Source organism: Crinia signifera, chromosome 3 (genome assembly GCF_055691185.1).
Source record: "Crinia signifera chromosome 3, ASM5569118v1, whole genome shotgun sequence".
NCBI lineage: Eukaryota > Metazoa > Chordata > Amphibia > Anura > Myobatrachidae > Crinia > Crinia signifera.
In genome coordinates this window covers 97,466,524-97,536,217 of record NC_139219.1, presented here as the reverse complement: position 1 = coordinate 97,536,217, position 69,694 = coordinate 97,466,524, and the positions used below count along the sequence as shown (strand labels likewise).

Here is a 69,694-nt window from a genome sequence, read left to right as displayed (position 1 = left end):
TATTAATATATATATATATATATATATATATATATATATATATATATATATATATACAGGTAATCCTGGCACTCAATCCAAATCAACAACAACTTGGGTGTCCCTCTGTCCTTGCACGGCGGCAGGAAATGTAGGTAATATACAGTAGAGGTCACTCACAAGATTTTTCATGCTGCACGGCGGCAGACTGGCAATAAAGGTCACAACTGACACAAGTAGTAGTGAGTCAACGTTTCGGGCTGGTCGCCCTTTATCAAGACATAAAAAACAAGTGTACAGTACTTACATTTATAGGTGCACAAAGACCAAGCAAACCGAGTTCCCACCACCTGTGCTGCTCCCCTGGCCCGGGGTTGATGACATCACCGGCAACCGTGTGTGCAGTGTCACCAGGGGGCGTGTGTCCTCTACCCAAGTGGGTAACCAAGGTAACCCTATAAACAACGTGAAAAGAAGACCGAGTGATAAGCTAACCACCTATGGGTTCGTGCGTGAAGTAACCAATATACCGAGAGAAACATGTTAAATATAGCGGGGACAGCTAAACGGAGCTGTTCCAGGTCCTACATGCATAGCGTCTAACCACCGATGTACGTGTGTGCTGTGTTGTGAGAAGCAAAACTCTGTGCGCCGAAGAAAGCAAAAAAAAGTGCCGGTGTCTAGGAAATAGCAAAGTGCAGTGCAAGCTGTGTCAGTACTAACGGGTGTCGACTATGTGTTGACAGTGCGCTATCAGTATAAAAATAAAGTGTTTAGTGTGTATAAGGAGACAGTGTGTCTATGGTGACATACGGGATAAGTGGTGAGTGGATAGTGCCAAAGGAAACGTGAGATATCAAGTACATAAAAAAACACGATGAAAATATAACGGCAGGGAAATCAGATCTCTCCTGGGCAATAAGCGCAGCTGAGAGCATAGGCAATGAACGCAGTAAGCTTTAAATCATAACTGAAACAGTATATATAAACGGAGACAAACCCTTCCAATCAGGGGCTGTCAAGAAAACGATGGAGCAAAGTGACTATAACGTCAATGTTCTGTGTTATGGTAGGGTATAAGGGGCAACCCTTCCGTGTGCAGCAGAGTTCCAGGATCTGCACACTAACACCCATCTCCCTTGCATGAGGGATGCTAGAGGTCTTTATAGAAAGCACGTCAGTGGTAACATCTCATTCAGTCCGTGCGGCTGGACAGTTCCCAAGGCATGTATCCATTTGGCTTCTAAACGTAGAAGCGCTCTTCCTCTGTCGCCTCCTTGCAAATTCGGTGGTATACAGTCAATCATTTTATACCGCAGGCTGGGTAAGGTGTGTTTGTAATTCTTCCAGTGCCTAGCAACGGGCTGATCTGACCCCTTATCGCTCAGGGCAGCCCTAATGCTGGACTTGTGCAGGGCCATTCGTTCTTTGAACTGCCGTATCGTTTTCCCTACGTACATGTATCCGCAGGGACATTTTATATAATATACGACATAGCTACTGCTGCAGGTCAGAGCATGTCTAATTGGAATTTTCACTCCAGTTCTTGGATGCAGAAAAAAGTCACCGATTTCGAGGCCACTGCAGGTAACACATTTAAGGCAGCGGTAGTTGCCATTCTTCCTTTTAAGAAAGGTGGTGGGGGCAGATTCCTTCAGCTTCGATACATCATTATGTACCACGACATCCTTAATGTTCTTACTCCGCTTGTATGCGGGCATGATTCTGGAGTTTTTAAATTGTTTCAGGTTAGGATCAGCAGTGATCAACGGCCAAAACCTTCTGGCAGTTTTCATCAGAAGCGTGCTGGAGGTTGAATAACATTGTGTCCATATGATGCGATCAGATTGAATGTCTTTATCCTGTCTCATGAGCAGGTCCTTTCTATCCAGGGCTAACACTTTGATTTTAGTGTTGTGTAGCAGTTGCCTAGGGTAGCCTCTGATAGCAAATTTTTTAACCATGTCCGTGATTTCCAATTCTGCTGATTCCTTCTCAGAACAGATTCTGCGGGCTCTGAGGAACTGCGAATATGGCAGACTCCATTTCGATGCTGTCGGGTGGAAGCTGCTGCCCAAAAGAGCTGTGTTTCTGTCCGTTGGCTTGTGGTATACAGTGGTGGCCAATCGTAGGTCCTCTGTGAGAGTAATGGTGACATCCAAGAAGTGGATACTGCTGCAGCTGGAGCTAGTGGTGAACTTGATGTCGTCATCAATCGTGTTGATTTTATTCATCAATGTGTCAAAGCTATTCTGGTCACCATCCCAAAACAGTATGATATCGTCTATGTACCGATAGTACATTTTGATGCGGGAGGCTATCGATGGATCAGAAAAGAACAGATCTTTCTCAAGTTCATACATGAAGATGTTGGCCACGCTCGGGGCCACACAGGACCCCATAGCAACCCCAGACAGCTGCAGGAAGAATTTGCTATCAAACATGAAGAAGTTGTTAGTTAGAGCAAGATCTAATAGGTTAATAAAAAAGTCTGCATCAGGCCCTTTGTAGATCTCGCTATTGTAGACTGCTCTTCTCACAGCTGCAATGCCTCTGGTGTGCGGTATGCTGGTATATAGTGAGACTACGTCGATGGTGCACAGTAATAATTGAGATGGAAGAGGGGAGAGTTCTTGCAGATGGATGAGAAGTGCTGAGGTGTCTTTCAGGTAAGTATGCTGTTTTTGAACGATGGGTTGTAAGAACAGATCCAGAAACTGGGCTGCTGTGTAATAAAGTGAGTCTCTGGCTGCTATTATTGGTCTCCCAGGGGGATTCACCAGATCCTTGTGAATCTTGGGCAGGGTATAAATGATGGGTACCTTGGGGAAGTCCGTGATAAGTATGCTTTTGATATCCTCAGGAATGAGATCGGCCAAAGTAGCTTCTGTCAAAAATAGGTCTAGTTCTTTTTTAAAGAAAGGAGTCGGGTCTTGCGGCAGTCTCCGATAGGTTTTGGGGTCATCAAGTTGTCTGTAAATCTCTTGTTTATAGGCAGTGAGGTCCTGTACAACAATGGCACCCCCTTTATCAGCAGACCTTATTACAATATCATTGTATTGGCCCAAGGTTTTAAGAGCCTGCTGTTCATCTGTGGTAAGATTCCAACGGATCTCTTTGGGAGCGGACTCAGTGTCGGTAATACATTGGTCCATGTGTCCAAGAAAGCTTTTTATGGAAACATTGGTGGAGGCAGGATCAAACGAGCTCTTTTTAGAAAGGGCTGGTTGGGGTGCAGGTGCTGAAGGGTTCTGACCAAAGTGTTCCCGGAGTCGCAATCTCCGGCCAAATTTATACAGGTCGATGCGTTCTTCAAAAGGGACTGCCGTGTGCGTCGGCACAAATGAAAGACCTTTGTTTAAGACTGCCATTTCTAATGGGCTGAGTGTTCTCTGTGACAAATTGAAAACTAGGTCCTCTTGCCTGTTTTCTTTTTTGATTTGTCGGTAACACTGGCCCCCTCTGCGGATTGGTCGCTTTCTGGTGGGGGTCCCCTGGCCCGGGTGGTCACCCCTAAAGGGGGTCTCCTGTTGTTGGGATTTCTTTGGTTTTTTCTGCGATCAGTGTCGCTGGAAGACAACTCGCTAGATTGGTCAGTTTCAAACTTAGGATATCTCCTGCGTCTCTGGAACTGTCTACGGTCCTGTTGTTGTCCCCTACCGTATACCCAGCTGTAAACCTTGTACTCTGCGTAATCCCGGTTCACAGTTTCCAATTTGTTTTTTTTGAAGGTGATGAGATCTGATCTGTATTTCTCGATTTGTGTAGAGAGAGATTTCAACCAATCTTGGGATTTATCCGCTTTGATTGTTGCAAGGTGTGTATGCTCAAAGGTATCAATTTTCGTTTTGACGAGGTCTAATTCCCGTTTAGATTCTTCGATTACCAATAATATAAGGTCTAATGAGCATTTGTTAAGGACGGAGGTCCATCGCTTGCAGAATTCGGGATTGTGTCGACCAATAGTCGGCACATTCTTGACACGGAAACCCCTAGGGATGTGTTTCTCCCGGTAATACTCTGAGAGAGTAACACCATGTAGGTGAAAGTCAATCTCACGTTTCCTTAGTTTGATGAGGGTGGAAACCAGATGGTCGGTGGGTAAGACGCTGTCCTTGTCCGTAAATCTTTCTTTGAACAGGATGTTTTCGACATCGGAGTCGGTAAGGACAAGGGTATCACCTGGGTTTAGCGTAATGTCCTTAAACCCAGGGGTAACATCCTCTGAGGTCATGGCCCCAAGTGGGGTACTTCAGTGGGGAATAGGATGTGAGGGGTGAAGACAGACGACAAGGTGATGTCCTGGGGTTCAAAGTTTGAACAAGGTAGTAGTAGGAGGTGCGGTGCCCAGGTTCGTTGTTCCAAATGGGACAATGAAGTAATATACAGGTAATCCTGGCACTCAATCCAAATCAACAACAACTTGGTTGTCCCTCTGTCCTTGCACGGCGGCAGGAAATGTAGGTAATATACAGTAGAGGTCACTCACAAGATTTTTCATGCTGCACGGCGGCAGACTGGCAATAAAGGTCACAACTGACACAAGTAGTAGTGAGTCAACGTTTCGGGCTGGTTGCCCTTTATCAAGACATAAAAAACAAGTGTACAGTACTTACATTTATAGGTGCACAAAGACCAAGCAAACCGAGTTCCCACCACCTGTGCTGCTCCCCTGGCCCGGGGTTGATGACATCACCGGCGCACCGGCAACCGTGTGTGCAGTGTCACCAGGGGGCGTGTGTCCTCTACCCAAGTGGGTAACCAAGGTAACCCTATAAACAACGTGAAAAGAAGACCGAGTGATAAGCTAACCACCTATGGGTTCGTGCGTGAAGTAATGTAAGTATATATATGTGTTATCTATCTATATCTATCTATCTGAACAGAAATATATATTTTATATAAGGTTATATAGGGTTGTATGTGTGGGGGGGGGCACCAATATATATCTTGGCTCCGGGCAACTGGAACGAACTTACGCCACTGAGGAGACTACATCATTGAGGGGAAGACATATATGAATGATATGTGCATTTTGTTCGATCTTTGTGAGTAGAATGTAAAGAAATAAAAATACTCACTTTTTACAGTATTGTCTCCTTTCGTTTGAGCTCTTTTTTAGAGAAAGGACTCGAACTTTCCTGCGCTTTGTTTGTACTGTGTATAAAGACCCTAATGCTCAACATTCATATTGTGTGAGTTGTTACATGTTATATATATTTTTTGCCGGTGGGTGTCACAATTTTTCTGTTTTTGCTTTATGTCAGTTTCAGCTTTTATGGTGAAGTCTCTTGTGTGTCACCCTGGGCTGAATGTTTATAATTAGCGCTGAGGGATCAGTTTATGTGCTCCTTCTGTCTGTATATTCACCTCTACTGATTAACCCAAGCAGCTAACATGTTTTCATTTAGAGAAAATAGGAGGGAATTGTTAAAAGATTTATTTGATTCGCCCAAAAATAACGTATGTGATGAAGACCTCACAATTATGAAAAAAAACTAGAAAGTCTGATTATTAAAGAAAAGAGATGTTGGTGGGAGGTCACCACATTGGAACGTTATTTATCGGAAAATTTGGTTCCGAAGGGACTAAAAATCCCCAAAAATTCCATATTTTGCCCCTCCTAATAGCGATTTAAAAAAAAGATTGGGATCAAACATTAAATCAGTGTTCCCTTAGATTAATGGGACTAATCATTAACCCCTTGAGTGGTGGGTTTTGCTGGGGCAGGACAAACCTACTAGGACAGGTTTGTCCTGCCCCAGCAAAACCCACCACAGATAGTAGGAAAAAATTTCCAGGACAGCCCGCTGCGGCATACCACCCAAGGGGTTAAGGAACGCACAAAGAATCTCACTCAATTTAATGAGGAGAGCATACAATTACAGAAATTATTAGAGCCATTCAAAAATCTTGAGGATTTTGAAGAAACGGAGACAGAAATAGCAAGAAAAATAAATAAAGAAACTAGAGATCTAAAAGATAAAAATAGGAAAAAAATATCAACAGAACATCAACGAAAGAAATAATAATCCCCAAGTAGAAATAGAAGTACCCACAAGGACCGCCAAAAATATTAAGCAGAATCAAAGTACTTTCCAAAGACTGTGTTGAGTAAACAAAATAAAAAAATGGAGAAAAATCAGGAAAGAGTGGGATTGGCAATCCAATAGAAATGGTAATTATTCCAATTCTAGTCCCCATTACAACAGGGATTTCCTTTTTTAGAATATACACCAAAGACAAGGTGGAGAAAAGATTTTTAGAAAAGGGGAGAGGAGGGAAATTGAATAAAGGTGCATACACACGGGGGAGACCAGAGATGGGCGCTGATGAAAGGGAACCTCTGCCGGGCGGTGCTGCAGAGGTAATCAGCTGGTCGCAGGAGCTGATTAGAACGGGGCTGAAAACGGAAGCGCGCACCCGGCGATTTATCGCCGGGGCACACTCCCATCACTGGCAATAGTCAGCGATTTCAGCAAACATCGCTGCCATGTGTACACGGCTTTAGAGAGAAAGAAATAGACCGAAAATTGTAACCAAAGGGATGAGTAAAACAGACCCACCCAATAATAATACCAAAATCTTCAACTTAAGTAATAAAATTCTCACTAGGGGATACGATTATTGAGCCACCAGCAAGTTGTTAGACAGTCATTAGGTCAAAATGCATTTAGGCCGACATGCAGGACATGCAGGAAGGTCGACATGAGGATAGGTCCTTGATGGCTAACCTTAACACTCCAGCTGTTGTTGAACTACACATCCCAGCATGCTCTGCTTCAGTTTTTCTATTTGGCCATGCTAAATCTGATGCAGAGCATGCTGGGATGTGTAGTTCAACAACAGCTGGTGTCAAGGTTAGCCATCAAGGGTCTAGGTCGACGTGGGTTAGGTTGACAGGGTCATTAGGTCGACATGGGTTAGGTCGACAGTCAAAAGGTCAACATGGGGTTTTTCACTGTTTTTTTTACCCGAATGTTGACACAGGATACATGTTAAAATGCATCGCGTCCCCTCACATGGCTGGCTGTGCTCATCATGCATCGGGCTCGGTGCCTCGCTATGCTCGGCACACTATTTTATTCCCCCGCCACACCCCAGTGGGTGGTAGGGCATGAAATAATGCCTGTCGCCACAGGTCGGCTCAAAAAACAGTGAAAACCCCATGTCAACCTTTTGACTGTCGAACACTACCCATGTCGACCTAATGACTGTCTAACAACTTGCTGGTGACCCAATGACCGGATCCCAGTCAAAGTATAATATATTTAGGTTCAATACCTATTGGTGGGGTGCCATCTGGTGGCCAGTAGGTGAAATAACAGGCAATATTTAGAGAAGAGAGATTTTTTTTTTTTTATAGAGGGATAAAGTTGTGCGATGTATATCCCTGCAAGCTGATTTGTATGGGGTAACTGCTACTGTTTGCTATAAATGGATTGGTCTAGCCAGTCCCTGAAAGTTAGCGAGTTGATCCCAATTACAGTTGCACAATGAGATATGGAAACAGAAGGTCACTTCTTTCCGGGTTAAGGTGGGGAGCCCTTTGATTGGCACAATGGCCCTTGCAAAGTGGTAATCCCACGGTCGCAGATGGGTGTACCCTGAAAGTGAAATAGGAAAAGAGGAGGGAAGACTAAACCGTCAGTTTACTCGCACGCTGCTTTCTTCCATATGCTATTAGCCTTGATGGGCAATGAGCAGTGTTTTTCGACCACAGTGTGTCTTGAATAAAATGACAGCAGAGAAAAGGAGATGACAGAGCCTGAGAAGACAGATATGTGGCAACTGCTTGACAAAAAGGAACTTCTATTAGGGCCTTTAAATAGGAATGCTGCAGGTATATATGGGGTAGATAAAGTGTAATATGCTTAGGTGCAATACCTATTGGTCGTAGTAGTTGAAATAACAGGAAGAATTAGGAAAAAAAGAGAGAAAAAGACGGCGATAGATAAAGTTGTGCAATGTATATCCCTGCCAGGTGATATTTATTGGGTAACTGCTAATGTTTGCTGTGAGTGGATTGGACTAGACCAGACCAGTGGTAGCCAACTACGGTCCTCGAGAGCTAACAGTTCACATTTTCCAGACAACTTAGCTGCTGCAAAGGTGCACTCATAACTAGCTGAAACATTTTCAAAGATCCACAGGTGGAGCTAATTACTTCACTTGTGATTCTGTGAGGAGATCTGGAAAACATTAACTGTTGGTTGCTCTCGAGGACTGGAGTTGGCTACCCCAGGACTAGACGGTCCCTGCAAGTGAGCCAGTTGATCCTAATTACAGTGGCACAATGGGATAGGTTAACAGAAAGTAACTGCGTTCCGGGTTAAGGTGGGGAGCCCTTTGATTGGCATGATGGGCCTTGCAAAGTGGTAATCCCCACGGTCGCGGATGAGTGTATCTTAAAGGTGTTTACAGACACGCTGCTTTCTTCCATGTGCTCCTCCGACCAGCAACCATTCAGGAGCTGAAAACGGGAGCGCGCACCCGGCGATTTATCGCTGGTACACACTCCAGTAACTGGCAATATGGTCGCCCAGCGACCATATTTCCAGCGATATTTGCAATAATCACCCCTGTGTGTACGCTCCACTAGAGTAGTCAGTCTATTAAAATTCCACTGCAGGAGGAGGAGGAAGTGGCAGAGAATTCACATATATTAAGTGTGCCTTTCACTAGAAAAGTGGGTAGAGAGTGAGCAGAGATATACATAAAAAATGCAGAATAGGGATGATAGTACAAGACCCTTCTTCTAATTATTGGAAATGACTGTTCCCTAATTACAATAACAGTATTGTGTTAATCATTGGTGTACTATAAGCCATGGAAGCCTTAAGGTCCATACAGACTGGGCGACTCTGCCCAGCGTGTATGGACAGCGATGATCACGTTCATTGCTGGGGGGGAAGCCGCTCAGTGCATACACACTGAGCGGCTTTCCCCCTCCCTGGTGCTGATGGCGCGGGGAGGGGGGGGAAGGGGGGAAGATGGCGTTGCATAGCACAGAGCTATGCAAAGCCGTCCTCAAAGCCGTTCATCTGCTGGTAATACCAGCAGATGAACGGCTTTCCCCGCGATGTTGCGGGAGTGCGCGGCAGCGCTCACCGCCGGGGCATACACACTGGGCGGCTTTGTGCTGAAAGCCGCTCAAACATGCTGTTTTGAGCGACTTTCAGCTCAAAGTCGCCCATTGTGTATGGACCTTTATACATAAATGGCATCATTTGTGATTTCTATACATACTGTAAAATCACAAAATGGCAGTGGTCCCCAAACTGTGCACTGGGGATCCCCGAGGTGCAGCAGTGCAGTCACCCATTGAGGATTCAGATTGGTGAGTGGAGCATGCGAGAGCGGTCAGGGGAAAATAGAAGGCAGTGAGTTGCAACAACTGATCTGTTTAAAATGAGGACCTGGAAATCACAACCAAACATCAGTAAGGCAGTCGTGACGGTATGAATAACTATAATGTGGGGAAAGGCTGCATAGGAATCAATGGGGGGACTGCAGGGGGAGAGACAGATCTATTCTCAATTCCCGGAACATCATCTGTGCAAATTGTAAGTTTGAGACTTCCAGTAATCTGTAACTAAGACAGGTCAGCACGGATGTCAGAGACCCACATGAAAAATGCCTGTGCACGTCTGCATTTTTCCAAACATCCAGAAAATTTTTGGAGGAAGAAAACAATCTACTACGACTAGAAAAGAAACAGTCACTAATGTTCAAAGACTTTTGGCAGCAAATTCTGCAAACTGAAGAATGACGTGGCGGCCATTGTTAAGAAAAAAAGACAAGATGCTTCTTGCATTAAAAAAATAGATTTTTAATAATTAAACAAATTCCATAATAAAACAGTTTCTCATGGATCTATAGTACTATTCCACCTTAGTAATCTTACATTTTGTTGTCTTTTGGAATTTAATTAAGCAGCACTTTTAAAAGCTGGATTTATAGGTGTGATACAATTAAATACAAAGCCAGGTTTATTTATATTATTCCACACTAAATACATAAGACAAACTAGTTAAATTAATACGGTGCGCAGTGAATAGCTTGTGGGTAGTATTTAGTCACGAGTACCAGCATTTTATTACTCAAGTTACCCACGGCAATGCCGTTTGCACCACGCCAAGGCTTAAGACAGAATCGCCGCCCTAGTTTTGTCAGATTTCTGCTAGCACCCCAGGACGAGTGCAAGCAGAAATCGGACAAACTCGGAGTTAGAGGCGCAAGGTATGGATCAAAGAATACATAAACATTCGGTCTAAAAGCCTTAGGTTGGCCACTGAAGGTCCACATGACTGATGGTCGACACGCATTAGGTCAACATGGGGAAGGTCGAAAGTTAAAAGGTCGGCATGGGGATTTTCACCCTTTTATTTTTACCCGAATGTCGAGATGGACACTTAAAAAGTGCACCGCATCCCCTCACATGGTGAGCGTAGCGAGGCACCATGCTTCGCTATTTTTGTTCTGCGCAGACTGTTCTCCAGGTGTATGCACCCAGGACAGTGGGCAGGAGGCGGAGAGAGTTGTAGGAGTTCTAGTGGTGGCTTATTGGAATATACAAATGTGTGTGGACAGTTACCTGTAAAGGGGCTTTATTACTAAAGTAAAACAAATAAGTGCTAAACAGTGACTACTATATTCAGTCCAATAATATGAATGGATCAGAGAAAATGCACAAAGGAAAAGGACACAGCAGTAAGCAGGGAGGTTCAGCCACTTGGACAGAAAACCTCAGCATTGATCATGTGATCATGTTATTCTATAGGATAGTTTCTAGAAAAAACATAGCAACAATAATGTACTTTATTACTGCAGCCAGATTGCAACTGAAAATAAATGAATAATGTATTATCTGTAGTCATGTGTGTGCTAAGATACCTATGGCTTCTGCTAGTCATGCATGGTAATTACAGTGCAATATATAACTCAGGATTCTGTATTGCTGATGACTGAAAAATGGATGCCAGCTTTGTCTAGACGTTCAATCAGTTTGGTTTTGGCGAAAGCTGCTCCTGGGGAGTAAACTCCACCTCTGGAAGACAAGATAATAGAGGAATGTCATATAATCATTAATCTGCAGTATTACCAAACATTTCCTAAGAGTTATAATAATCTGTCCTCCAGGCAAAACCTGCACCAACCCCGGCTTAGTAAGTCCCGTGTTACACAGCAATATTTTCAATGATCTGATCCTCAAAATGGACAAAACCATGTGCACTGCAGGTGGGGCAGATGTAACATGTACAGAGCGAGTTACATTTGGCGGAGTTATATTGTTTCGGCTTTATTTTTACACTGCAATTTAGATTTCAGTTTGAACACAATCCACTCAAATCTAACTCTCTCTGCACAGGTTACATCTTCCCCACCTGCAGTGCACATGGGTTTGACCATTTTGAGAACACTTTTTCCCCATGCGATCAGGTCTGAAATTAGGCCTATGGTCTGCTTTCCTGATAACAATGAGAACATTGCATACACCTGGCCTGCTAACACATTGAATGGCTTTCTGTGCCACTGATGCAAACTGAAGATGGTAAAATAAGGACTCCTATCAATGTCTAAGTGTAAACCAAGGGCTTGAGTCAGAGACTGTCTATCACACAGCTGCTGTGAGATATGCTAATCTTGCAAGAGAAGTCTTCAGTAGAAAGACTCCGCCCGACGGCTTCTCTGATCCCCTTCGGCATCAGAGGACGCAACATTGGATCTGCTTGAACCTCAGCCATCTAAGTAACTCTAACGCTGCTGAAACCAGTGAAACAGTGTCCATGGAGACAGCCACCCAGAAATCGGGGCCAACAGGCCTATTTTCGGTAATGATGCCTGTCGCCACCCCCAGTCCACACACAAACATCCAGGGCACTGCGAGCGATGTTGGAAAAAAGATCTGCAAATGCAAAAAGCAGCATATACACACACACACACACACACGTGCAGCTCTCACACGATCAGAAGTATACCTATATACATCAGATTTACAGCTCTGAATTAAGTCATCTGAGAGCATATTAGAATGCCTATTACGGTATATTGTGCTTACTTTTCTGGGAGAGAGTCTGGTTCCTTTAGAATGGTCACAGCGGCTTGCACCATTGCTATTGGAGTAGTCACATATCCACTTTCTGTAAAACACAAAGTGCATTGAAAAATAAAAAATCATCAACAAGAAGAAAATCTAGCCATGTAATGGAGTCTAAATCCAAATGTGAAATATGACAAAAGCTTACAGTGTCTCGAACATATGATTATAGAAAATGATTTATTGCTTAATTCATTTAAATTAGAAGACCCCTTTACCTGGTCCCGACACCTGTGTGCAGATTTTTATGTCTGGTTTCCCCTTCTCGAGATCTTGGCCATTGCTGTAACCCTCCCCAAAGAACGTCAATGTGAAAGAGGTATCCTCTATCTGCCAAAACAAAGCATTTCAGTTATACATATTTTCAATGGGTTTATGTTCCTCTTTATTCACAGTCCATGATCTGGTTAGGTACAGAGGGTGACATTCTATGCTATGCGGTAAAATCCGCATGTTTTTTATCGCACCAAATCGCACTTTTGAAAATCGCAAGATTGGCCCGTTTTTCGCATATTTAATGAGATGCGAAAAACGGGCCAAATAGTGCGAATAGGTGCGATTTCTTTAGTCCTGAAAATCGCACGTTTGTAGGAAATCGCAATTAAAAAAAAAAACCAGCGCGGGGTCCCCCGCCAGAGCATAACCAGCCCCGGGCTCATTGAGCCGGTGCTGGTGACATAAAATCAGGGTCCCCGACAAATAGGGGTCCCCTTGATTTAATGAAACCAGCACCAGGCTCAAGGTCCGGCAATGGTTCCCGAAATACGGGGGACAAAATGACTAGGGGTCCCCCGTATTTTAAGAACCAGCACCAGACCCAACCAGCCAGCAGGGTAATGCCAAGGCCAGGGGACACTTATTATATAAGGTCCCGCGGCCAAAGCATTATCCCCCTGGCTGGTCAGCATGGGCAGGGGTCCTGGGGAAGTGGGGACCCCCCCAATGAAGGGGTCCCCCCCCTCCAGGACTTACCAGCCCATGCTGAAAGTCCGGGGCTGTCCCCGATGCCCCTGGGCGGTGGGCATCGGGCTGATGCAAAGTGTAAAAAAAAGATTAAAAACTATTGTTTTCTACTGTAGAACTATGAGTCCCAGCAAGCCTACCCCGCATGCTGGGACTTGGAGAACCACAAGTCCCAGCATGCGGGGCATTAAAGGGCCCACTGGCACTTGTAGTTCTACAGTACAAAAAATAGTTAATGAAAACACACTGACACCCTGAAAAATAAAAGTTTAATACATACATAACACACACACTGATACTTACCTACCTTGAGCCCGTAGGTCGGTCCCTGGATCCTGGGTCCGGGGCTCCTGGACAGAAGACTCCGGTTCCGGGGCCTTGGTCCTGGTTCCGGGGCTGGCCCGGGGTCCTGGGCTCCAGGGCTGATGTCTCTGGGGTCCAGGATCCGAAGTAGTCCAAAAGGGGTTCCTAAGGAAGGAAATCCTACTCACCTGGTCCCCGGCGACGACCTCGGCATCCTCTCCGGCAGACGCGCTGCTCCCGGCTGGTACCCGCTCACGGACTGGAGAGGCGCAGAGATGTTTCATCTTCCGCACCTTTCCTCCGAATGATTCTATTGGCCGCCTAGCGGCAGGGACTGGCTGGCAAATTTTAGCCTGGGGGGCAAGACCAGAGCACTGGCCCATAAGTAACAGCGCATTGCAGGTTTTTCATTTAAAAAAATATGTATTAATAAAAGAAAAGATTAGGCCTGGAGTTGATTATATCAACTCCAGACATCACAAGCTGCTCTCCTGCATAAATAAAGATCAGGACACCACAGGCTTCTCCCTTGCGTAAAGAACAGGATACCACAGGCTGCTCCATTGCGTAAAGAACATTACACCACAGACTGCTCCCTTGTGTAAAGAACAAGACACCACAGGCTGCTCTCTTGCGTAAAGAACAGGACACCACAGGCTGCTCCCTTGCATAAAGAACAGGACACCACAGGCTGCTCCCTTGCATAAAGAACAGGACACCACAGGCTGCTCCCTTGCGTAAAGAACAGGACACCACAGACTGCTCCATTGCGTAAAGAACAGGACACCTCAGGCTACTCCCTTGCGTAAAGAACCGGACACCACAGGCTGCTCCCTTGCGTAAAGAACCGGACACCACAGGCTGCTCCCTTGCGTAAAGAACAGGACACCACAGGCTGCTCCCTTGCGTAAAGAACAGGACACCACAGGCTGCTCCCTTGCGTAAAGAACAGGACACCACATGCTGCTCCCTTGCGTAAAGAACCGGACACCACAGACTGCTCCCTTTGCCTAAAGTACAGGACACCACAGACTGCTCCCTTGCGTAAAGAACAGGACACCACAGACTGCTCCTTTGTGTAAAGTACAAGACAACACAGGCTGCTCCCTTGCGTAAAGATCAGGACACCACAGGCTGCTCCCTTGCGTAAAGATCAGGACACCACAGGTTGCTCCATTGCGTAAAGAACATTACACCACAGACTGCTCCCTTGCGTAAAGTACAAGACACCACAGGCTGCTACCTTGCGTAAAGAACAAGACACCACAGGCTGCTCCCTTGCGTTTAGAACAGGACACCACAGACTGCTCCCCCTGTATAATAATAATGCAATGACACCACAGGCTGCTCCCCCCTAAACTTGTAGATTTGCACCGGATTGAATATGTCCATATCCTGTCAGAAACTGCTCACCATCAAATTATTTTTACACTGGACACCAGCCACAACAGCCGCCATTTACTAGGCAGCTGCGATGATTTACTCGGCGGCTGCAATTACTTACTCGATGACCGCTATAAATACAGGCACATCCGGGCTGCTTCTGTCGCCACATATCCTCCGAGGCACACCCAGCATTTTTCTCACATGCCCAGTCTGACACTCCCACTAAATGGCCGGTTACCCCCCTAGATGTCTACTTTCTGTCAGTCATCTTGCGATCGGCCAGCGAAGGGAAAATGTAGCAGTCTGTTTGCTAGGCCTGGTCACGCATATGCATTGCGACTCTTGTGCATTCACCATCTACCAATAATGGCCCGATGCTGATGGCAGCTGTACGATTATGTCTGAATCAGGCCCATTGTGTAATTTGAAGGCAGTTTAAGATTTAAAATTTTTCATTGAAAAAAAAAAAATAATAACCAGTAGCTTACTTACTGTATCTTGTAGCTACTGTGGGAGGGAAGGAAGGTGTGAGCCGCACAATCACAAAGGCTGCTAGCTTGTCTGCACCCAGCAGTGCAGTCAGCTCAGCTTGCAAGTGACCATTTTGTCAGCGTCTCCCCCAGCTCAGCCCGATAAGCCCCGCCCCCTCCACGGAGCTCTGTGGAGCCCCACCCCCTTCACGGAGCCCAGCTAAGCCCCGCCCCCTCACAGAGCCCTCCTAAGCGTCTGCACACAGCAGTGAGCTGAGCAGCGGCCGCATCCTGACACTGACAGCCGGGGAGGCAGGCAGAAGATCCTTCCCGGCTGTCAGGCATGCGCAGCACAATCGGCCCTAGTGCCGCATATATGTATTGGCCCGGGGGGCATATGGCACCCTGCCCCCCGGCCCAGCCCACCCCTGCCTAGCGGCCAATCAGGAGCCGAGAAAGTCGGAGGAAAGGCGCGGAAGATGAAACATCTCTGCGCCTCTCCAGTCCGTGAGCGGGTACCAGCCGGGAGCAGCGCGTCTGCCGGAGAGGATGCCGAGGTCGTCGCCGGGGACCAGGTGAGTAGGATTTCCGTCCTTAGGAACCCCTTTTGGACTACTTCGGATCCTGGACCCCGGAGACATCAGCCCTGGAGCCCAGGACCCCGGACCAGCCCCGGAACCAGGACCAAGGCCCCGGAACCGGACTCTTCTGTCCAGGAGCCCCGGCCCCCAGACCCAGGGACCGACCTACGGGCTCAAGGTAGGTAAGTATCAGTGTGTGTGTTATGTATGTATTAAACTTTTAATTTTCAGGGTGTCAGTGTGTTTTATTTAACTATTTTTTGTACTGTAGAACTACAAGTGCCAGCGGGCCCTGTAATGCCCAGCATGCTGGGACTTGTGGTTCTCCAAGTCCTAGCATGCGGGGTAGGCTTGCTGGGACTCATAGTTCTACAGTAGAAAACAATAGTTTTTAATCTTTTTTTTACACTTTGCATCAGCCTGATGCCCACCGCCCAGGGGCATCGGGGACAGCCCTGGACTTTCAGCATGGGCTGGTAAGTCCTGGAGGGGGGGACCCCTTCATTGGGGGGGTCCCCACTTCCCCAGGACCCCTGCCCATGCTGACCAGCCAGGGGGATAATGCTTTGGCCGCGGGACCTTATATAATAAGTGTCCCCCGGCTGTGGCATTACCCTGCTGGCTGGTTGGGTCTGGTGCTGGTTCTTAAAATACGGGGGACCCCTAGTCATTTTGTCCGCCGTATTTCGGGAACCAGCGCCGGACCTTGAGCCTGGTGCTGGTTTCATTAAATTAAGGGGACCCCTATTTGTCGGGGACCCTGATTTTATGTCACCAGCACCGGCTCAATGAGCCCGGGGCTGGTTATGCTCTGGCGGGGGACCCCGCGCTGTTTTTTTTTTTTATTTTAACTGTTTAAACTTTTTTTTACACCAGAACCCTGCACAGATCGCAATGATCTGTGCAGGGTTCTGGCAAATTCGCCCATCAGAACCTGGTCTGATTTTTGGGGAGAATTATAGACACAGTTTATACAAATCGCATAGCCGATTTGTATACTTTTTAATGTGAAAACATCTGGATGCGATGTGCTGTGCGAAAAGCAGCCATCGCATTTCCAGTGTGTCCAACTTGTTGGCCAAAATCGCACTTTTTTCACAGCTCATTAAATATGCGAAAATGGAAAAACATGCGATTTCGGCCGTTTTTGCGGGAAAAAAAAAAAAATCGCAAAAAAACCCCCCCCGCAAATCATAGAATGTCACCCAGAATTTCTAAATTCTACCACAAAGTGTTCAGAGCAGGCCAGGTTTTCGTGCTGTCCATAATGTACGAATTAATTAACTAAAAATAATCAGACAAGTACTCCACAAGTTCTAAAAACAAGACAAACGGAGTATTTGAGGACAAGTCTTATAAAGTCCAGGCAGTCTAATTTGAATATGCTGACGAGAGAGAGAGAGAGAGAGAGAGAGAGAGAGAGAGAGAGAGAGAGAGAGAGAGAGAGAGAGAGAGAGAGAGAGAGAGAGAGAGAGAGAGAGAGAGAGAGAGAGAGAGAGAGAGAGAGAATATAAATATATAATTACAATTTGGTCTCTACAGCACACAGCGACACCCCAAGCAGGGAAGAGGAACTGCATGGGTTTTCAAAGATGGCGGGTGTTAGAATGAACACTTCCAGAGAGTGGTCTAGAAAAACATCTTTGAGAGAAGAGAGGCAACGTTCCACCCAAGAATCAAAAAGGACAGCTCACAAAGGATTAAGCGAACAATGGCAGATCGGGACAACTAGGGACAAGGTAAGGAGCGTTGTGGAAGACCATACTAACTTATGCCATGTTGAGACTGTAGCATGGACTGCTTTTGCCGGGGAGGAACATCATTTAGGGGCAAGCACAAAACATCCAATAGGGAGAGGGGATGAATGGAAAACTATTTCATCACAACCAAGGGTATGGGGTCAGCCCGCTCAAACCAATCTGCAGCTTGAGTATACAATACAGATAATACAACCAGAATGGTATTTTTCAATATCTGGGAAAGCTACCAAACCCCCCCCCCCCCCCCCCAAACTGTTTGGAAAGAGTGTGAATACCTTTAGCTATTCTAGGTTTAGAGTTTTTTCATACGTAGGTTTTAGAAAATCTAATTAATTCTGTTATAGAGGGTTTTGGACAATATTCTCAGGATCGTAGAGGTACATCAACTTGGGCAATAATACCATTTTAGCCGCAGCAATGCGACTAAGCCAGGATACCTCATGTAGCAACCAATCTCTAGTCTTCAACAGAGGTTCATAGTTACATTCCAATAAAAGTATTGTCCCTCGCTAAATTAACACCTAAATATTTAAAGGGAACTGGCCTGCCAAGCAAATTTAGATTTTTCTTTCAAGGATTTGACTACAGCCTCAGGAATATGTAAGGGGAGGGCCTCTGTTTTAGAAGTTTTCAGCTTGTAATAGGAAATACATATCGAGTATCAAGTGATGGGATGGGAGGGGAATATCGAGTTTTAGTAAGCAGAGAAGAATAGTGTCCGCAAACAAGCTAATACCACCAATGAATGGGCCGTGTATTGTATACACGTTCCTGATTTTTTTCAGCCAGAGGTTCAAGCGCTAAAGAGAAAATTAAATTTGATAAAAGGCACTCTTGACGAGTACCATTAGAAATACAAAATCCTGAGGAGACAAAGCCACTAACAAAATCTCTAGCAGATCGGGAAGGATAAAAGGCAGATTGTAAGACAGGAACAAGATCAGACTTAAACTTCTTATAGAAATTAGACGGGAAGCCATCTGGGCCAGGCACTTTGTTTAGGGGCAATGAGTCTATTGCTGCTTCTACTTTAGTGCTAGTCCATGGGAAGCAGAGGGAATCAAGTGATTCGGAGCATAGAGCTGGTAAGGAGATACCGCACAAGAAATCATTAATATTGGCAGGCGATGGTTTGGGAGTATTGAGCTCATTTATAAGATTATACAGATTAGAGTAATAATCAGCAAAGGCATTGGCTAGGTCTACTGGGTCACAAACCTTAGCTCCTCTAGAATTATAAAAAGCGTGGATTCTATCTTTTGCCCTGCACCCTCTCAACTTCAGGGCCAAGCAGCGACCAGCCCTATTACCGAACACTTAAAACTTCTGATTAACACGGGACAGGTTACGTTGCACCTCACTCAGGAAGAAAAGGTTAACCTCTTCTCTGGCCTTAAGTAAAAGTTGAAATAAAGATTTGTTCTTAGAGTCCGCCTCGTGTACACTGTCAAGCTCGGCAAGTTCAAATCGCTTTTTATAATCTCTTTTAAGTCAGTCTTGAGTGAACACCAATGCGTAAAAACCGACATCTCCTCGGGGATATAAGTACACAGATAGGTTGAAGAGCTTGCTGTATGGCACCTGAGACCTCTGGCTGAGTAAGAATATAGGTGCCCAATCTCCAGGATCCTGGGGCAATTCTCCGCTCCCCAACATCCCACACAAAATAAAGGGGTGAATGGTCTGATCATGACATAGTGAGTATATTGGCTTTACGGATAGATTCTAATGTCCATCTATCAGCTAATATTAGATCAATTCTGGAATATGACCGATGGACATGACAACAAAATGAATAGTCTCGGACTATAGGATGCTTGGCACACCAAACATCAAAATGCTCATATCCTGCCAACAGACTACTAAAGCATTTAGCCGGGTCATGTGGTTTGTTCAAAGATGCAACGGTGGGCCTAGATCTATCTATGGATGGGTCCAGCACATGTTAAAGTCACTGAGCACTAGTAAAGCACCTTTTGCATGAGACTCTAAAATCTTACAATATTTTTTACAAAATGCTAATTGTTTGGTATTAGGGACATAACAAGACACCAGAGTAACAGCCAAGTAGTATCACATATCTCCCACCCAGGTCTGTCCATTGTACAGATAAATTAAAGGGACAGTGTTGATAAATTACGATAGCTACGCCGGCTTTTTTAGAGTGACCATTGGCATTGTAACAGTGGGGGTATTGTGTATTATAAAACCATGGAGGGGCAGAATGTTGAAAAGGAGTCTCTTGGACAGCAACAATATGAGCTTTAAGTCTGCGAAAGAGATTAAGTGCTAATCTTCCCTTTGAAGGGGAATTTAGCATTAATAGAAATCACGTTTACCATATTCAGTGCTGGGGTAAAGAGTTAGAATCATAGCAAACAGTGGAAAATAGTAAGCAAAACAATATATCTGGCAAGGGAGGGGGAGATAACAACAACAACATAAAAGGATAAACTGAAATAACCCCACAAGGGGTTAAAACGAGACACAACATGGGCACTATTATGTTAAAGAAGGGGGGTAGTGAACAATCCCCTGCCGCCTATAATAGATAAACAAAGCAAATTGAAGGCACGACTCTGAACCACTTCATAGCCAACTGTCACCGCTAAGCACACAAAATGTGCAAATAGTAAAACAGTATATAGCCAAAAGGGAAACGGTATGAAAACAACGCAACCCATCGGAGGCTTCCAATAACAGTTTAGTAATCAAAAACGTCTAAACTAATTGATAGTAGTTAACATTATAAACATTATTAGCATAGAAGAGTGGAGGAGGGTCATACTAAAGTGAGAACATGCAAACATAGAACATGTTACTTTCACCCCGCCGTTGACCAGTCCTGCCGGAGTCGACGAACCGGGGAGGAGCACAATGAAGCACCTGCAATATTCCATTGAGTTAACACCATCATGCCTTCCTCCAAGGAAGATACAGCAGTAGTGGAGCCTTCACGTGAGATCAGGAGTTTTGTGTGGAAACCCCATCTATAAAGAAATTTTGCCTTCCCGTGAGCCGAACTGGAATGCGTGTCTCTTACGCAATGTAGCCAAGAAGAGGTCTCCAAACAGTTGTAACGAGCCCAGGATCTCCGACGAATCAGAGGAGGGTCTAGCAGCTTTCAATATCGCTGCTTTAATGTGAAAATAGCGGATTTTCATTAGGACATCCCTGGGTACACTGGCAGAATTGCATGCTTTTGGGGGCATATGAATTCGATCAATGAGGTCAGCTGGTGATGCAGTAGGCAGTATTTTTTTTGAATAGAGCAAGGGCAAAGTCACGTAAGCTACTATTTGAGATCTATTTTAGCTTCAAATTGTTGCAACACTACTGGTCCTCCATATCTTCAATCTTATCCTTCATAGCCGCGACCTCCGTATCCAATGCCTCATGAGATACAACCAGATCATTGTGAGGCTGACGACTTCACCCATTTTTGTCTCAAGATGGTCAGTATGCCCTCCAAGTTTGACAATCATACGTTGATAATCCTGGAGAGTAGAGAGCGGAATTCAGCTTCTACGTCATCTTTGCATAGCATCAAAAAGATTTTCATTGTGCCAACTGTTAAAGACATCATTATTACTAATACGTTCTTGGTCAGTCACGTTGTCCAGGGGCACAACAATGTTGGGAGGGGAGGGGAAAGCAGAGGGTTCTGACCGTGACTTCTCGGGTCCTGATGATTTAGATTAGAAGAAAGTAACCGGAGATACGGACTTAGATACTTAGGTCTTTTAGGGGCCATGTCCAGAATAATAAGAAAGAAACAACAACAAAAAACAACCAAACCGTAGAAGGCAGACAGCAAGGTCTTTAAGCTTGATCAAATCATCTGACGGTGAGACATCTTTGACACAGCACTCAGGGCCTTATTCTAGTTCACTCTTTCTGATAAAATCCTTCTTAAATGGACAAAACCATGTGCACTGCAGGGGGGCAGATGTAAAATGTGCAGAGAGAATTAGATTTGGGTGAGTTATTTTGTTTCTGTGCAGGGTAAATCCTGGCTGCTTTATTTTTACACTGCAATATAGATCTCACTTTGAAGTAAAACCCCACCCAAAACTAATTCTCTCTGCACAAGTTACATCTGCCCCACCTGCAGTGCACATGGTTTTGTCCATCCAAGAAGGATTTTGTCAGAAAGAGTGAACTAGAATAAGGCCCTCAGTGAGGAGTCATTTACTCCCTGATACTACAACATTTCATAGGTTCATTGGTAGCAAAATAAGGATTTTATCTGGGATTCTCCTATGGTCAGTGAAGCCCAAGACTGCAATGGAGTGCACCTACATTTGCCATACAGAGCAATAAAAAAAATGCTATTTTATTTTGTGGTAGAAACTTCTTAAAAACAAAAATAAAAGAGCTGTATAAGACACATTTTTAGGAGTACTCCTTGCTGTGCCAAGGTGCACACACAAATATTCACATCTTTGGATTCAATCATGTATTTCTAAATGAAAACATTTAGTGCCTTCATGTTGCAAGGTCCACGTTGAGCCATAAACTGGAACAGTTTTAATAAGAACAAAGGATTATTCTGAAGTGACAGGAGAATGGGCACAGATATACCAGCTTCTGGTTAGTTTGCAAAAGAAAAGCACTTCTTTAATGGACAGAACCATGTGCACTGCAGGTGGGGCAGATGTAACATGTGCAGAGTTATATTTGGGTGGGGTGTGTTCAAACCATACTTGCCTACTTTTGAAAACTAGTTTCGGGGAGATTATAGTTGGAAATAAAATTTAGCAAAGCGCCCCATTGAGGGGACATGTCATGTTCCATCCAAAGGGCGTGTCTAATTCCATATATGCATGGCCGGTGCCACCACTAGGCAGCCTTAGGCATTTGCCTAGAGCGCCAGCCACTGGAGGGCAGCAGTTTGGAGCTGGTCGTCCCCCCCCCCCCCCCCCGGATGGAGGTGAGCAGTGCTGGTTGCGGCCACAACTCCCTCCCACCCCCTGGAGCGACTCGGGCCGCTACATCACCCACCAGCCCCGTGGAGCGTCTCGGCGAACCGCATCACCCGGCAACCCCCCCCCCCCGCGCCACATCGCATGGCACTACCCCCCCCCCCACCACCACCACCACGTGAAGCAACACAGTGGGTGAGCGCCGGGACACCCCGATTGTGAACGTGGCACCAAGAAGCGTGGGTGTGTACTGCTACTAATACATCTAAGAGGAATCTTAAAATGACATATCCAAATGTAGATGAACCCCAAAGCAGTTAGTAAGAGCTACTATACTTGCTAAAGAGCTGAGAAATGGTGCTGATGATTCAGTGTAAATGGGTCTATCTCTTATTCCTTTTTTTCCCCCAAAAATGCAACTGTGTAATGTGGGCTAGGTGAAATGAGGGAGATTGCTAGACTAACGAAGGAGAGAGGGAGATTGCTGATATTTCAGGGAGTCTTGTGCAGGTTGTTCTGTCTCCCCGTTAGACCCAGCCAAAATTCTGGAATGCGCAGGTGTCTCTGAGGAGAGGAGTTAGCACACAACACACCATACACTGCGCAGCATTATCTAAGCATGAGTAAATATAAAAGATATGTGGTGCAGTCTTTTAATAAAAACTTATTTGTACAAATCAATTAATGAAAGGATAGGTTACCTGATTCTTTGTTGGTCCTTCACTAGAGAAATAACCAAAAGAAAAGAATTTTGGATGCTGTTAAAAAAGAAAAGAAAAAATGAAGGATTAAAGAATGCTGCAGCATAATCAAAATTGTGTTGCAATTAAATTTCAAAATCAGAGCAATTCGCAGAGAATAGGTAGTATCTGATTGGCTGCCCATAGCAACATCCCATGTGAAATAGAAGTCCCATCTTAGTAAATTTCCCCTTAAATAATGCCATCTGCTGATCCTACAAAAAAAAAAAGAAGTGCATAGTAAATGTATCACCTAGAACAGTGGTTCCCAGCCTAGAGCCTCAAGGCAAACTAACAATCCTGGTTTTACATATATCTATCCAAGAATAAGCAGAAATGTTTGAAGCAAATAATTGAGGTACTAATTCGTTCACCTGTGAAAAAGAGAAAGGACAACCTGAAAACCTGGACTGTTAGTGTGCCTTGAGGACAGACATTGGGAAACAATGACCTCTAGGGTTTATACTTTATGGATGCAGTAGTATGCCCTTAATTGCCCATCAGGAACTCCATGGTTCCCAAATGCTGTCCTTAAGTCACCCCAACTGTCCAGATTTTAAGTATGTCCATGCTTGGCCACAGATGACTAAATTAGTACCTTCATAAAGAATATCCATCTCTCTCAGCACAAATTGTTAAGAGAACGAATACAGGGTTAGATGTATTATACCAGCGCTTATCGTGCCACTAGAATACTCATTAATGAGGTGAAGCAGGAAGAGCAAGAAAAGATAGCTTGCGCTAAATAAATTTATTTTAGGGGTGCATGTAACAAATTTAAGACATTTATTTATCTAATAATAAATAAAAAAAGAGGGATTTTGTACTTACCAGTAAATCCTTTTCTCCGAGTCCACAGGTGTCACTGGAGTTACACTGGGGAATAGAAGGCGACCATAGGGAGCATGGGCACTTTAAAAAAGATTAGAGTGGCTAACTCCTCCCCTTCTACTTCCCCCCCAGGCCAGTCCTAAAGTTTGTGCCCGGAAGGGAGCAGGAAGATAAAACACACTTCCAAGAGGAGGTTAATACCACATACATCCTTCCATACTAGAAGTAAAGAAGAAACAAAAGACAGTGAGAATAACACTGAAAACTCAAACGTTCATAGTCAACAGGCAACGTAATAACATAACCTAAGGAACCCTAGTAGGGAACTTTTTAAGTAATTGGAGAGAACAGCGCTGGGCGGGCGTCCAGTGACACCTGTGGACTCGGAGAAAAGGATTTACTGGTAAGTACAAAATCCCTCTTTCTCCTTCATCCACCAGGTGTCACTGGAGTTACACTGGGGACGTCCCAGAGCCTTCAACCCGGGCGGGTGAGCGCTGAGAACCCCATAACACCCTGCGGCCAAAGACTGAAGCAGAGGCCGCAAAGGTATCAAACCTGTAGAACTTGACAAAAGTCCTACAGCCCGACCAGGTAGCAGCACGACAGAGCTGTTGGAGAGAAACCCCTCGGGCAGCCGCCCAAGAAGAACCCACCGATCTGGTTGAATGTGCAGTGATGCACTGAGGCGTAGTTCGAGAAGAAGAAACATAAGCCTGACGGATAGTCAAGCGAATCCACCTAGAAATAGTCTGCTTTGAAGCCGGCCATCCACGACGTATCGGGTCGTAGGTAACAAAGAGAGTGTCCGACTTTCTAATGGGGGCTGTACGACTAACATAGATTCGTAGAGCCCTCACTACATCCAGAGATCTCGCATCAGGTGTATCATCTGTAAGGGCTGGAACCACAATGGGCTGGTTCAAGTGAAAAGCCGATACCACCTTAGTCAAAAAGGTAAGACTTGTACGGAGCTCCGCTCTGTCAGCATGAAACTGAAGAAAAGGGGATCGACATGACAGAGCCCCCAATTCTGAAACTCGTCTGGCCGAAGCCAGAGCCACTAAAGGAAGAAGAGAAAAGACTCTCTCTTTGTTGGGGCACTCTTGGATAGTTAAGGATTGTACGATAATGATAATGTCACATAAGTAGGTGGTGAGTCAAACACACAGACCACTTGCCAGTATAATGCCCAAAAAAAGAGGGGGGGGTATCTGGCTATAAGTACTAGATAACGATGTATTTAGGAAAACGTATGTATTTACGAAGCCAGAGCCAGTAAAAGCACGACCTTCCACGTCAGATAGCGAAGGTCCACTTCCTCCAAGGGTTCAAAAACCGAAGTTTGCAAAAACTTAAGGACCAGATCCAGATCCCAGGGAGCCGTTGGAGGACGAATGGGTGGCTGTAAACGCAGCACCCCCTGAAAAAAAGTTTGTACTTCTGGAAGGAAGGCCAATTTCTTTTTAAAAAAGATGGAGAGAGCCGAGACCTGAACCTTTAAAGTATTCAGTCTCAGCCCTGAAGTCAAGCCCTCCTGTAAGAAAAGGAGTAGCCTCGCCTTTTTGAACAGGCATGTGGAAACCCCACGTCTCTCACACCAAGCCACATATGAACGCCATATGCGGTGATAGTGTGCTGATGTGACCTCTTTCCTAGCTCTAAGCATAGTTGGTATAACTGCTCGAGGTATGCCCGCTCTTCTCAGGATGGACCTTTCAGCAGCCATGCCGTCAAATGAAGACGACGTAAATCTGGGTGAAAGAACGGACCCTGACTGAGCAGGTCTTCCTGAAGTGGCAGGGGCCACGGCTCGTCTATCAGTAGAGATGTTAGATTGGTGTACCAAGACTGGCGTGGCCAGTCTGGTGCTACCAACAGAACCGTGACACCCTCTCTCCGGATTCGCTGAAGTACTAGCGGAATCAACGGGAACGGTGGAAAGAGATACACATACTGGAAGGGCCAAGGAGCGACCAGCGCGTCCACCCCATCGGCCTGAGGGTCTCGCGTCCTTGCGAAGAACCTGGGAAGCTGAAAGTTGTGGCGGGACGCCATCAGGTCCACTTGGGGGCAACCCCAGCGGTGGATCAATTTTTGAAAGATCTGAGGGTGCAAGCACCACTCCCCTTGATGAACGTCCCGCCGACTGAGAAAATCTGCCTCCCAGTTTTCTACTCCGGGTATGAACACGGCCGACAGGATCAGTGCGTGGTTCTGAGCCCAGACCAAGATTCTGCTGACCTCCCTCATGGCTGCACAACTGCGGGTGCCTCCCTGCTTGTTGATGTAAGCCACCGTCGTTGAGTTGTCGGATTGCACCCGTACAGCTTTTCCCTGTAGAAGAGTCCTGGCCTGGAGAAGAGCGTAATAAACCGCTCTGAGCTCCAGGACATTGATTGACAGGAGACTCTCCTGAGTCGTCCAAAGTCCCTGGAACTGACGTTCCAGGGTGACTGCTCCCCAGCCTCGGAGGCTGGCGTCTGTGGTGATGAGGGTCCAGTCCCAAATCCCAAACCTTCTTCCTTGATCCAGGTTGGCGGTGTTGAGCCACCAAAGTAAGGACAGACGAGCTTGAGGGGACAGAGTTACCATCTGGTGCAGGTGTAAGTGGGAACCCGACCACTGCCTGAGGAGCGACAGCTGAAACGGGCGGGAATGAAAACGCCCGAACTGTATCGCCTCGAATGTCTGGTGCGGAGGCCAAATGGGAATGTGCAGGTAAGCGTCCTTGATATCGATTGATACCAAGAACTCTCCCTCTTCCAAACCATGGATCACAGACTGCAGGGATTCCATCTTGAACTTGACCACATACAAGTAAGGGTTTAAATTCTTTAAATTTAAAATGGGACGTACCGAGCCGTCCGGCTTCGGTACCAGAAACAGACTGGAGTAGTAGCCCCGGGTACGCTGATCTACAGGAACCGGGACCACTACTCCCATGTCCTGCAGTTTTGCAATGGCTGTCAGTAACTGATGCCCTTTTTCTGGAGGCAGAGGTAGACCTGTCTTGAAGAACCTGTTTGGGGGAGACAGACTGAAACAGATCTTGTAACCGAAGGTTATCAGATCTCTTACCCAACTGTCCTGACAGGACTGGAGCCATACCGGACTGAAGTTCCGTAGACAAGCTCCCACCCTGGGATCCCCCAGATGTGTTGGAGGAGCGTCATGCTGTGGGCTTAGCTGCCTTGGGTCCACTGCGGGTGTGGCTGCACCTCTGCCACGACCTCTGTAGCCTCTTTGAGAAGGGGCACCTCCTCTGGAGCGTCCTCTGAAACCTCTAGAGGGTCGAAAGGACCGAAAGGAAGACGTCTGCGCGGGCTTCCTGGATGGGGGTGGAGCTGCCGAAGGAAGGAAGTGCGACTTCCCACCCGTGGCCTGAGAAATCCACCTATCTAACTCTGGACCAAACAAGAGTTCGCCATTAAAAGCCATGGATTCCATTGCCCGTTTAGACTCTGCGTCGGCTTGCCACTGGCGACGCCAGAGGCCTCTACGGCCTGAAATGGACAGTGCCAAAATCCTGGCTGCCACCGCACACACGTCAGATGACGCTTCAATAAGAAAAGTGGAAGCTTCCTGAATCTGATCCGACAACTGCATAATAGTTGCTGGATCTGAGCCGTCACGTACCTCAGATGAGATCTGTGATGCCCATACCCCAATGGCCTTATTCACCCAACATCCAATCTGCGCTGGACGTTGAAGAATTCCGGCAGCAGAAAAAATGTTTTTTAAGGTCATTTCCAACCTACGGTCAGAGATGTCCTTAAGGGTGGTAGCTCCAGGTACCGGGAGAACAGTCTTTTTAGACAGTCGTGATACAGAAGAGTCCACCGAAGGTGGAATCTCCACCTTTTTACGGCCTTCTGGGTGTAAGGGATAATTTTGCAAAAACCTCTTTGGGGTTTGAAACCGTTTGTCTGGAGATTTCCAGGCATCGGTAACATACTCATCCAATTCCTCCGCTAAGGGGAAGTTAGGGGACAGCTTTTGCTTTTTCTCAAAAAGTGAAGGACGTGAGGGTATTTCAACCCCATCCGTCACATTGCAGGAAATCTTAACCATTTGGATTAGATCCTCAATCCCCTGAGAGGCCTGAACAGGATCCTGTGTTTCAGCAACCCCCATATCTTGTTAATCTTGCACATCCTGTGTGCCATCCCCCACAGGCATAACATCCCCCCCTCCAGATCTGGCATATCATCAGATCCTATGGAGTGGTGAAATGGGGAGGCCCACCTCCTTTCTAGGATAGGAGGTTGTGATGTGGAGGGACGAGACTAAGCCTGCGGGCCCAGGGCCTTGCTGAGGCTATGTACAGCAGAGGCTAAATCACTCTGCTGGCTTCTAGCTGTCTCTCTATCTCTCTGAGATTGTGAAAGTTCAGAGGACAAGCGAGACATGACCTCTGTAAGCTGTGCAGCCCAGAAGGGGGGGTCCACAGGGACTTGTGACTCAGAGGGTTTTACAGTACATTTATCACAGTAAATCACCTCAGGAGAGGAAGGAGTAAATTTGGAATTACATGTCTTACAGGCAATTCTCTTTGCACTGCCCCCTGCCATTGTTAAAAGACACAGATATTCTAGACACTACCACACCCACAAGGGAGAGTAGGTATAGATACAGTCCAGTAAGAAAGACTGGATAGGAGAGACAGTGAAGTAGAGGAGCTGCCACAGGTCTTAACAGCGCTATGGTCTATATACAGGGAGCGCTATACAGTACCTCACTTTTGAATACAGCCCAACTGTCTCTCTAAGCTCTTAATCCCCCACTGTAAATACAGTACCGGGAGAGCTTGTAGCAGGACGGTCACCGGAGAAGAGAAGGCACTTGAAGCCTTTGGTGGGACTGCAGCGGTGCAGAGAGCCTCCAGCGTGTAGCAGCGGTGCCTTGTATTAAAAATAAAAATGGCCGCTGCGCGTGTGTAAGCGCTGGGATTTGCCGGGGCAGCTGGGAGTTCCTATGCACGTTGCTCCGCCTCCTCCGCCCGGCAGCTCCATCTCTTCCGGTGCCAGGCTTAACCCTCTGCTAGCCGCCATTTTTTTATCTGACGCCGCTGCTAACAGCGCGTCCGGGCTTACTTACCCGCATCTGCCGTCGGCGGTCAGGCTGGGGGAGGACCGCGACGTGCTTTGGAGGGCAGCGTCCGTTGCCTCCCGAGACAGTGGTCTCAGCAGCCAGGGAGCCGGACGCAAACCCCCGGGCAGCGGGCGGCTCCCTCCGGCAGGTCCCACGAAGCAGGCAGATAGTATAACGCTATCTGCCTGTACTGCGATGTAAAAAAAAAAAAAAAAAAATGAAATCTTTTCTAAGTGCTCCTGAGAGCAAAAGTGTGTCCGCTCCCTTTCGGGCACGAACTAAGACTGGTCTGGGGGGGAAGTAGAAGGGGAGGAGTTAGCCACTCTAATCTTTTTTAAAGTGCCCATGCTCCCTATGGTCGCCTTCTATTCCCCAGTGTAACTCCAGTGACACCTGGTGGATGAAGGAGAAATACATATTTATAACATCGCAAATATGGAGCTCAAGAAATGAGTACTCCTTATGTTATTTGTAGCCAAATGCACAGGTGTTCCTCCCCAAATGGTGGCAAGGATGTAGGTTGCCCGTATGGATCTGGCATTCCTCCAAAATGATGTGCTGCCTTTGTAAGGAGGGGGATCCCAGTGGATGCAGGTGACAAATGGTGGAGTCCAGTAAAAGAACAAGATGGGCTAGTCGGGTCACTTGCAGAGGGTGTTGGTAGTTTCGCTGCTACAGCAGCTTTTTCGAGGTGTACTGACTGGGCACTGGTTATGGGTATATATACACCCTACATAATTAGGATATCATGCACACCTGAATACCTCAATTGGCTAGACTAATGATGTTATATATTACAAAGTATTAGTATAATTATAGTTTTGAATAGGAGACAGACAATATTACTTAGACATATAAAATAAAAACCAGAGTGTTACAAAACAGAATAAAGTGTTTTATTTATAATTTATTAATTCTGAGCGGGCATTGCTCCCGGACTTCCGGTCTTGTATTTCCAGTCGGTGGAACACGTGACCCGCACACGTGATCCACCGATATGTCAGCATAGTATTTGCTATATTTTATCGACACGCGTGTGTGTATTGTCAAAGTCCATTTTTTCATTGATGCAGTTTCATTCGCTTGCATTCATAAATAATATTCATTGATCATATTTTTGGACATTCGCTTATTGATTGCGTGCGGCCTGAATAAATTAAGTATACTTTGCATATATAAATAAATGGGTTTCGATAGTATATAGCATAAGTGCACTTTACAGTTGCCCATCCTATCAGTACAGAATCACTATAGGCCCCGGAGGTGTCAGTTTTTGCGCAATTCCGGGTCCAAGTGGTACTCCGTGATGCATGCTTCCTGTGTACGGAGCGCACTATACGTTCCAAACATCAGAAGGCGCGCTTAGGGACTTTATCATATTTACCTAGTACATTTGTAGTTATTTTGCATTTTTGTAGTTATTTTGCATCAATAAGATGTATTAACATCTTGTCCACCTAAGTGGGGGAGCGCAAACTCCCCCTTCTGGCGATGTCCCCTCCTGGAGACAGCGCATCAGTTCAGACTAACATGCTGTCTCTGCCTGCCCAGCCGGCTCACCGGTGGACAAGCATGGATATACTCCAAACCTGGGCCATAGGGGTGGCTTGAGGACAGTGTCAATACCTCTGGCCAATACCATTTATACATCTACATTATCTGGTCTAGGTGTAGTTTTTTTGCTCTATTTTGTTTGTTTTATAGTCCTGGAATATCTGCTTCTTTTCAGGGATCTTTCTATATGCTATGTTTGTTTTACTTTAATAAAATAGTCCCAATGATCATACTGTATATAAATTTAAGGATCTATTGATGCGTAGCCTTGCTCTTTTCTAATTCTAAATAATGCATTTGGACTTGAGACTATGGCAGCATACACCCAACCAGTGTTTTCACAAATAAGTTACAACAAGTTATTCTATGGTGAGAGAATAGTCACACCACAACAAAATGGACAGGAGACCTCCGGGAGGAGAGCATAAAATTAACAAGAAAATGTAACTCTTCAAATAGACTTAGTGGCACCATTACAGAAATGGGAAAAGACAGATCAGATCTATAGACCAATACTCCTCAATTTATTTTGATAAAGTTCCCATCAGGAATGAAGCGCTTTAGAGATTCAGGGCCCGCTATTCCGCCCACTGACATCATTCCATCTGCACAGGAGCACCTTGCATTTTACCTGCTGCTGGCATGCCGTTTTGAGTGGGAGAGTCCAAGACTACCTGCGGCCGCTGTTCCACCGCCAATTCCATTGAGTGAGAAGCACTAACAAACAGCACCATGTATCGGGAATACACACACACACACATATATATTATTATTATTTTTCTTTTATCTATTATTCATTTCAGAATTTTTTATAAAGAATGCTTGATTTCTCTTTGATTTTTGGTTTTGATCAATTTTAGACAAAAATAAATATATATGGCTTTGTGTACATTTAAAAAATATCACCATAAACCACTGTGAGACCTATTCTTCATGAACATATGCAACCTAGTGGTATCATGCAAGTCACCAAGAACCACTTACTCTGATCAGAAGTTTTTGCGTAAGCTTGCATCTTGTGAAAAGTAGGAAGAATAATCCAGCAAACATCATTTTGATAACAGACATAATACCGCTCACTGCTACATATTCAGCGTATTGGACCTAGTGGAGAAACAATTGTTACTTTAAGAAATTATCATTGGTTCCGGAAGAAAAAAAAGTGTAAAATACATTCCACTGCTTAAACTAGATACTGTATATTCAGATAAAGAACTGGTAAAGATAAAGAACAGGTAATTGATGTGAAGATACTGAAAGAAACCAAGGGTCATAGTTAGGTAAAGCAGTAATGTGTAATTAGAAGCAGAACCACCATTTTTATTTAAAGTGCGGGTGCATGTACAGAGTGTGTTGGTGTAAGGATAGTGGTACAAAGGTAGTTGGCCATATTATGAATGGCAGCACTATAACGAGGATGTAATCATAGAGCATACATTTACAGTATAAGCTATGATATTGACATTGCAGAAATGTCAACCTACTCATGTAAAACCCAACATTGTCAGAATAGTGTTGGCACGTGTGGTGGCAGTGTATCGTAGGTTGTAGCATAGCGTTGGTATATACAGTGGCAGGGTAGTGAACAAGGGTAGCATAGCGGAGTATGCAGTGGCAGTGTAATGTAGGTGTTCATATAGTGGCGAATGACTCATTAGAAGATTGAGAGGCAGGAGGAGTGTGTGAGGCTGTAGATTAAAGGCAAGACAAGAACTGATGAGGACTTTATAGGTGAATGACTTCATGGTGTATGGCACAGGCAGCCAGTGGTGTAGTACAGGTGTAGCATAGAAAAAGCAGACAGTGAATTTGGAGATGGACTCAAGTGGGTTCAGGGTTGAGATGGAAGCTTGGCAGGCCAGCGAGGATAGATATGATATTAGAACTTCTAGGCACACACTGCCCCTTCCTGTCAGGCCAGTCGATTACAGTAATCTAGACGAGAGGATAAAGTCATGATTTACATGTTTAGAGGATTCCTTGGCGAGAACTGGCCTAATTCTGGAGAGATTGCCAAGGAGAAAACAGGACTGAGAATTAAATGGCAGAATCACGGATGGCACAGAGACAACAGATATAGGAAACAGAGGGAGAGAAGAGGAGAAGTGGAGCTTTAGTAACTCCTAAGGATCTAGCTGCAGTAAGTCAAAAATGTAGGTGCATGACGATCACAGATGGAGGTAGATGTAAATGAAGACAAATTCAAAAGTATATAGGGACACCTACACAGGAGGAAAAAGAGCAGGCATGGGTCATAGAAGCAGCTGGATAACTGGGTGAACCATGATAATGCTGGGTCAGGGTCATAGACGTGAAAGTAGCAGAGGGCATGCAGTAGGAGATGGTTAACAAGAGAGAAGAGATGCAATCTTAATGATAAAATATTATAAATATATAGGAAATTATATTTACCTCCTAGAACATAAGCTCATTTGTGCAATGCAATCTTTACTTTCTGTATTGCGTCAATATGTGCTATTTTTTTTAATAAGATCCCCTCAGCACCATTTCATTTGTCAGCACTTGTATATAAATAATTGTGGGGGAGATGTACGACACTTTGGAGAGAGAGATACAGTACCAGCCAATCAGCTTCTAACTGCCATGTTACACAGTCTAAGGACCCATTTATCATGGAGTAATAAACCTTGTGTATGATAAATGATGTTCAGGCAATCAACACCAAATTGTCATTTTTCCAATACATGATAGTTGGGAGCTGACTAGCTGGTGCACCATTTATCATACAAAATGAATTGAATTATGCAAGAGTTGCGATAAATGATCCCATATGCTTGAAAAATGTCCTTGTATTTACACAGTTTACTGACGACTGATATATGGTACAACTTTTTATTCTGAAAGTAAATTTATATGTAAATAAAATATACTTCAAGTTAAAATCCTTACAGGAGTTTCTTGCAGATTCTCATGTAGGTAGCGCTGAGTCCTCTCAACAACAGCTGCGTCTCCTCCCACAAATGGAACGGCGTACTGTTGTACCTCATCACTGTAGAAAACTGCACCCCTGCAAGTCAAAGGATATCTCTTGATGTACAGAAACTAAACCTTTCAAAAGGGGGACCTTTTAATAGCAAACTCTTCATTACACCAAGCCACTCTAAACATTTTATCCAATCACCTTTTGATTTATACTAAAAGTATACTAATTAAGCTAGGTGGTTGTTTAAAATATTGACGATTCTCAATGACTTCAAAACAGTCACTATGGGCCAGATGCACCAAGCTTCAAAAAGTGATTAAGCGGAGAGTGATAAAAAAACAAACAACAAATCAGCACTTGTCATTTTTCAAAACCAGCCTGTAACAAGGCGGTTAGGAGCCAATTGTTTATCACTCTCCACTTTACCACTTTTTGAATCTTGGAGCATCTGGCACTATAGGAGTTGAAATGGTTTTTCTCGTCTAGCTGGTTTAACATGCAGCCCTTCAGCCACCATAAAACAAAACATCCCAGCATGCCCCAGCACGAAGCAGCTATTAGGAAATGCTAAAACTAAGGCAGGGAATGCTGCATTTGTTGCATAATGATAATACACAGGGCCAGATTCTCTAAGCTTCAAAAGTGATAAAATGGAGAGTGATAAACAGCCAGCCAATCAGCTCCTGTCTGACATTTTTCAAACACAGTCTGTGACATGGCAGGTAGGAGCTGATTGGCTGGCTGTTTATCACTCTTCATTTCTGGCCCAATGTCTGTTTTTTTCCCCCCAAACCGGAGTATCTACTGTATATGCCGAATGAATATTTGGGAGTCTACAGTCTCAGTGGAAGTATTGTTAAATGGGTCATATAAGCATACTGTACATTCATTATCTTCCACCACATGCACAAACAACATTTAGATATATTGGAAATGAAGATACATCTGGGGTGTTATAGATAATCAGTCTTATAACTAACTGCACTGCCCCATATTGTCCCTTCATATGATTGTGCTTGTTTTAAGGTCAACGATATTGTGTTTCAGATATGGGGCCTACACACATGCCGATTTTGAGCCATTTTCTAAGCGATTTAGCTAGGTCGCTTAGAAACTAAGCATACATCGGTGTGTGTGTGGAGGCTAAAGCGATATAGATGCGCGGCCCCGCGCGTCTAAATCGCAATAAGAAGAAGAATGAGCATGTCCCAAAAACGCATGGACAGAATAACATGGATCCTGTGCCTCCAATTAGGCAAGAGGAGGAGAGCCAGGATCTGGTAAGTTTGAACACATATAGATATGCGACATGTCATCATTATTCATGGTCCTAACGTTTTTTATTTTATTTTACAGGATGCTACTCCGGAGCTGTTTGTGGAGACGTCCGAGACTACAGAGGCTGCAGATCTTGAGTGTGAGGAAGTAGAAACCTCAACCTCTACCCCCCTGCCAACGCCACCACCCAGGCAGAGGAAGAAGACAGCCAAAAGATCTGTAGCCGGCAGCTCTGAGCAATTTTTTCAGTTTGCGGAGGCAAGGCTTAATAAGCCTATTGATTCAATTCGGCAGTTTTCAAATACGGTAGACTCAGAGATGCGTTCAATGGATGACGACACCCGTCGGAAATTCAAATGCATCGTGTACGACGCAATAATTCGGGCCCAGGATAAAAACATTCCTGGTGACCTCAAATTAATTCGCAACCCGATGCATTACGCATCTTGCGGACCCTCGCCACAGTATCCCTACCACCAACCCTATAGTAATCTGCCGGCAATTCCTACGCATCTTGCCCCTCCTAACACGACGGGAGCCCCTTCACCCAACCCGTCCACATCAGTCGCCACCAGCACTCTGTCCACTGGAATGTACTCAGCTTTCTCGAATACACAAGCACAGGACGATGCTGTTTATTATCCGTTATAAATTTAAAAAAAATAATAATAATTCTAAATTATTTAAGTTGAAAAAATTGCTCTTTCTTCCATGCGTTTTCGAATCCTTGTAGACTATAATGTCTGCTTGTATACGTCATTTGGCCCTGACTCCAGAATGATGCGATATCAGTCACTCTTGTGTGTCCTTCACTGAAGATTGTCCTTACCTTTGCTATCTCTTCTTTGCACATTTTGTGAGTCATCACTTCTGTTGGCTATAGTATACTGAAGTGAGTTTGTTGGCCTGATCCCTTTTTTTGTTTGAAAAGTCTTTGGGCCAGAGGCATTTCTCGGCCTGATATTGTTGATGAACCCAGTGGTGTTCACTTTTATACTTTTATAGTATTTTCAATAAATTTTAAAAAACACGGTATGGTGTCATTTCATTTCAAAATGTAATTTATTGTTAATTTTAAGTTCTATTATGTACAGGTATGGTTCCTCTTTGCAACACTTCGCCTGACTTCTCTCCCCTTGAAAAAAATTTTTTTCAAGGGGTGAGGAGTGTAGAGAAAGTGCTGCAAACACTCTGGTAAGGTGCTATTATGTACAGGTACTCTTTGCAACACTTCTCCTGACTTCTCTCCCCTTAAAACTCCCCAAGAACTCCCCCAGCCCTTTGAACTGCCCATTTTTATTTCAATGAGTTTTTTTTTCCCCATGCTTGAGAAGAATCTGGCATGCTTAAATCACTTAGCAGAATCGCTGAGGCATATCCCTAACACATTTTGCACGTTCTAAGCAATATAGATGATTTTGTGCTCAAAGGAAATCTGCTATGCTAAATCTGGCATGCTATATCACTGGCCAAAATCGGTATGTGTGTAGGCCCTATAAAGTTCTACAAGCTGGGATACCTCTCTAATAAATTGAATAATGTTTTCATGCATACTAAAAGGTTAGAGTGGTGGTTCCCAATTGTGGGACACTAGCAGGAGTGCTTTCAATTGAAGACCCAGGACTAGTTCAAATTATTTATGGTTAATATAAAAGATAAAACCAGTGCTGGTGGCTGCCAATCAGGAAATATGTGAACATATAGAATCAAATCCAGTCCCTCGCCACATAGAACCTAAGGTTTTCTTATAAAACACAACCTATTTAAATTTAATTTCTCAATGAAAAACTTTTTGGCCTAGGGGTGACATTAAAAAAAAGTCTTATATTCTATGGAGCCTTGTTTCAGAAAAGTTTGGGAACCACTGGGTTAGAGGCATTAAAATGATCAGCAAGACTTCATTTGCTGCAATGAACCAAATCTGGAAAAGAAAACAGCGTAAATGCTGCTTTGTGTTGCTCACTTTTCATTCAAAAATGCAAAGTGCCAGGTTACCGTGATCCAATTCATCCCAAGTAATGCTTAAGTCAAGGTTCAAACTATTTTTTTAGCACCGTCATTTCAGAACATTTTACCATTGCCACTAGGGAACATATCCTTTAATCAGAGCCGGCCCTAGGCATAGGCAAACTAGACAAATGCCTAGGGGCACCAGCAGCTTCTGCTGATTAAAATGATATGCAGCATGCCTATATTCTGCGTGTGAGTGAGGCTGTATTTGCATATGAAATAGTGTAACATAGCATTCCGTTTGCAGGTACAGCCACAGTCGCACACAGAATATAGGCATGCTGCATATCATTTTAATCATCGGAAGCTCCTTATGTGTCCTGGTCACATAACAATGCAAATAATACCAATTTTTTGCAAAAAAAGGCACCCAACGTTAGCAGAACTGGCCAGGAGCTGCATGGCCTATTGAGGCAAGATGTATGAGGAGACATCTGTATCCAAGCAGAGGCAGAAGTCAGAGTGTTAGCGGCTGTGCGAGTGCTGTCTGCGGGTGGGTTGGTTGTGCAATAGTATTCGGCTGAAATGTAAGCGCAACCCACCTTTTCCCAGCACCAACACACAGAAGCTGGGAACTACCATCTGGAAAACATGTTACCCAAACTTCTGGTTTCCAGCTGACAGGAAGAAACAAACACAGCGGCTGGGAGACTGACATGCTGAAAGGTCTCTGCTGAGCCATGCAGGCGTACAATTCTGCTGTGACACGGTGTATTGTAGGGATTGCATAGGATACCAAAGACCATCATCAGTGCGTGATCACCGGTGCCACATATTAACATATTACTCCCGCATCAACATAGTTCTCCTAAAAGGAGCTGTAAACATATTCTTTGCAACAAGCAGGGCAGGCCCACCCGTTACACAATGTACGCAGCTAAGTAAGGCGCCAGAGTAATCAGGGTGCCGACAGCGTCTTCCTCATTGTTGTCAGCACCCTGATTACAATGGCACCTCACTCAGCTGCCGCACTTTGTAAGACTGCCGACCAGCTGCACACAATGTAAAGCTGTGACAGCCAGGCAAAGCGCGCTGAGCTGCCCGGCTGTATACTGAAAGCAGGTCCGCCGCTATTTTGAACATTCCCACGAGACTGCGAGCCAACGGGAGCTCACGGTCTGTCTGCCAATCAGGAGCGGCAGTGGTGGTTCCCAATTGGCTTGCGGTTGAGCGGAAGCGTTCAAAATAGCGTCAGACTTGTTTTCAGCGCTCTCTGCCCAGCTGTTACATTGTGTGTGGCTGGCGGCAGCATTTCACTCCACCTTGTCAACAAGCAATTCACTCCCTCTTGGCAACAAGAATGAAGCCCCCTTTTCATTGAGTAAGAACCCCCTAGCAATGAGCATGTAGGTAAGCAGCACTTATGTGGCAAATATGTAATGGACATCATGGTGTGTGGTATAATGTGTGATGGGCATCACGGTGTGTGGTATAATGTGTGCTGGACATCACAGTGTGTAGCACAATGTGTAACGAGCATTACAGTGTGGCACAAGTGTAATGGGCATTACAGTGTGGCACAATGTGTAATGTGCAGTGTGTCTAAGGGGCTGGAGCTGGCAAAGTGTGTCTAAAGGGTACTACTGTGCGGTGTAATGTTAATTGGTACTATTATGTGGACATGCCATACATTTTTGCTGATTACATATCAATTGATACTCCACCCACATTGTAGTTCGACCCACAATGAGGGGAACTAAAATCTATGGTTGCTTACCAAAAAAAAAAAAAAAAATTAGGCTCGGCAACGAGCATTTATGTATTTATTGTTATTTTATTACAGTATGTTTAACCCAACTTTTTTTTCACAGGCAAGCACAGAGTGTTTTCAGTACTGAAATCTACACACATATTCAATTAACAAGCACTCCCATTTAGTGCAAAAGTGCGCATGTGCAGTATTCTGAACACTAGAGCATCAATTCAGCTTCTTGTGTGCGGTCCTTGGCACTGCGTGAAGTGTTAGCCGGAAACCAAAACCACGCATGTCCCTTCCATTGTTCTTAATGGATAAATCTATGCGCGACTGGATTCATGGGAAGCTGTGGGCCCTGGAGGCAGCCCAGGTTCCATTCTATGCACAAATGGTCATGACGCCACTGGCTGTACCTCCCCAACATTTTATGTAGCAGAGGGACATTTCTAGACTTTATTTAGCTGCACTGTATTGCATTTTATCTGGTGTTAGGGATACATTTACAATATAAAAGAAGAAATTAAGATATCTTTTCTGTCAGTGTAAGCTGGATATTACACCTTTCTCTTTTGGATGCCTTACAGATCCCTCCTACACATTCCACCAAGTACTAAGCTGAGGTATTGGAAGGAAGCCAAGCTCAAAGAACCAGGAGAACATGGAGGTGACTCATATTTACCTAGATGTCCATTTATGAAAAGGAAACACTGCAAAGCTATTTATTATGGGGGTCCTTTTTACGGGACCTCAGCCGGCTCTGTTAAAAAATATCCCTCAATTAGACTGTTTTTGGGAAGCTGACAGGAATGACACTTGTTCATGAACTTATCAGGTATTCTGTCTGTTTATGCCCGAACACAATTTGTCAGATGCAAAAAAGGGTTCTAATGAAATAGCCCAGAAAAAAACTGGTCTCAAAAATATCACGAAAACGCGGGAAAATAATATTTTTATTATTATCATTAATAAAAAATTATACGTTTTTATACATGTGTATCATAGTGCAAGTCACGGAGCAGCCTTATACAATAATGAAGGGGAGCAAAGTCCTGTTTCTATTCAGTTGGCACTCCTTCTAGGGCAACAGTGCCTCAACCTATTTACAAATACTTCTTATCAACAATCTTAGACTTTGCCACAGTGTTATCGTATAGCTGCCACTTGCAGGCCAATCATGCTAAAAAGGCAAAAGTCCCACACAGACATAAACAGTCATGGTTACAGCACAAAAATAAGAAATCACCTCTCTAATAAAGTATCCACTGAGACAAAAAGGTGTCCCCAGCAAATCGCCCTCCCCACCCCAAACCCCATTCTGCTTGTGCTCTGCCACCCATGGGTCAAATGAAATAGGGTGTGAGAATCAGAAAGTGAGACATTTTGGGAGCGTTTTTCCAATGTTTTAAAAGGGGCAATCATTTACATGGCAAAAATCAACCTGTTTTTTTTCAGTGTAAATGATTGCTGCTTTAAGAAATATAGGCAAACTCTCCGAAAATCTCTTTCTGATTCTCACACCCACATTTGGCCCCAGAAAAAAAAAATATGTATATTTTTTTTCTGTTTATTCTATTACATCTGATATTACTACAACTCTGACCCCTTACATATTCTTCTCTTTAAATTCGGTACAAGTAAATATTTATTTTGTGTTACAGCAACCCTAGGCAGAAGGTCCTACTTCTAGACAAAATGTATCCCTACAAGTGTTCTGTGAAGCTATACATGCAGGGCTGTAATTAGAAGGTGTGCGAACAGTTCAGCTAGTAGAGCTACCCTGCCACCTGTGAAGCTGCCGGGGCTTCCTTAGTAAGCATTGGTCAGCCCTCTACTTTGCAGTGCCAACGGCACTGCCCCCTAGGAATGATGTAATAACATCACAGAATTAGGGGGCTGGCACAAGGTGCACTGCTGTCTTGTTACGGCGCTGTACTTGTTCCTAGTGACTGAGCATAGGGCACACATCCCAAGAATCAACCAGAGGTACACATTAGACATTAAATCATGAATCAAAAATATATAGAAAGAAAGATTATCATGTAATTATAGTACACTTCACCCAGCAAAATACACAAAGCAGTATAGTGCCTTTCATGAATGGGGTAATTAATGTATTCAGTTTGGAAACTCATTATGTTAAATGAATATTGCTGACAACGAATCTTACACACACATATATATATATATATATATATATATATATACACATATACATATACATACACATATACATATACACACACACATACATACATACATACATACATACATACATACATATACACAGTGGGAGCCACTGCCATCTATTTCTATAATAGGATTAAGTGAGTAATTGGATTACTATGCTAATCCCCTACTCTATTGTATTGCAGCTAAGAACAATAGGATAGCCATGGCCTAAGGAAGATAGATGAGATGGGCTCCTACTGTGTAATATATATATTACATACACATATATACATACATATTAATAAAATTCAGGAGTGAGAATCCAGGACCGTGCCCAAAAGGTGGGACTGTCCTGCTAAAATCAGGACAGTTAGGGGGGTTTGTGGATAACCATTTTCTTTTATGTACGTATGCTGTGGGACAGAACGGAATGAATAAAATGGAGGAGAGAGAACAATGGCATGCAGACAGCTTGGAGAGCAAAGGCCCATACACACTAGAAGATTTTCATTTCAAAAGACTTTGCCAAAATCTGTGACTGATATATCTGTCACCAAAGTAGTGCGTACAAATTGAGCTATTTTCCCCAAAGAGCAAGAGATTTTCAGGAGACTAAAGACTTTGCTTAAAATCTTTCATTCTAAAGCTATTTACATAATGGGTGGGGTTTAAATACCAAGGGTGGGAGCAGGGGTCATTTTATCCAGGAATTCCTGTTCTTGAGGACTGATTGAAAAAGGATTGCTGGACTGCATATATTCAGAGCCCAGCGATCAAGTACACGCCGCCCCACCCGGGGAAATCCCTCCCATGTGCACAGCTATGATTGTATTTACAACCGTGCACATAGGGAGAAATCCATTCAGAAATCAATTCACTGCCATAATAAAATGGCACCGCTGCCAGACATTCTATAATCAGTGAACGCCACCCGTCTGGATTCTAGGATTAATCCCGGATGGGTGGTAACCCTAAATAAAATATACATTGGTGGCTATACTGTTTATCATCTTTCAGCCCAGGCGCTGCGTACACACAGCGATGATGGATGTAAAACCATCCATCATCGCTGGCATGCTGTTAAAACCAGCAGATGGGAGACTTTGCTAGCGATGATGGGGACCGTGCATCATCGCTAGTCTCCCATCGATGGCCCATGCACACTAGGCGATTTTCAGCTGAAAATTGCTAAGTGTGTATGGGCCTTAACATAAATGTGCACTGCAGAGCAGGGGTTGTATGCATCCAGGTACAACAGACACACCATATGTAGGATTAACAGCAAATTGTTAGGACTAGTGTTAAATACAATTATAAACAGGGTTTAGAACTTCTCACTGCCTCTAGGCCTGTGTGTTGTTGTTTTTTTGACTGGATCAACAAAATTAAAATGTATTCAAGGTTAGATTTTGTTTAATGAACCTTTATCTTTTAAAATGGTCTCACTATGTAGCCAGAAGATCTATACACTTCTCCAAGATTCACCCTAATAAACCATCCTAATTGCACATGCAATACAAAAGGGGATTTTAGCAATATTTGGTTAAATAAATAAAACCAACCTTTTTTTTATTTTTTTACCAACAATTGGAAGTGGTTTGAGAGCCATCTGCCTTCTAATGTTCTTCAGATTACCCTGGTCGGCAGCTTCGTAAATGGCAGACTGCCATGTTCCATCATTAAGGCATAGGCCCTATATCAAGCAAACAAAATGGTGTCATGAGTACTTGTGGCGATTGCCACTAATACGTTTATTTTGGAACAATTTCTGTTCCATGCAAAATTCAACACATCCGTATTCTATTCAATAAATCAGGTTACCAGACACCAGAACACAGTAAAAAAATTTTTAGAGCATTCATTATTTCCCAATTTTAGAACCTCTAGCAATGACTAAGGGAGTAGTATTCTGCTTATAAATCAGGTTAATAAATGTAGACATAACAACAAGATTCTATGTGTATAATAAGGAATATCCATAGGTTTTACTGACAGAATAGAGTGAATCACATACTACTTATGGGATCAATACTGATAAAGTTTCTAATTAAAGATGGCCAAAGAATTTTATTATGCGTTTACCCATTTATTTATACCCCTCTTCCACTAACAGAAAAAACCCGGTAATTTCCACAAGGACGAGCATCAACCTGGGTTTTCTGCTAGTGCGCTCTTGTCAAATAACCAGATTTGGATTCCCCTGCAATCTAACGAAGGTAATTACCAGGGTTTAATCCAGGATGCTACCAGGTCAAAGGGTAGTGGAAACTCTATTAACCTGGTATATTTGAAAAACAGATTAGATTGGAGCTTCTGGGGCATTTTTATGTGCATTTTGTACATGTTTATGTGCACTTTTTACATGTCTAGGTACTGTATAATGCAAACAGTTTTCACAAAAGTTTTGCATGTCTTGCGTGAAGATACTTTTGAAAAGGTTTCATATTGAATATTTGGGCCTAAAACAAAAGCACAAACTTTTTCAAATAAATATTTGTTGTCTCGTCTTTTATCAGTAAAGGATTTCTTTAATGGTGGCCCTGTTGGGTAATGGTGGCCCTGTTTTGGGACCTCCCCTTCTTTAAAAAGGCATTTTCTTATGCAATCTATAGGGGAAAAAAAAGGCTTTACCCAAGTAAAGTGTAAACGGGGCTGATCCAGAAATTTATCGAGTAGTACTGCAGTGGAAATGTGTCTTAAACCCAGGTCCAACCCGGCATTGACCCAGGGACAAATTACTGAGTCTGCTAGTGGAAAAGGGGTATTACAGAACTATTTATACCATAGGCCCTAAGGACGACTTGTCCTTAGGGCCTATGGCATGGGTCTTCAACCTGTGGCCCTCCAGATGTTGGTAAACTACATGTTCCAACATGCATTGCCACATTTTTTCCTGTGAGAGCATGCCAAAACTGTCCGGGCATGCTGGGACATGTAGTTTTACAACATCTGGAGGGCCACAGGTTGAAGACATGTGGCCTATGGTATAAATAGTTCTGTAATACCCCTTTTCCACTAGCATACTGGGGCAGACTTGGTAATTTGTCCCTAGGTCAATACCGGGCACGACTTGTGCCAGTTTGCCCCGGCAGCTCCCCAGGAGGCTCACTTCCGATTTGGCACTTGATGTGCCATTTTTACATGCAATAAATTGCATGAAAAAAACTCCTGGGGAGCTGGTAGCGGACGAGCAGCAGTGTGCAGGCATCGGTAATGGGCTTGGTCCGGGCAGCTGCACGGAGCAAGTAGCGGCAGATGCCGGGCGGAGGGGCAGGAAGCTGCTGAATTTTAAAAGATATTTAGAAAAGACTGGCCAGCCAGTTATTGGCTGAGAGAATTCTTTCAGCCAATCAGCGGCAAGCCAGCCTTTTCAAGATATTATTTTAAATTAAGCAGCCGCTTCCTGCCTTGCAGCATGGGTTCAGTCCGATCCGATTTTATGTGCAGCCTATTGGACCTTGACACTAATATGATACACACGGAACCGTTCATCGTGTTGGACTGAATGTCAAACACATCAGATAGTGTATGGGCACCTATAGAAAGTAAATACAAATGCCAGATCGTAAATGTACAAGGAATAACTGACCTCTGGTCCAGACTTAAAAGATAAAAAACCTTCTACAGCAGTCAATGTACCTAAGAAAGAGTAAAGGAGAAATTATTTTGTATTTTTCGTAATCATCCACTAATGAAATACTCCATCCGTGGCAGCAATTGTTTCTACAAGGCAGCACAAAGTCTGTACAATGTATAGGGAGCACCTTGCACAACTGACATCATTAGTTATTTTCAGAGAAAGTCAGAGCAAAGGCTAGAAGAGCGCAAGACCTCGGCTATATTCTCTTGGTAACTCTGATCACAGACTATGGGGATAATTTATTTATCTGTAGGGTAAACCCTGTGGCTAAAGCTCTGTCCCAAGCTAAATAAGTCCTAGACTTAAAATAATGTATTTCCTTGCAATGTCAGGAGCAGAGAGAAAAATAATAAGCATTAAATGCACTCTTGGCATTGCCACACAGTGTTAGCTATGGATGCTGGGAAATTGCCAAACAAATGAATAGCTCCAGACTTTAAACCAAGGGCTTTAGCCACATGGTTAATGCTGCAGCTAATTGAATCAACCCCTATATATTAAAATTGTGGCCTTTACTTACAATGTATTATATTTATCAACAGATATTTAGGAGTGGCCATTAGCTGGTGGACGGGCCTAACCCCAGATATGTGGGAGGAGCCAAGAGTGTAAACAATTTCAGCTTGTGTGAAGCCGGAGGAGCGGAGCCTTCGGCACCGGATGGCATGTGAGTATCATTTCCTTCAACGGGTGCCCATGGGTACTACTGGAGAAGAGGACCGACCGGCGATGGACCCTATAAGTACATATTGTATATTTGATTGTAACATGTAATAAAACTTTACTTTTCTTATGTGTTTGTTTTTTTCCCACTATTTCAATTGCTGTAGAACTAGCAATAGAACCAGCGGGCCCTTTAATGCCCCACATGCTGAGACTTGTGGCTCACCAAGTCCCTGAATGCGGTGCTTGCTTGCTGGGACTTGTAGTTCCACAACAATGTAAAATAGTTTTTGTTTATTTTTGCACAACAATCAGCCCAGTTCCCACAGCCCAGGGGCACCGGGGACAGCCCCAGGCTTCAGTCTGGGCAGGGCCAACTCTGGAGGGGGGACCCCACTCCTCTAGGGTTCCTACCCGGGCTGACCAGCTACAGGGATGAATGCTTTGGCCAGGGGAACTTGCATAAAAGGGGATTTCTCTTTCGTCCAGTCCGGTGACACAGCTTCACAATGGGATGTAGTAGGGTCCGCCAGGATCCAGGCACCTATGCGTCAATTCTTTGGGAGCAGGCTTCTCCCTCTGCATCCCATCATGCTTCAGTTCAACTTCAAGAGCACACTAGGATACATAACTCAGAACAATGCCTGAACACTTTATATGTAACATAACAGAACCATAACATGACAACACATGAACGGTACACTTAACTGAGCGTTAGGGAGGGATCGCTGTGTCACCGGACTGGACTCAGAGAAAGGGGTTTGAACGGTAAGTTCTTACAAAAATCCCCTTTTCTCTTTCATCCAGTCCGGTGACACAGCTTCACAATGGGACGTTCACGAGCCGGTCCTTTGGGAGGGTACGCTCAGACCAACAGTTCTCATCACTGCCCGTCCAAATGAAGCGTCCTCCGACGCAAACTCATGAAATCTGTAAAATTTGGTAAAGGTATGAACAGAGGACCAGGTGGCAGCCTTACACAACTGCTCCGCCGTAGCCCCATGGTGCACTGCCCAGGAGGAAGCAACCGACCTGGTGGTATGTGCATTTATCCGAGACGGAACTGGTCGACCTGCTTTACAGTAGGCAAAGGCAATGGTAGATCTCAATCAGCGAGCGATTGTCTGCTTAGAAACAGGCCACCCAACCTTATGCACATCATATAGCACCAAGAGTAAATCCGATTTTCGAATGTCCTTTACCCTCTCAATGTATATTCGCAAGGTGCGAACTACATCCAATCTCTTCAGTTTGTCCCTATTTTTAACCCCGTCTGGGGGAGAAAACACTGGAAGTTCAATGTCTTGGTTTAAATGAAAAGATGACACTACCTTAGGTAGGAATTTTGGCACTGTTCGCATCACAGCCCTGTCATCATGAAAAATCAAAAACGGTGACTTGCAAGACAAGGCACCTAACTCAGGCACTCATCTGGCTGATACAATTGCCAACAAAAAAGTGAGCTTCCAGGTCACATACTTTAACTCCGCAGATCTTAGTGGTTCAAAAGGAGGATTCTGTAACATAGATAAGACCAAAGATAAGTCCCAAGGCGCCACCGGCTGCCTATAAGGTGGTTTAAGTCTAGCAACCCCTTGTAAAAAAGTTTGAATCTCAGGTAGCAAAGCTACTCTCTTTTGAAAGAATATGGATAAGGCCGAAAGCTGCACCTTTAAGGATTGCAGACTAAGGCCTGATGAAAAACCATCCTGTAAAAAAATTTAACAGTCTTGACAATTTGAATCTGGAAGTGTGAAGTTTCTGTCTCTCACACCCTCTAATGTATATCTTCCAGACCCGATGGTAATTTGCCGCAGACACCGGCTTACGGGCCCTCAGCATGGTCTGGATGACCTCATCAGAAAACCCCTTTTTCTTTAATAAGGAGGTTTCATAAGCCACACCGTCAAATTGAGACGACCTGGGTCCTCGTGAAGAAACGGTCCCTGGCCTAACAGGTCCTGACGATGAGGAAGCCTCCAGGAATCCTTCGACAACCTCAGTACATCGGAGTACCATGACCTCCTGGGCCAGTCCGATGCAATTAGAATTGCCCGCACTCCCTGATTCTTTATTTTCTTCAACACCCTCGGTAACATGGGAAATGGAGGGAAAATGTACACCATCTGGAAGTCCCACTGAACTGTCATGGCGACTGCCCAAGCAGCGGGATCCCTCACACGCGAGCAGAATCTCTGAACCTGACGGTTCATTCTTGTCGCCATCAGGTCTATGTTTGGCAGACCCCATCGATTCACAATCTCCTGAAAAACCTCTTGATGGAGAGACCATTCTCCTTCCCGAAGGGACTCCCTGCTGAGAAAGTCTGCTTCCACATTCCTGACACCTGGAATAAATATCGCCGACAATACCGGAACGTTGGTCTCTGCCCAACTGAAGATCTTGGAAACTTCCGCCATCGCCATCTTGCTGCGTGTCCCACCTTGATGGTTCAAATAAGCCACTGTTGTTGCATTGTCCGATTGTATTCTCAGCGGGGAACTTCTCAGAAAAACCTCCGCCTGGATCAATGCGTTCAAGACTGACCTCAGCTCCAGAATGTTTATAGGCAGTTTGGACTCTTCCTTCGACCAAAGGCCCTGAAGTCTCAGGTGAAGAACTACTGCCCCCCAGCCCCTCAGACTGGCGTCGGTCGTTATGACCAGCCAATCCCAGGGCCTGAGAGATCTCCCCAGCTGCAAATTTTCCACATCCGTCCACCATAGGAGGGACTCCCTGGACTCCGGTGACAGGGATAAAACTTCCTGCTTCATCCTCTTGGCATCTCCGGACCAACAGGATAGGATGTTCCATTGGAAAATCCTGGAACGGAATCTGGCGAACTGCAGAGTTTTGAAAGCTGCCACCATCTTTCCTAGCAACTTTACCCCCTGCCACACCGATGGTTCCGGTGCTTGCAGGATCTCCAACACCATCAGCCGAATCTCCACCGCTTTGGATTCTGGGAGAAAAACCCTGTGAAGGTGCGTGTCTATGATCACCCCCAAAAATTTCAGGGTCTGCGTTGGTGTCAAATGGGACTTGGGCAGATTCAAAATCCAGCCCTGACTTTTCAAAAACTGTGTTGCCACCTCCAGGTGAACCTGTAACATCTCTGCCGACTCTGCTTTGAAGAGCAGATCGTCCCCGGTAAGGGATAGCAATTATTCCCTGCAGTCTGAGAGCTGCAGCCATGGTGGACATCACTTTGGTAAACACTCTCGGGGCCGTGGCAAGCCCAAACGGGAGTGCTTGGAACTGAAAAATGTCTTCCCCCGATTGCAAACCAGAGTAAAGACTGGAAATCTTTGTGGGTCGGGGCATGGAGATAAGCATCCTGAATGTCCACTGATGCTAAGAACTCCCCTGGCTCTATGCTCAACAGCACCAACCTCAGGGATTCCATGCGAAAGTGATCCACCCAAAGATGAACATTCAAAGATTTTAAATTTAGAATGGGTCTGAATGACCCGTCTGGTTTGGGAACTAAGAAAAGGATCGAATAAAAACCTTTTCTTCTCTCCTCTCGAGGGACTGGTAAAACTACCCCCTTCTCGAGAGAGATAAGGCAGCTCCCAGAAGTGAACATCTGAGAGACGCGGTCCTTGGTAAAGGAGTGGGGAGAAATCTGCAAGGGGGTGGACCCCTGAGATTTATTTGATCCCTCTGAAACAATGGAAAGTACCCACGGATCTTCCGTGGCCACCCTCCAACTGTCCTGAAATTGCAGGAGGCGACCCCCTACTCTGATTCCAGAACAGGGAGTCTCCGCCCCGTCATGCAGAGGGTTTGTCTTCCCCCTTGGTGGCATGTTTCTTAGTAAAGGCGCCAAACTTAGACTTGGTCGGTCTACCTCTGCCGGCATGGAATCTTCCACGCCCTGACTGACCTCTGCCAGCTGCTCCCCCTCGAAAGGAAGGACGAAAGGACGGTTTAAAGACTCCGAATTTAGAGCCAGAGGATTTAGAGGTGGTGGTACTCTTACCCCCCTGTAGCCTGCTTGATGATATCATCCAATTCTGACCCAAATAAAAGCTCACCCTTAAAAGGGATACTTTCCAGTGACTTTTTAGACTCACTGTCTGCTTCCCAGGCCTTTAACCAGAGAGCTCTCCTGGCAGTAACAGAAGTGACGGACACTTTGGACGCCATCTTGGCACCCTCCCCGCTAGCTTCACATATATATTCTGCAGCACACCTTAACTTTTCTGCCACAGAAAAAGCCTCTGCATCATGCTGGAGATGACTCCCCAAGGTCTCCGCCCACTTGATCATGGCTTTTGCAACCCAGGCTGAAGAAATAATGGGGCGCATAGTGAAACCAACACCTTCAAAAACTGCCTTCAGACAGCCTTCAAATCAACTTGATCTTTAAAGGCCGCGCCACCCTGCACTGGCAGTGCAGTGGCCTTGGATAATCTGGCCACAAAGGAATCCACCAAAGGAACTTTCTCCCATACCTTAACATGATCCTCAGGCATGGGGTACATGTTTCCATATTTTTTTGACATTAATAGTCTCTTCTCTGGAGACTTGCCAGCCTCCCCTAATAAAGCAACCATGCCTTTATCTGAAGGAAAGGACACAGGATCCTTACGGCTCCTTTTAAACACACACTGCGCAGCAGCCTTTTCCTCAGCAGGCAAATCCAGAGCCTGTTTTACAGCCAAAATCAAATCTTCAATACCAGAGGCTTAAGAACCTGTTTCCTCTCCCTCTGACCAACACAAATCATCCTCATCTACTCCACCATCATCTGTGTCAGTAGCTAATGGAGGTACCATAGAAGACCCCTGTCTAAACATGGAATGGGATCATTCGTCAGACTGCATTTAGGTATACAGTCATTAGGTCGACTGGCAGGAAGGTCGACCTGACTTAAGGTCGACATGTGCCAAGGTCGACATGACTTAAGGTCGAATTTGCATAAAGGTCGACATGAGGAAGGTCGACATGGGTTTTTCACTGTTTTTTTATCCGAATGTCGACACAGTCGACATGGACACAGTTGGCAATGAGAATCGGACCCTCGCATCGCTCGCTTCGCTCGCAATGCTTTGGGCACGGTGCCTCGCTGCGCTCGGCACACTATTTATTCTCCCACCACGCCCTAGTGGATGGTAGGGCATGAAATACCGCCTGTCGGCACATGTCGGCTCAAAAAACAGTGAAAAACCCATGTCGACCTTATGACCAGTCGACCTTCCTCATGTCGACCTTTATGCAAATTCGACCTTAAGTCATGTCGACCTTGGCCCATGTCGACCTTAAGTCAGGTCGACCTTCCTGCCAGTCGACCTAGTGGGGTCGACCTAATGACTGTAGACCTAAATGCAGTCTGACGAATGACCGCATCCCCTAAACATCACCTCATCAGAAACTTTTGTAAATTGCTCCAAAAGAGAATACATCTTATGCACACCCTGTGCAGTGTCCTGCATAGCCTGCAGCAAGATAGGATCTCCCTGTGCAGGGGTAAGAGATCCCTGAGATGAGGGAATAAGTCCCGGAGATCCCACCAAAGATCTCTTTTGCCTATTCAAAGCCTCTAATGCTTTAACAGACCGTCCCAAAGCCACAGCCCACGCTGGCTCAGCTCCTTCAGGACTCTGAGTCCGTGACCCACAGGGCACAGCTTCGCAGGAAGGGCACAATTCCCCCTGGTCCACATGATAAATTTACATTACATCTCTTGCAATGGTAAAACATCTCATTTGCTCCCTCCCCAGCAACAGAACTACACTCGTCCGCCATGTTAATATCAGAATAAAACAACACAGCTAAGCGTTCAGGCAAAGTCACAGAGTAATGCACCAGTGTACTTATCTGTGTGTTCTGTTGCCAGCGATCAGCGGGGGAAGCGTTTGTCAGGAGAGACATCTGAGCAGGATCTCTGTCTTTCAGCTCCGCAGCAAGCACAGAAATGGCGCCAGTAAACCGTGGAAGAGACCAAGTCTCACCTCCAGTGCGGGTAGCTGACGTCTTTTGGCGCCAAACCGCACACACACAGGTGCTCCCACTATGCTCTCCCCTCCAGTATCTCCCCCTCTAGGTACCACTTGGAGTTGCCCAGAAACGCTGGGCGTCCTGTAAGAAACCTCAACTCACCTGGGGGATTTCGGTTTCCAAACTCTTAAAGATGGCAGCCGCCATCGCTGAGAGACCCGTCCCCAAGATCCCCCTCTAGGCAAGGCGCTGGATGGGGTCCCCCGGAGCCCAGGACAAGCCTCCGTCTGAGCGGAGTTAAGCGCTGTGCAGAGTGTGCATTCCTCCGATGAATGCCCTCCTCTGCACACAGAACACTGACAGGACGCGCTTCTGTCAGTGTTCTGCTGCGCTCTCAGCGTGTACTGACTTCAGACAGAAGTCACACGCTGGCAAAACCTGCTACTAAGTCTAATGTTAAGAAAACAATAAAAACCTAGTCTAACTACTTAAAAACCAAAGAAAAAAGTGTGGCTGCCTGCTCCCAAAGAATTGAAGCATAGGTGCCTGGCTCCTGGCGGACCCTACTACATCCCATTGTGGAGCTGTGTCATCGGACTGGACGAAAGAGAACAAAAGTTTCCCCCGACGATGGGGACCAGCGGGGTAGGCGGCGCACATGCATCTCATGTTTCGCCAGTCCCTGTATACCTATGTATTTTTAATGTAGTTATGGCAGCTTTTAGGTACACTTATCATGGATTTCGTTTTCACTGTCTGTGGCAGACAAACTAAACTCCCGGCAGTCGGGGCTAACAAGATAACCCCAGGGCAATACATTTGCAGAAGTAACTAACCATGGCTAATAGGATACAGGGCCTTAAGGGGTTATCCTGGTTGATTTGCAAGGCTGCGAATTCGTGAATGCCGGGCCACCCGCACCCCCCCTCACAGCGTGTGTACCCATGCACAGTCTGTGAATGGATGTTTAACATGCGCAGAACAATAACATCGGTCCCTGTGAGAACGCATCCCTGCTGCGTACAAATCAGAATAGGAAAACAGGGAGAGCGGAGATTTGTCCTGGTGTGGTGCACCAAAAAGAAATTGTATACATAAAATATAACCTTTATTTGTTTACATTTAGAAGCAAGCGAAAAATTTCAAAAAAACACAGATAGACAGACACAAGACAAATATTTGTCTTGTGTCTGTCTATCTGTGTTTTTTTTTTTATTTTTCGCTTGCTTCTAAATGTAAACAAATAAAGGTTATATTTTATGTATACAATTTCTTTTTGGTGCACCACACCAGGACAAATCTCCGCTCTCCCTGTTTTCCTTGAATAAAATACATTTGTCAGTGGTAGCACATCCCTATAGTATATTTTCCTTGCAAAGGTCTGTACACCATAATATAAGGGGGCCTCATCAATACAAATTTTCTCACCATAACCCACAAATCTTGTGCGATTGCACCCAACCTGTACAAATCAGAATAACCTGCTCAAGCTTAAAGGATTCTACATAAAACCACATACATAAAAAGAAGACATATTATAATATACCTTTTATGCTGTTTCTAGTAAACATAACCCCTAAATCAGCTGGAATGGAGTCAAAGCCACAGCTCCCGACAATATACACTCCGTTATCGGCTGCCTGGCTGTCATACTTCAATACCATTGATTCAAGGTACTGTGGAGAGAAGAAATAGTACATAAAGCTCTTCCGTAATAAAAGGAATGTATTGTGAAATTACTATTACTACTTTAACAACACAATTCTTTCAATAAACAAAAAAAAAAATTATACATTTTGGAACAAACATGCAAGATTTCTAGGTGAGCCCCACCTCCTGTACTGCGAGTCTTGCTAATTAGTAATTTGCTGGGACCAGGATGTCATTGCACTAGTATAAGACTAGGTTTAACATAAGTATAAATTATGCAGAGTTTAAAAAACTTTTTATGCTACTGTGATTTTCAAGCAAAAAAAAAAAACAAAAAAAATCACACAAGGTTAATGAATAACATGACTAAAATTATAATATTTTGTTGAAACACAGGAAAGACTAAGGGGGATATTCAATCTCCCAACCGGGAGATGGCTGCAGGGCCCTATTCAATGCTGTCTTCCCCTGCAGCATTGAACAGGGGCAGAACAGACCCGACTTCACAAGCAGTCGGGCTCGTTCTGCTAAGAACGGCCGGTAATTGACGAGCTCCCAGCCGCAGCTCGCCAATTCCCAGCCGTAGCTCGCACCCACGCCCCCTTATCGTCCCGTGGCAGGCGGGACATTGAATCCCGCCTGAAAAATCTAAATCGAGCAGACCGAGAACATTGAATACCCCCCTAAACCTTCAAGCACAGAATCAGAAGCTGTGAACAAACTTACTTGGAGTTCTCCACTGATATCAACAAAGTGTGCTCCATTTTCAACACAAGCCTTCACCATTGGTTCACCATAAAACCTGTACTAATAAGCACAAATGTAATTTTATTAATACCAAGGATATCGATATAGCAAAACATTAATGCTGCTTTCAGACCGCAAAACTGGATTTGTCCAGGTATTTTAAAACGTTTCTAAAAACGGGTCTGTCAGCTAAAACCCCTTTCACACCGCATGTCTTTTAACCCATAGAAAATAGAGGATGAAAAAAAAACGGGTCTGAAATTTACTTTATTACCGTTTAGAAATACCAGTTCAATAGGTAAATTCACTCTGCACAAATTACAGTTTTAAAACGGTAAAAAAAAAACTGCAAAATAACGGGTAAAAAGTGCAGTCTGAAAGGGGCATAAGCCACAGAAATAAAATACACTTTTCATACAAAACTTTTTATTACATAACTCTAAAGTAGATTATTCCCTTAGGGAAAAGGGTTCCAAGTTTACATTTATTCTGTATTTTATATTTGAGACCAATTTTAAAAGAAATAAAAAGCAAGATGACTAAAACAAGGGCTACTTTGGGTGGGGTGAGTACAGGTTGAGGTTCCCAAATCAACAAATCTGAAATACTGTTGTTTTTGGGTTGGGATTCTAGGTTTAAACCAGGCATGTCCAACGTTGGCCCTCCAGATGTTTGGAAACTACACATCCCAGCATGCTTTGCAATAGTTTTAGCATTCTCTAATAGCAAAACTGTGGCAAAGCATGCTGGGATGTGTAGTTTCAAAACATCTGGAGGGCCAACGTTGGACATGCCTGGTTTAAACCATACTCAAGATACATCTCATTATAGTAGGAAAATATTCCAAAATACAAATATTCAAAATGCCTCCAGTTCCAAATGTTTGCATATGGGAGCCAACCTGTACAGCTAATCCTTCTGAAAATTAGCATGTGTTGAATTATGGGGGTGATTCTAGTTTGATCGGTCCCTGACGTATTCCCACCGGGGACCGATATTTTGCCCCTGCACATATTAGCATATACGAATGTGCAGGGCTGCTGTGACTTGCAGTCACCTAGGCGTTCACAGTCACCTAGTTGGGGGGGGGGGGGGGGGGGGAGAGGATGTTCCCATGGGGACGCCCTGCATTTCCTGGGCATTCCCACAAAACTGTTGAGTGCACCCAGGAATAAGGCAGGAGGGCAACTGCCTGGCGGGGCAGGAGGCTGACGTCACAGGAAGTCAGTCAGGTGCCCCCCCGGACGTCGCACATACAGGTCAGTCAAGACATATTTGCAAACAGGGAAAAATCATTCGATGGTTGCCGATGATCAAATGATTTTGCCCACGTACACTCCCCTGTGAATGGATGTTTATGCAAAACATCCATTTGCAATGCGGCATTGAAATTCACATGGTGGCGAGTATTCCAAAAGACAGACCAGATAAATACCAGATAATAACAAGAGACAGACCAGATAATAATAATAATTTTATTTATAAAGGCGCCACAAGTGTTTTGCAGCGCCGTACAAAGGAACAGTACAGGGAGACAAAACTTGGCATAACATAGAATAAATAACAAAAATACAGTACAAATAAAGAGCGCCACAGATCAATACACATTACAGCTTAAATGTAAGTAGTGAGGACTCAATCAACATACAACTGGAGGCTTGAGGCCAATGATGGAGATGAGTATGCGGACAAAGATGGTCACTGAGTGTTTGAGTATAGGAGAGCTGTGAGTGACATGTGAAGAGAAGTGGGCTTTGCCAACAGGAGGGAAGTGGGCCCTGCTCGGAGGAGCTTACAATTTATTAATAGTAATATTAAGCCAAATTCGCTCACAGACCAAATCACACCAGATAATAACAAAAGACAGACCAGATAAATACCAGACCTTTGCCCTGGAAGAAATAATCTCTGTAAAATGGATTACAAAACTCCACGACTCAATAAACAAACTACACATCTGCTAAGCTGCAGTGGGTCCAAAGCTGTAGTAATGTCTGTCATCCAGCCATAGCATAGTGTTAAGGAGTTTACACACGGGCTGTTACTGGTAGATTTTGACTAAAGGATTTTGCTTAGTCAAAACCCTGTACACACAGGGGGAAGCAGGGTACCAGGTGCCAGGGCAGGGGGGGGGGCAGGACAGGTACCAGGGGACACGTAGTATATTGACTGGTGAATTACCGTTTTTGTAGCTTTCAAAAAAGGGTTTAATGTGAATGGTACAAAAACGGTAATTAACCAGTAATATACCGTTTACAACATGCAGTGGGAAAGTCCCATTTAACAGTACCGTGTCTTTTCTGCAGTGGGAAAGCAGCATAAGTAACCACTGAAAATAAATAAATATCCCAGTCTTTCTATCTGTTGTAGTTGGATTTTCTACAACAGAAACAATGTTGCTGGGTATTAGAGATATTGCGATATAGTGTAGCCACACCAAAATGAGTGGGTGTAATCACTGTCCACTGTTATGTGATCTTAATAGTAAAGCCTCCGATCTAGTTTATGCATACACACTAAGCATGTCTGCTAATAATTGTAGACCTTGCATGCCTGCTAATAATTGCAGACCTTGCAGGAATAGTTTATTAAAGGTACTCAGTGGTGCTTGATTATATTCCAGCGCTTTTTTTACACAGATGATGGTTAACTGGGTGTGGCAATGGTTTTATAGAGAGTAGTCAGAATTGTCAGATCTGTTGGAAAGATTGGCAGTATGCGATATAGATATAGAGATAGAGATAGATAGATAGATAGATATTTGGAGTTAAAGGGCACTCACCACTTTGATAAAATTTCAAACGGATTTTATTCCATAGTAACAGGTAAATGCTGACATACCGACGTAAGAGAATAACCAGGCAAATGATGTAGTGCATACACACTAAGCAATATCATTAAGTGATGTCGCCCTGCCCCTTCTCAGAACATGTAGTCATTTAGTCAAAATGTTACTGCATGTTCAAAGAATGGAAAGCACAGTTAATTAACCATGGGCAAACATATCGTTAACAATATAGCAGGTACACACTAGACCAGGCATGTCCAAAGTCAGGCCCGGGGGCCAAATGCGGCCCGTGCTGTCATTTCAAGCTGCCCGCAGCCTCCAGCTGGAAGTGGGCAGAGCATCAGATGTGGGAAGCACAGCACAGGTCACTGAAGGTGGGGACCCGGCAAGCGCAATCGTATATCACCCTACTCCACAATCACAGTGACAGCAGTGTTTGGGTAGGGGGACAGCAAGGGGGAAGCTTGCTCCCGTAACATGCAGAGCGAAGGAGGGCAGCAGCAGGAGCCCAAGCATCTTCTGTCCTTGCATTGCCTGCTTTGCCTCTCCTTCCTCTGGCTCAAAAAGGTGCTGCGGAACATACAGTGAAGGAGGGTCAGGCTGGGGGTCATACAGTGAAGAAAGGTCAGGCTTGGGGACATATAATGAATGGAGGAACTGATGGACATTAAGAGAAGGGGGGCAGGCTGGGGGACAGAGTGAATAGGTGCAGAGTGGGGAACATACAGTGAAGGAAGGGCAGGCTGGGGGACATACAGTGAATGGGGGCAGGCTGGGGGAAATACAGTGAAGGGGCAGGCCGCGGGACATAGAGTGAATGGGGAAGAGTGGGGGACCATTCTGATGTGATTAATGATTCAAAGAATGTCAGGCTGAATGGTCGGCCCCCACACATTTAAACTTCACCAAATCTGGCCCTCGTCGCAAAAAGTTTGGACACCCCTGCACTAGACGATATGCATAATATATTGTTAATGATATAATTATTGTGCATATCGTTATTGATATATTATATTAGAGGTCCTTCTAGGATCAAGGGACGGCAGGGTACGCAAGCAGCTCGAGGGGGGCGGTCCGACACACCAACACCATATTTCTGGGAAGCGCCAGGCTGACGACGCCACCGTTACTGTAAGGGAAGGCCCGGCCAAGCATATGCAGGGGAGCGCTGGACATCTAAGGCAGCACTTCACACCAGTGGGGATGGACAGGCAGGCTGTTCTAGCAGGGCTCTGCTAAAACAGCCTAGCGTAAACACTATCATATAGTGATATAGTGATTATTATAAGGAATAAACTTTAAAAAAAAAGCACATTTTGTACACAGGTGTCAGAACATGGTTTCCAATGATAATACCGTGGACTGTGATCTGCAGCACTAATTAGCTGAGCGTAGATTTCCCAGAAATCTCCTAGAGAAGGCTTTTAGTACATAGCAACAAGTGACTTGGCTTGTACCGTACAGGACAACTACATTTGTGATACGGTATTGGGTATCACGCATAATTTTTTTACTACCTAAACTCTAAGCCTAGTTTTTTCCTTGTTTGAAACATTTCACAAAACTAGATCCCATGCATGACAGCTGAATGGGCCAATAGGCCCATAAAGTATTAGGTCGTAGCAAGAGGGAATAATATTAACAAAAATAAATAAAACAGCATTTATACCACGCTATAAAAACTACATTCAGCTATATATGGAGGAAAAAAACATTTTAGACCAGAGTACAGTATTCATGTTCTTTAGCACAGACCAATACATGTGCATATATTTATTTGCTTTGTGTAGCTGTACAATACTTACTGGCCCCACACAGTCGAGAACAACGGAGGCTTTTTTGCACATATCAGCAAGGGAGGAGGGATCACTAACGTCACATATTATTATGTCGATGGACTTCAGCTGTGGCCTATCTAAGAACAAACAACAAGAAAAATACTTCAGCTGCGACTGGTACTGAATTAAATAATACGTACACACTGAACAATATATCACCTGTTTAATCAAACGGACGATAAATGATGAGCATGTTAGTGGCCGTGTACTGTACCACAGATATGTCTGTGAATAAACTGTTCACAGACATATCACATTGGCCCTGTGGCACAGGCGATGGCCAATATAGTTACAGATATATGGGCCATCCTGCTGTGTGCAAAGGTGCTCACACACTGATAGATAGCTGATCCAATCCAATATACCTTGAAATCCAGAACAGTCAGATGATTTACTCAATCTTTCTGTGTGGCAATAATCAGGGGTGTTTGGGCTCCCCCACCGCTGGTAGGAGAGATCTCTCTCAGCCAACCAGCAGCCACTATAGGAGTTTTGAAATCTCCTGCCGTCGCCGGCCTCTCTCTCCATCTGCCAGCATCAGGGTTGTGTGGCACAGTTGCCTGGACATGGTCATGATCCTACAGGGCAGGTTGTTCATCTTCCCACCTGCTGAAGGGATCAGCAGGTTCAATGAACCACATGTTGACACCCTGGCAGGTATTCAATGCTGTGGGCGAGTGGTGACAGCGAGCAGAGCTTCCTGCTCGCTGTCACCACTCACCCTGACAGTATTCAACGCAGCCCCCTCATACGCCAATTCCCCCTCGCTCCATTTTTTGAGCGAGGGAGAATTGGCGTATGCGGCTCCTGAACCAGCGAGACTCGCGGCTAAATACAGAGAGTTTCCTGCATTAGCCGCGGGTCTCGCTGTTTTGTGGAATTCTCGCCGTCCTGTGACGGCGAGGATTTCCCCAGAACATTGAATAGAGAGAGTGGCCAGCGCGGGGGTTAAACAGCGAGGATCGCTGGTTTTCTGCAATCCTCGCCGTTTAACCCCCCCGCTGGCCGCTCACAGCGGCATTGAACACACCCCCCTGAATCGGATCATCATCAAGCCAACACATGGTATGTTTTTAAACAATTGGTCAGAAATGGCCATATCATTTAAAAAAAAAAAAAATTACCATGTGTATGCACCTGAAGGGTAAACTTGTTCCAGTAACTGACATATAAACTCGGCAGGCACATTTAAATGCCCACCCAGTAACGACGACAGGCGCGACATATCGGGCAGAATGGTGGTAAGTGTGCGTGCACTTAGCAATTGTTAGCCTGGTTGGCAGTCGAGCGAACCAGTCGGCCAGGTGTGTACCTAACTGTAGCTTTAAGCTCAAAAAATTTAAAAAGGAATAAAGAAAAGAAAATAGTATATTCTGAGATGATTACAGATATGAGAGAATCAGTTAACCATATACAAAATAAAAAAAAAAACATAATAAAAAGATCCTGAACAGCATACACAAGGAAATCCATGCAACAGGCTGCTGCGAATACATGCAGACCTATGCTCAGCAATTACATGCATGATATAACGTTATACACTTTCGGACAAATCTGGAAATCCTGGTATAACCTTGGGGCTTGGGACATTCACAACCATCACACTGTTCTGATCGCTCTGTGGGTGGCATTCCACAGCAGGAAGGAACCACCTGTCACCCAAACCATGCACTCAGGTATATGGTAGTACACACAGCATGCGCTCAGGTGTATATTAGTAATGACAGCAGCTCTCACCCAGGATGTCCGCGGCTTTCTGCAGCACCTCCTCCAGCTTCTTCTGACTCCGACCGGCTACAGCCCAGCGCAACCCCTGGCCCCTGAAATCCACGCCATCTGCCACCCGCGCTACTTCCTCCACCACGAACTTCCCCGTGAACCCCGTAGCCCCGAATATGACTATCTGGTAGGGGCGGCGTGCAGCTCCGGTCGCCATAGTGACTGAGCAGCCGGGACAGTGAGCGCAAGGAGCAGGGAGAGTATGACACAAGAAGAGACGCCAAGCGGCGGCGATAAAGTCGCTGTCTGTGTAGGGGCGGGGCCGCAATCACTGCTCTGTGCAATCACCTAATAGGGGGGCGGGGGTGGGGCTGCTAACATGTTATTTTTTTTTTTTACACCTCCTCTTTTGAAAGCTATGAGCATAACATTTGTTGCAGAGAGGCATGTAACTGCGCTTGGCCGATGTATCACTGATGTACTTTCTGCCCGAGTACCGGCGTGGAGCAGAGAGTGGTGCTGAGCAGGGACTCAGGCTGGGTTGGAGTAGTGGTGCGGAGCTGGGAGGGAAGGTGGGAGTATTAGTGCAAGAAGTTCTATATAAAGGCTGCCCCAGATAGGTGACCTATGGATGGCCATCGTTGCTATTGCCATCGATGGTTTCCATCGATTTTGCTGTGCCATCGATGGAGGGAAACCATCTGGTTCTCCCCGATCAATGGCAAAAGTATTCGACATCGTTCATAAACCATTGATGATTTTGAATCATCGATGGTCGATGGCCATCCCTAGGGTGACCTATGAACTCACAGCTGCAGTGCAATTGAGCCGGCCCTAGGCATAGAAAAACTAGGCATTTTCCTAGGGTATCTGGAATGCCTAGGGGCCGGCTCAGGGTGCAGGGTCACAGTGGTGGTTTGAGGAGCACACAGTGCCATACCTCCCAACTGTCACGATTTCCGCGGGAACGTCCCGATATTCGGGGACGTTCCCGCGTCCCGCCCGGGGCCGCCATTGTCCCGCGGTGGGGGGGACAGTTGGGAACCCCCCCAGCTTGCCGAGAATAGACGCTGTGCGCATGCGCACAGCATCTATTCAGCGCCGAGGAGCGGCGAAAACGGGGCGTGGCCGGAGTTCGTGTCATCCAGTGAGGCCACGCCCCCTTTTCGCGAGGCCACGCCCCTTTTCGCGCGAACGTCCCGACCTCCCAACTTCAAAAGTTGGGAGGTATGCACAGTGCTGACCCTGCTCTTGCACTGCTTTTGGCATATGGCAGCTGAGCCTCTGCAGTGGGAGGGCTGGATCGTGTGACTGCAGACAGTGCAGAGGCATGGGGTGGCTGGAAGCTGCGGAGAATGAAGATGCTGGTGTGATCGTACTGCCGTTGTCAGGACTCACACCGCTGAGGTGAACCTGCGTAAAAGCATCTGAGCGGGGGCAGATAAGTGGTGCGCAAGATACTAAACATACAACTGAGAGACTGCCTGAGCTCGCTGCCACTGACAAAGATGGCAGCAGGTCCTTCAGGAGTGCTGCTGTGCATGCCCGGGCACCGCTGCGGAGGGTATCGCCAGCTTTTGCTGTTGATACCCCATACCTCCCAACTTTGTAGCTGCAGAAATAGGGACACTCGCGCGAGCGTCCAAAAAGGGGGCGCGGCTTTTGGAAATGAGCCACGTCCCCGTTTTCCAGCGTCTATTCTGTTAAATTGGGGGGGGGCTCCCAACTGGGACAGCGGGACAGGACCCGGTAATCGGGACTGTCCCGCTAAAATCTATGGGCTTCTCTCCGCAGTGCTGTCAAAGATATTTGTCATGGACGCTGTGACTCTGCTCATTCGCAGAGGGAATCCCGGGTCTCTGAAAGTCCCGGGTCCGGAAGTCCAGGGACGGTGCCGCAATGCAAAGGACAAATCTTATCGCAAGAGCTGTACTTTGTGTTACTTATCACATATGTTAAAGCATATGTGATTAGTATCAATGTGCTAGCTGGCAATGTGTTGTTAGAACATCCTGCCCAAAGTACAGTATTATGTAAAATCACAATTTCTTATATCAGGAAAGCAGTAGTAAACCTGGCGATGACCCGTATATGGTTTTTCCAGTCCTAAGGTTATTGTCTATCCTCAGGGGCGTAGGGAGTGCGGAGCCGGCGGAGCACAAGCTCCAGGCACCGAGACATTAATGGGCGCCGGAGCCGTGCAGCCCGCTGACCCACTTGCTCCCTGCTCTGCCCGGCAGGAGCTGGCGCCATGGGGGCGCAGGATCGTGATGCTCTGACCTGTGAAAGCTGGCTGTGACTGCTCTTACAATGTTTCTCTCTCTCCCCTACTCTCTTCATCTCTCTCCTCCATCTCTCTCCTCAACCCTTCAAATTTGAGCAATTTTAGTCCCCCTTGGCATCGAGCATGAAGCCCCTGGCATCGAGCATGAAGTTCCTAGCAATGAGCATGTAGGTAAGTGCCACTTATGTGTCAGATCTGTAATGGGCATTACGGTGTTATATAGTATGTAATGGGCATCACGGTGTGTTATATAGTATGTAATGGTCATTACAGTTTGTTATATAGTATGTAATGGGCATCAGGTGTGGCCTTATGTGTAATTGGCAGTATGACATGTGGCTTTATGTGTAATGGGTATTACAAAGTTCACTAAAATGTGCAATGGGCATTACGGTGTGTGGTATAATGTTATGCTGCGCCCCCTTTTCGACACGTAGGGCCCCGCCTACTACAAATCGGGGGGAGTGTGAAACATGCCCTTGCTCCGGGCACCATGGCACCTAGCCACAGCACTGCCTATCCTTGTTGTGTGGTAAATGTGTGTTGCTGTGACTTTATTTCTTTAGATTTGGTGGGGCAGAAGCAGAACTAGCAATGGTGCTAGGGTGCCACCAATCAAAATTAGTAAGGGCCGGCTCTGAGTTCAAATGCAGGATTTGCAGGAGAAGGGGTTTCCAGAGTGGGGTGGAGCAAAGTATGGGATTGGAGTCTATCAAGTGTGTGTGTGTGTGTGTGTGTGTGTGTGTATATATATATATATATATATATATATATATATACTAGCTGACCCACCCGGCGTTGCCCGGGAAAACCTTGGGGTTTTTTTTTATTTCCAAAATTGCTGAAAAATGTCATCTTACAGTATGCTGTGCCATAGACCTAAGATTGTAATTTGTTAAAGATCCCACTGAATGTGTTTGCATTGATAGTCAATGACGGCAATGAAATCAGGTGTGTTGTTGTTGTTTGAAACACAACGCTCCTGAGTTGATAACTTGTATGTGTTGATGAATTCCAAATCCACTTCTGAGATTTAGCACCTATGACATACCCTCCAACATCTGAGGGTCAGAAATCGGTACAAAATCAGAAAGGGACGTGGGAAAGGGGGCATGACCACACCTCCATTTCTATACTGTCAATGGTACAGTTTCTAGGGTGTGTAATTACAGGTGCTGAGTGTGTGGAGACCGGGGTGGGCGTTACTTACCGTGCCATAATTAATTAAAAATTCAGCGCTCCCTGCCACTGCCGCTCCCCTCACCGATCCTGCCTGCAGCAATCTCTGAGGTCTGGAGATCTGTAAAGCACATGCACCGGCCGTCTCTACCAAACAGTGGGGCAGCCCCTGAGTGTGGGAGCAGCTCCACGTGCCTGGCCACATGACGTCAAGACGCGAGGCACGCCTGGGCAGATACATTCTGGACAGGGGGTCCCCTTCATTGTGGTTCCCCACTTCCCCAGGATCCCTGCCCAGGCTAACCAGTCAGGGGGTGAATGCTTTGGCCGAGGGAACTTGTATAAAAAGTCTCTGCCCAGCTGTAGCATTACCCTGCTGGCTGGTTGGGCCCGGAGCTAGTTTTAAAAAATCAATAAAAAAAATCAAGGGGACCCCTATTTGCTTTGCCCCATGATTTTTTTTGAGCCCGGGGGTACAGTATATGTCTGTGTAAGCATTTCTGCAAACATGCGGAAGTGACATAAAAAAGGACTGGCATACCCATCATCTGTAGTTCATTGCGGGTGATATGGGTTGGCCACCCATGCCTTATAATATTGACAAATTTAAGTCCTGATAAAACAGAAAACAATGCATCAATAAATGTATGAATATATTACATTCAGTTTTCTTAATACTATTCTTAATACTGCAGATGGCATTGCTTGTTGCACAAGTCCCTAGCCACGGCTTATAAGACCTACCCTTTACCCCAGTTGGCTGGTGATTGTCTGATGCAGCATCCATTTTTCACCATGACTGAGCAAAGATTATCTTAAAATGGAGTATGGATGGAAATATGCTTTCTCACTGTGATATGCAATGGCTGAATCTGCTATAAAGTTGCTTTTTTCAAGTTTAATAAGCTTAAGAATGTGATTGGCAAAGGATGGAAAGAGGGAGGGGCTAAGCAGTTGAGGATTGACAAATACACATTGGAAGGAGGCCAGAGGTGTCTATACATATGTATGAGGTCTCTGATCACTGTCCTGGTTAGGTTTCCATTTTAATTTAAAATTATTATTGAGGTACAGGTAAAAGCTAATCAACTTTATGTTTCTTGTGTTAGTCTGCATTTGCAATACATGTGATCAAGCTATCTTTTAAGTAAAACATTGTCATTCAGTTTACAAGTTTGTGTTTGCATGCAATTATTTCAGTGTTCACTGTTATATTTAAGGGTTATAAAATACTTAGATATAAGTCAGATTTTTCAGTCCTTGTATGGGGACAGTAAGTCAAATCAGGACTGAAATCTGAGCAGGAGATACAATATATGTGATCAGGGCGGCGCTACCCACTCATCAGCTCCTGCAAAGCAGGGAGGCGCCATGCTGAAAAGGTGCTGTCTCCCTCCCTGCTCTGCTAAAGCTGACTCAGCCTTCACTGCAGGGCCGGTGCTAGGGTGTTCGGCGCCCCCCTGCAAACTATAAATTTGCGCCCTCTCATACTTTATAAAGAGACAGTGTGTGCTGGAAAAAGGGTTTACAGTATAATGCCCGTAATAGTAGTGCCTCATACACATATGAGGTGTTTCCAATTGACTTGGGAAGCTGCCCTGGTGAATACCCCTTCCCCCCGCGCCGCCATTTCTCCTGGCAACCAAAGGAGGGGATGTGTTATGAACACGCACCCCTTCGCATGTGCCCACAGCAGGAGAAATCATTTGATGGTTGCTGACCATCTAATAATTTCTCCTGCCTTCACAAATATAAGTCAGTGGAGCCTGACCTATATTTGAGAGCGCCAGGACAAAGGGCAGTATTCAATGAAAAAAATTCTCCATGCATGGCGAGAGACTTTTTCTCTCGCCATGCACTCGCCCTGTTCCGGAGGGCTCGCTTCCACTTCTGCTCCCACTATTCAATGTGGTTAAGACTCGCCGCCACTCGCTGCGAGTCTTAACCCCTGCAGCGGACGAGCGTCCGCGGCAGGGAGCTGGCAGGGAGCCGGGGGACGGTGGCAGCCAGGGAGATTAAAGTCTCCCTGGCTGCCCCAGAACATATGTGGAGGGGAGGTGGGCTCCCCGGGACCCAGGCAGCACAAGCTGCCCCCCCCTATAGCCAGCGGGGGACCCAGTATTCACTGCACCCGATCGTGCATATGTAATGATCGGATGCAGTGAATATCTAATGAGCGGCTCGAGAGCTCCGGCCCCCTGCTGGCTGCTCTGTGTAAAAAAAAAATATATATATATTTTTTTAAATTAAATATTTTAGTTTAAAAGTTCACATTCCAGTTCTCCATGAAAAGATGGAGAATTGCTACACGGAGAGACATGTCGAAAATCACTTAAAAAGACGACTAAAATATCACATTGAATAGGGTTGTTCACTTTTGGAGAGCAAAATGCTCCTTCCAACGCGAAAATAGCACAAACTCGCCATAAAACACGGCAAATTTTTCTCATTGAATACTGGCCATAGGCAGGGCAGGCGGCTGACGTCATGTGACGTCATCCTGCCTGCATTCCCATGAAATATTTTTTTATTTTCTGATAGCATCATATATATATATATATATATATATATATATATATATATATATAATTTTTTTTATGTGTGTGTGTTATATGTTGTATGTCATGTATTGTCTATGAATTATAGAAGTGCACTTCGAATATGATATATATATTTTTTTTATTAAAATAATTTACTTCATATAAATTGTTATAATTATTGGACTGGGTACAGCTGCGCCTCTTAAATGTAGCAACTTATCATCACTATCACTCCTGAGTGCAGCTTGTTACAGAAGCTCACAAAACCTCTGATAAGGGGCTGCAGCTATTACCCGGAATAGTGAAAGGGTTGCCACCAATTTTACAACCAGCGCTACTGTAGCTTCACCCCTTTCGGTACTTGTGTAGTTTCTACGCTCACCACAAACTATGTTAAAAAAAGGAACTTAACTCCATGCCAACATGGATAGTTCATACCTCCACTATCCATGTTGGCATGGAGTTGATTTTAAATAGCGTGGCGAGCGTAGCGAGCCACCGAGCCCGCAGCGTGGGCAAGCGAAGTGAGCCCGCAAGGGGACTCAGACGCATGACGCCATGCTGGCGCCGTGAAACTACACAAGTACCCCCCTTTCTTCCTTTTTGTAATTAGACAGAGACTCTGAGCCCATGAGTTGTCGCCCACCCTCCTTATCCTGACTCCTGTGTTTATTTTATTTTTAAATGGTGGGTGTCGTGGTTCCAGCGGGAGATAGCAGGCCAAAGGGGAGCGCCGCAGCATTTAACCCACTTACCGGGTCCTGCCGGCTCTGCCCATCCCTCCTGTGCACCCCATCATACAAATCTCCCCTGTGCCCCCTCCTACATTCCTCCTGTGACCCCCATCACAAACATCCCTCCTGTGCCCCCATCACACGTCCCTTCTGTGCCCCATCACCCACATCCTTCCTGTGCCCCATTACACACATACCTACTGTACCACCTTATCATAAATAATCCTTTAGTGCCCCCCAACACAGATCCTTCCTGTGCCCCCCCCCCCCCATCACTCCCATACCTCCTGTGTCTGTGCCCCAACAAAACACAACCTGGTGTAGTAGTATCTGATCTGACACAGGACAGAAAGAGATGGAGTGACAGAGCCTCCTGATGTCGATAGGGACACCCCTCTACCCTCCAGATGTACAGCAGCTAGCCTGGTGTCCCTGCAGAGGTTCTCTGTCACTCCTCCTGTGCTCATCTAATTCAGTCTGTGGCAGACTAGATAATCAATCTAAAATCCTCTCGGCAATGCAAGCTGTGCTATGCTGTAGGATTTTAGATTATACGGCCTGACACACACTCACTGAATACGATGAGAGGACGGAGAGGCACTGCACTGGCAGTGCTCGGGAATGTAGAAGAGGACAGACCAGGCGCTGCCCGCTCTTCATGCTGCCGGTGCTGCTGCCTGTCATAGTCAGACAGGTGCAGGCTGCGGCAGCCGGCAGCAGCAGCAGTCCTGCATTGTAGCAGAGCAGGGAGAGCTGAGCACCTATCCAGCACTGCGCCTCCCTGCTTTGCAGGACTTGCTGAGCGGGTAGCGCCGGCCCTGCTTCACTGTCACTGCCTCCTGCACGCAGCCCGCAATGCCTGTCTGACAGCGGGCGGGTGGCAGTATAAAGAACTGCTCCCTGCACCGCTAGTGCACACAGCCTGCTCACCGCCCGCAGTGCCTGTCTGACAGCGGGCGGCAGTATGGAGAGGCTGAGCATCTCCCTGCACCGCGCACACACTGTCCTCCTCCATATGATATTCAGGGTAATGCCATAGTTGTCCTGGAATCCACACAACGGGAATAATGACATAAGCTAGACTTAAACTGGGAACAGAAGGGATAAAAAGTAAATTAATCACTACACAGAATAAAATACCATAATTACAGTATTACCCTTAGCCTCATACCTTCACACATGTGATGTGACCCATCCTTCACCTTCAGCCTCTGAAACATACAGATATATGCCAGACACTGCAGCTTCTCACTATGGCCCTTATTCTGATCGGTGCGGATATTCCCGAATTCTTACGGTGTGGTCCGCACGCCAGTCAGTGCGGCCGCGTGCGGCCATCGTCCGTAGAAACGCCCACGTGTCCTCCGCATTCGGACGGACTCACTCTTTAAGAACAGGGCGTGTTTACGGACGACATACAAACCATGCGTGTGCGGGGGAAACACTCAGATTCTGCACGGTATTACAGAGTATGCACGGTGATACCGCATCCGAATGGATGGCAAGCGGTGCATCTGCACGGAAGCGGTGTATTTACGCAAAACTACCCACTATTATGTCTATTCTGCAATACATCACATGACCCACTTATTCAATTACCTATCCTCCTAAAAAAAGGTTTATTTGGAATTGGAATCAATTACATGCCAATATATCCTTACAACCATGCCTAACACATGCATTGCACACATTAACCCTTACAGCAATTGAAGTGCAATGGTTTCAATTAAAGCACTGACAAGCGTGCCATTAGTGAGTAATGAGTAAAGGAGTCGATTGTATTGGGTTCAGGTGTTAATGCTTGTAGTCATTAGGCGTTCCGTTCGCCTACCGCAGGACCGAGTGGTTTCCGCAAAGCAATACTTGCTTATGGACACCGCACATTTCTATCGGTTTTGTTCGCGTGCATTCGGAGTGCTATCCGAATGCACGCCCCCCAACATAAGTGTACTCCCCCGTGTCCGCCCATGTTTCCTCCCAGTTTTGCCCACTTTGAAACTACGCCCATGTGTCATTCCGCATGACGCCCATAATACGCCCATATTTCCAGACTGATTGCGGTGCACAGTTTTGTACGGGATTTGCACGAACAGGTACGGAGTCAATGCGTGGCACATGCGCGTTGCGTTCTCCACGCATGCGCAGACGCCGTAAAGACGCTATCCGAAAGTATGCGGAAAAGTACGCATCAATCAGAATAAGGGCCTATGCCTCTGGCTGGAAGATGGACTGCTCAGGAGCCATGCAGTTTTAGTGGGGAGCCCTCATATTTTATCAGTACTGAACCCCACAATTTCTAATAGTAGCTCTAGCAGCAAAATAGTACAGACATGCTAGCGAACTCATATATGAGGAAAATATCTTTGTGTCAGGTCGGCTCCCTGACACAGCGAGCAGGTCTCGTTGCTGTGGTCAGGTCGTGGAAATCCTTCATACGGCCAGTACCTTGAAGGCAGCTGTTATTACTTTAAACATCATTATATATTCACCTCATGCCGACTGAGTGAGTGAGTAGTCTACGGGTGGCTAAATAACTTTGCATGTTTACCACTGACTTTCTATATAAAAAAAGTCCAAGCCACGGATCAATTGCACTATCCATATTACTGGCAAGCATTGGACTTCCTATATTTCAATCATCTATTATGCCATAATTGGTTACAGATAAAGCAAGTGGATACAAATATTCCAATTAACAAAATTGCCATTTGAACACAAAACTGTCAGTGTTCTGACAGCTATTGGCATAAGGACACGGTTCTTTTCTAAAGGAAATTATTATTATTCTTTTATTATCCCTAAAGGATCATTGTTTAAATTGTATGTTTTATGAAATGTTATTTTTATCTTTATTCATGATTAAATAAATTTGTATTTTTATATGATTAAATTTTGTAGTGTTTCTTGCGCTCTCTAGAAAAATTATTCTATTTTTTTACCTGGATATCACTAAAACCTGCACTGTTGGTGTGCCTTGAGGACCGTGGTTGGGAATGCCTGATCTACATCAATTAGCCTAATTTATTTTTTCTGCATGATCCAATATGGTCACTGGTGAGTAATGGTGCATCAGTCAGTATGTATTGATATGTCATAATGACCCTGCAAAAAATCCAGAAATCAGGAAGCTTCTACAATTGGAAATGTGAACGTAAGAAGCAATTAGCTATAACTACTCATGAA

The 69,694-nt window shown here is 45.2% G+C and overlaps 1 protein-coding gene across 2 annotated transcripts; it reads right to left on the bottom strand.

The window, feature by feature from the left end:
- Window positions 1-10,786: 10,786 nt before the first annotated feature.
- On the bottom strand, window positions 10,787-60,109 carry LOC146063666 (saccharopine dehydrogenase-like oxidoreductase). Of its 2 annotated transcripts, XM_083176250.1 has the most exons (12): window positions 59,793-60,109; window positions 58,023-58,132; window positions 53,409-53,489; window positions 52,579-52,708; window positions 44,373-44,422; window positions 42,346-42,476; window positions 33,597-33,714; window positions 31,671-31,790; window positions 23,169-23,225; window positions 12,298-12,409; window positions 12,041-12,122; window positions 10,787-11,029 (listed from the first exon to the last, which is right to left on the bottom strand). In XM_083176250.1, the coding sequence occupies exons 1-12, from the start codon at window positions 59,989-59,991 to the stop codon at window positions 10,924-10,926; spliced, it is 1,296 nt and encodes a 431-aa protein (XP_083032376.1). In that variant the 5' UTR covers window positions 59,992-60,109; the 3' UTR covers window positions 10,787-10,923. The 2 variants fall into 2 exon arrangements, with proteins under 2 accessions (XP_083032376.1, XP_083032377.1); XM_083176251.1 differs by lacking the exons at window positions 10,787-11,029; window positions 12,041-12,122; window positions 12,298-12,409; window positions 23,169-23,225 and adding an exon at window positions 23,283-23,422.
- Window positions 60,110-69,694: the final 9,585 nt, after the last annotated feature.

Bases quoted from the DNA above. Each gene is read 5' to 3' on its own strand.
- LOC146063666 (XM_083176250.1), bottom strand. From the start codon at position 59,991: ATGGCGACCGGAGCTGCACGCCGCCCCTACCAGATAGTCATATTCGGG. The intron at 42,477-44,372 runs GTCAGTTATTCC...TGCTTGATATAG, and splicing joins CTTTTAAGTCTGGACCAGAG to GGCCTATGCCTTAATGATGG. The intron at 11,030-12,040 runs GTAAGCACAATA...CTTGTCTTCCAG, and splicing joins CCAGACTCTCTCCCAGAAAA to AGGTGGAGTTTACTCCCCAG.